The sequence below is a fragment of the Arachis stenosperma genome, chromosome 2, assembly GCF_014773155.1.
Source record: "Arachis stenosperma cultivar V10309 chromosome 2, arast.V10309.gnm1.PFL2, whole genome shotgun sequence".
NCBI classification, from domain to species: domain Eukaryota; kingdom Viridiplantae; phylum Streptophyta; class Magnoliopsida; order Fabales; family Fabaceae; genus Arachis; species Arachis stenosperma.
In genome coordinates, this window is record NC_080378.1 from 69661620 (window position 1) to 69733708 (window position 72089).

The 72089-nt window shown below is 35.0% G+C and overlaps 1 protein-coding gene, 1 non-coding gene and 6 pseudogenes across 2 annotated transcripts; 7 read left to right on the forward strand and 1 right to left on the reverse strand.

Annotated features, from left to right (window-relative positions):
* Positions 1-20438: 20438 nt before the first annotated feature.
* On the forward strand, positions 20439-21609 carry LOC130962974 (photosystem II protein D1-like; annotated as a pseudogene).
* A 1373-nt stretch (positions 21610-22982) lies between these two features.
* Positions 22983-23536, forward strand: LOC130962207 (photosystem II protein D1-like; annotated as a pseudogene).
* A 661-nt stretch (positions 23537-24197) lies between these two features.
* On the forward strand, positions 24198-25312 carry LOC130962975 (photosystem II protein D1-like; annotated as a pseudogene).
* A 666-nt stretch (positions 25313-25978) lies between these two features.
* LOC130962976 (photosystem II protein D1-like) lies at positions 25979-27099 on the forward strand (annotated as a pseudogene).
* Positions 27100-27764: 665 nt separating this feature from the next.
* Positions 27765-28883, forward strand: LOC130962977 (photosystem II protein D1-like; annotated as a pseudogene).
* A 666-nt stretch (positions 28884-29549) lies between these two features.
* LOC130962978 (photosystem II protein D1-like) lies at positions 29550-30706 on the forward strand (annotated as a pseudogene).
* Positions 30707-32940: 2234 nt separating this feature from the next.
* LOC130962979 (uncharacterized) lies at positions 32941-35059 on the forward strand. Its single transcript, XM_057889129.1, has 2 exons — positions 32941-33695; positions 34810-35059. Exons 1-2 carry the CDS (start codon positions 32941-32943, stop codon positions 35057-35059), a joined length of 1005 nt encoding a protein of 334 aa, XP_057745112.1.
* Positions 35060-55885: 20826 nt separating this feature from the next.
* LOC130964510 (small nucleolar RNA R71) lies at positions 55886-55989 on the reverse strand. The gene has a single exon (XR_009080600.1). It is a non-coding gene; the product is annotated as a small nucleolar RNA R71 (small nucleolar RNA).
* Positions 55990-72089: the final 16100 nt, after the last annotated feature.

A 72089-nucleotide genomic window follows, 5' to 3' on the forward strand; every position in this document is an offset into this window, starting at 1 on the left:
ATTGTTTGTTAGTTTAGAAACTATACTTGCAACCAGAATTCATTTGTGAGTTATTAACGGTTTTACAAACTTGCAAGAAAAGTGATGACTCTAGTTGGAGACATGTAATTGAGCAATCGAACCCTCACCGGATGTGTATCCGCTCTAGTCGCTCAAGTGTATAGGGTTGATTCACTCAATTCTGCCCTAATCATGCTTTCCAAGATATGTTTTTCATCTAACAATCAACAATTATTCAACGCATGCATATATATATCATGAGGTCTTTTCTTAGGTTTTAATGGGGCTAAGGTCAAGGTAGGATGCATATGGTCAAGTGAGCTTGAGATTTGAATCTTTAATCAACTTAAACTTCCCACCTAGCCTATATGACAAACTATACAATTTCAAAGCTAACCTAACTACCCATTCTTCACTTTCTCACACAATCATGCATTCTTTTCTTTATCATAACTCATTTGCATTGATTGTTATTGGACTTCACTTTGGGGCATTTTGTCCCCTTCTTATTACTTTTCTTCTTCTTTCTTTTTTTTCTTTCCTATTTTCTTTTTCTTTTTTTTTTCTTTTGATATATATTTTTTCTTTTTATTTTCTCATTTTTTTTCTTTTTGCAATAAAGTGTACACAAAAGCATCAATGTATATGGTTTTATATTTAATTAACATATGAGTATGTACCCAATTCCCAATATTTTCAACAAAAATACAATACACACCTTTTCCCAACCAATGTCCCAAGTTTTTCCACACTTGAATGATACACATTCACTAGCCTAAGCTAATCAAAGATCCAAATAAAGGACAATTATTGTTTTTTGTTTTAAGGCTTGTAATGTGCTAATACTAAGAACGAAGGGGATTAAAATAAGCTCAAAATTGGCTAACAATAGAAGATAAAAGGTAAGGCTAGTTGGGTAAGTGAGCTAATTGAACAATGGCTTCAATAATATAAATGCATGTATACATGGAATAACGGACATAAAGAATCAAACAAATCCAAGATCACAATCATAGAAAGAGAATAATCACACTAGAAGGAAAATAAAGTGGTTATAGGATGTAACCACACCATTAGACTCAAAACTCACAAGCTTGTGTTCTTAGCTCAAAACATGTTCCACAAGATATAATTCAAGCAAGTTCAGTGAAAACAAAATTTTTCACTCAAATTAATTGGGGCTCTATAAGTAAATTTCTTGGAAAATCTCAATATTTTGACAAAGTTTATTACCTAAATGCAATGTTGTTATTGAGAAAGAAAAAAATCTTTAGTTTAATCCCTTTTATGGTCAAAACAAATCTCATAAGCAAACAGGGTAAACTAAGCTCAATAGTCCATATTTTTCCAATCACAACTAAACTCATAAACTAAAATACTATATATATATATATATATATATATATGTATGTATATATGCTATCAACTAAAAATATAAATCAAATGAAAAATCTCAAAATATACACAACCAAAGATGCCAAGTGCAATAAACAAAAAGTATCCAAAATACTATGTACAATAATCCAAAGTGCAGTAAATGAGAGTTCAAGTACTAAAACAAGATAAAATAAAGCAACTAAAACTGAAGTCTAAAAGTTTGAAATCGTCACCCAAAATATAAACCCCGTCGACGACGTCGACCTCCCCACAATTAGAAGTAAGCATCGTCCCCGATGCTACAAGTAAGCCTAGGTGAGAGGGTCATCATCTGCATCTGGCTGGGACTCTGGCTGTGGGTGTGGCTGTGTAGAAGCCTGAATCTCTGGAGGTGCCTCTGTCTGCCTAGCCTCCTCCTCATGATCCGCCTCCTCTTCAAAATGATAGGAAGTGTCAGAATCAGGGTTATGACAGCTCCCAGTGAGTCCAAGATCTGAAATACGCGCCAAAAGTGTTGCTCGTTGCAATGGTCGCTCCGATCCATGCGCCCGATAAGATGCGGAACTAGTTTGCAGGTGGGCTGAGGTACTGATGATGGCAGTGGTGGCGGCTGACTGGCCGCTGCGGATGGTGCAGTAGGTCCGGCTACTGCTAAAGAGGATGATGGCCTAGATGCTACTCCTGTTGCTGAAGAAGATGGTGGTCTAGATGCTACTGCTACTGAGCATGCTCTGGATCTACGCAGAGCTGGTCTGTCGTCCACCCAAGTCTCCCACGGAATCAATTTCTCCTTCCCATGGATCGGGGGTGGCGACTCATCATCCTGATGCCATGGCACGCCAGCCCGCTGAGCCATCTCTGTTACCAAAGCAGGGAATGGGAGTGTGCCTCTGACATGTGCTCACCACATGTACTTTTTGATCAGACGGGGGAAGTACAGCTGGTGCCCCTCCATAATGCACCTGATCAAAATGAGCATGTCCACCGGAATCTCTGTGAAGTGCGTGGTAGGCATCACATAATGAGCAAAAATCTGCTGCCATACCCTTGCCTCCTTAGTCAGATAATCGAACATCATCCCCTTGGGTTTCATTTTATTGGCATCCACCTCCCAAGGGGCGTCCGAGGTGGCAACTATACTCTTCAGTGCATCATAGTCATATGTCATATAGTGCATCTCCACCTCAACCTACATAAAAGCATCTGTATCACTGGTCTTGGGCTAACAGCGGAGTGTATTCTCAATATCAGCTTCTGTAATTAGGATCCGTCTGCCTATCAGGTGAATCGAGTCAAGAGTCGGTGTATAAAAGTTGCAATAAAACTTACGCACCCATGACTCGTTCACCCGAACTAGCTCCCTATCCACGAAGGACAGGCCCAGCCCCTCAATCCGAAACTCAATGAACTGCCTCAAATCTGAAGGGATAGCCAGCTTCTTCTTTAGGTTGAGCTTCCACTCCTGAAAAGTTAGGAAGCGGAGCTCACAGTACAGATTAGGAAACCTGTTTGCGTCGGTAGGGGGCAGTAACGGATCTGCTTTCTCCTTGTCTGAAAGAGGGTTCATGGTATAACTGGAGAAAACAGAAGCAGTAGAAAATTGATATTTTTTCCTTTTTCGAGAGGTAACCTTTGCTTTTCCTCTGTCAGTCATCTTGGAGAAAATAGAAATCATAGGATATAAACAATTAAGCAAAGCATAGGATTTTAAAGCAAGGAATTAAGCGTAGATAGAAAACAGACAACAAGAGGATTGACATATTCATGAAGTGAGTTAAAGAAGAAAACTCTTGGAATGCAAGAAATAAAGATCAAACACCAAATAGGATACAAACCAAGAATTCAAGCAATGCTAGCAAAGTGCTTGTTTGTTAAGCCACCACAATTATCATGCCTCAAAAGAATGTGTAAGGGCTAAAGTTAAAACTAAAAGGTGGAGTTAAAGAGGTAATTAAGTCAAAAGTTAGAGAAACGGTTAGAAATTAGTGGCATGACCATTATGGAGCTTAACCAAGAGAAATTCACAGCACATAGGAAACAAGCACACTCACATTCATGAAGATGATGCAAGTCATTGATGATGAAATATAGATTTGCATGAAAGCATAGAATGGAAAAGCAAGTCATCATCAATACCCATGGTCACTAAGTTTGTAAAAATTAGTGTTGACAGATTGAAAATGTACTTATGTAACCTAAGGCAGATTAGACAATGAAAATGGTTGAATAAGCAAGATTGCACCAACAATTACAACTTGAAAGAACCTCAATTGGAATGCACGAGATTAGGCCACTTGAAAGTTTATGAAAAGAGCTTCAATTATCAATGAAGAATAAACTTGAAAATGACCATGAAGGAAAGCAGTTGGACCTATCTTGAGTGTTTCATGACATAATAGAGGTTCAAGATTGATTGGTTAATCAAGTTCCAATTGACATAGAAATTTGTCAACTAGCACTTTGACTCCGTCAATCATCAATACACATATGACGGAACTAAAATAAAATGGAAAGCTGGCCAAATCAACCTATGAACTAAACTTGGTATAAGTCAAGTAAATCTCAAATTCAAAAGTGTCAAGTTCAATTTCTAAGTTGCAAGTTAACGAAAGGGAGTTTCCAAAAAACTTTTGGTAGCATTCCGGCAGTAAATTGGACGTTCTCGGATAACAAGTAGCAGCAAAAATCACACATATGAATCCAGGCAGCATCAAACTAGCAAAGCAACAATTAATCAATTTATATGAATTCATCACGAACACAGCAGTACATGAGATGCACAGAACAACAACATCATCACCATTCAACAAGCAGGTAACATTCAGCCATTTCAGATAACAAAAACGGAGCACGTATCAGGCCTAGAATCCTCTAACCACATCCTAGCTACCTAACCACATACAAATTCTAGCTATCCTAATCAAACAGAAATTAAACAGAACTAACGAAATAACTTACCAGAACAAGGTAAAGAATGAAATACAGAAAAAAGTAGGGAAACCTGGAAGAATAAACAGAGACAAGAAATAAACAGAAAAGAGAATGGATGATGCGCCACTTATGGATGGTTGCGACCTGGTGGTTGAAGTGGTGGCGCTAAGATAGTGGAAGACAAAGGCGCTGAACAGAAGCATCGCAAGGCAGAGGAGCAGAGCTTCGCTCCTGTCAAGGCGAGGTGAGGGGACTACTGGATGGAGGGACAAATAAGATGGTAATGGTGGAAGGATGCTCGCCGACAGCAATGGGTGACGCGGCAGCGCTGGTCGAGGCAGTAGGGTGAACCGCCGAGAGGGGTAGGAGGAGAATAGGATAAAAGAAAGAGGAAAGGAAGAAAAGAGAAGGAAAGAGAAGGAGGGCTGGTGCTCGGCGGTGGCTAATTACCGGAGTGGTGGTCGGAGAAGCTAGAGGATGGTGGTTACAATGGATAAAGAAGGAGGAAGTGGAACGTTGAAGGTGAAAAAGGGAAGGACGTTAGTGGCTAGGGCTTCTCATGAAGATGGGGGTTATTGAATTTGAATCCACGCGTACGCGTCCCTGACGTGTGCGCGTGGGTAGACAGAAAAGGAATAAACGCGTATGCGTCATACACGCATAAGCGTGGAAGGGGCGTGTGCTCGTCGACACGTATGCGTGCGTGTGGGTTGGAATTGTGCCAATGGCATAGAATGGGCACAAAATGGGTACAACTCTCTGGAAAACGTATGGGGGCATGTTGGCGCATCAACGCGTACGCGTGCCTGCCCCCCTTTTTTTCAGAATCACTAAAATAGAGCTTAAAATACTCCTAACACTCTCTATAACCCAAAACTAATTAAAATGAAATTGAACAACAACAATATTGGTTTTTCAAAAAATTTTCAAGTACAAAACTAACAAACCTTGTAATACAAGCAACATGCAATTCAAGGACAAAGTGCAATTTAACCAAACTAACAACTAGGGCATTAAAACAAGAATATTCAAAGAAGAGAAACTACCTACAATAGCAACTCAAATCACTCATTGATTATATCTACAAGAGAATATAAGGAAGTTACCATGGTGGGGTGTCTCCCACCTAGCACTTTTAGTTTATGTCCTTAAGTTGGACATTTGGTGGAGTCCTTGCTATGGTGGCTTATGCTTGAATTCATCCTTGAATCCCCACCAATGTTTGCATCTCCAATGTTCACCAGGATCCCAAATTAGGCGCATAAAGCCTTCAAGTAAGCGTAAGTAAATGACAAGACCCCAAGAGTTTTGATTGTTGAAATGAATTCCGGGGTCCCAAACCTTATTCTTGCACCCATCTTCTTGTTGACTACCATAGTTAAATCTGGGTGACAAGGCTTGTGAATTCTCAATTAAGCATCCAAACATTCTCCTAGACCCTTGCAATTTGGTTCTACACTAACCATTACTATTTAACTTTGAGCATGCGACCATCCTGAACTTAGAGTGATGTTTCCAACCACTACATAACTCTCTCCTACTCTTAATTCCACAAAGAGCTCTAAGTTGACCATCATTTTCAATCAAACCATATTCAAGTGAGAAAGTAAAGTTTAGGGATAAGAGATTTACCCACTTGAATGAAAGAATGGATGGTGATGACTTGGGGAGAGATATTTTCAACGGCTTTATAAGCTCCACTCCCTTGTGTTCTTCTTTGGTGACTTCCACCTCTTGACAACTTCCTTCAACTTCTCCTTGCTTGAAAACTTCTTCCAACTCCTCCTCATCAACAATTAAATCAAACTTGGGAGGCTGTGTAAAGTCCACTTCAACATCAATTTCACATTCATTAGAAGAGTCTTCAACAAGGTCACCAATGTCACTTGGTGTAGAGTTGTCTTTAATGACCTCAAATTCATGCTCAGTGGGGATGGATTCAATTTTAGATAAAAATTCATCAATGATTGAATTCATCTCTTGATCAACCTCTTCAAATTCTCCAACTATGTTATGCCTTGGAGGTTGTACACCCTCCTCAACATCAATATTAAGCTTCTTGGATGGAGGTTCTTGAGATTCCCATGGTGGTTTCGCATCTCCTAAGTCTTCAACCACTTCTTCCTCTTCTTCAACAATCATGGCTTCCTCCAATTGTTTCAATACAAAATTTCCTTCCTTATTCTCCACCGGAGCTTCTAATCTCTCCTTCATGCTACACTATTCTATTGATTCTTTGCATGTAGCCACGGAAGTGCTTTGAGCGCATAAGAATCGTGAGACCGAAGCGTTTACTACCTTGGTTAAGGCGGCCATGACTTCTAGTATATCCCTTTTTATCTCTTCTTGTTTTTGAAAGAATAGAGTGAGAGAATCATCCATTGGGGCTTGGGGTAGATAGGAGGGCTCATTATTTTGGAGAAAGGGTTTATAATAGAAAGGTGGTTCTTCTTGATGGAAATATGGCGGTAAGGTGTATTGAGGTGGTTCTTGGGAGTATTGATATTGGAATGTGGGTGGTTTTATAGGTTTTCTCTCATAATGGTCACAAGGATGAGGCAAAGGTGGTTGGTTATGTGATGGACGAGGGTCATAAGAAGGTATTTGGTGAAAAAGGGCTTGTGAGTATGCTTGAAGGCTATGTTGAGGGTGAGGTTCATGGGCATATGGTGGGGCTTGTTGGTAACTACAAGGGGGTTCACCATAGCCATTAGATTGATATGCATAAGGATTGGAGTTGTACCTATACGAAATCGGAGGAGGTTGTTACCATGAAGCTTGAGCATATGCTTGAGGCTCCTCCCATCCTTGATTGTTTCATCCTTGATGCATATTCTCATTGTAATCTTCACTTCCTACAACATGGTTGTAACCAAACTCATAGGCAAAAGGATGAGAATTCATAGTGAAAATAGAAAATAAAAACAAGAACTAATAAGAATAAGAAAATCAAATCCTAAAACTAGCAAGAGCTAACAAAGAAACAAAAGGCAAACATATTCACAATATTCATATATATACAATAACTAATAACAAGTGCACATTTGCAAATCCCCGGCAACAGCGCCATTTTGATGAGCGGATTTTTGATGGTATATAATTTCACAAATGAATTCTCGTTGCAAGTATAGTTTCTAAACCAACAAACAATCCTCTCATGCAAAAAATTGGTTGTCACAAGTAACAAACCCCTATAAAAATAACCGAAGTATTCAAACCTTGGGTCGTCTTTCAAAGGAATTACAGGGAAGTGTTCTTGTTATTGGTTATGAGATGTATATTTTAGGGTTTTGATAAGAGACATGAAAGACAAATGGCAAGAAAGTAAATGGAACTCAAATGATAAAAAGCTCTTGGCAAGGTATGAGAATTAGAAGTCCTATCCTCATTATCATCATCAAAGGTGACAAGAATAGCCCATTATTCCCACTTAGTCAACCTCTAACTATGGAAAGTCAAGTGGATAAATCAACTTGAGTCCACAAGTCCTAGTCAACTCCTAAGGAAAGACTAGAGTTAGTGTTATTCAAATCAATTAGCAACTTCTAATTATCAATCAACAAAAGAGTTTGATAACTCAAGAGTCTCCAATTACTTAACCAAAGCCAAGAGGAGAAAAATCTACTCTAACATCCTTCCAAGAAGTTTGTCAAACACTTGGAAGGAATAAAAGGAAAGAAAGTTAAATTTCAAGAGAAATAAATCTACAACTACTCAATTGCAAGGAAATTAACAACAAATCAATCAACAATAAAGGAACTCAAAACATAAATTGCATTAAAAGAAAATACGAGAAACAAGAGTGCATCAACCTAAAAGTAAAGAATTACAAGAATTAAATGCTAAACTAGAGAAACCAAAGGTGAAGGAACAAGGAATTGTAAAAGAAAAGTAAATCAAAGCATGAATTAAACCTAGATCTAAGAAATCCCAATCTACATCTAACCTAATTCTAGAGAGAAGAGAGAGCTTCTCTCTCTAGAAACTAACTAAAGCATTCCCTCCAAAATTCAATTATGACTCCCCCCTCCACTCCTCTTGATTTCTGCGTTTAATAAGCTCAGAAATTAAGATGGATTTGGGCCTGGGAAGCCCAGAATTCGCCCCCAGCATTTTCACTTTAATGAAGTCACGTGCGAGTATCGACGCGTACGCGTGGGTCACGCGTACGCGTCGATGGCATTTTCTATCCACACGTAAACGTCTGTCATGCGTACGCGTCACCATGTGACTTCACTTTCTACGCATGCGCGTCTTCTATGCGTGCGCGTCTTCTGCGCGTTCGCGTCAATCTCAGCATCTCAAATCCTTGTTTCTTCATGGATTCTCCACTTTGCATGATTTTCTCTTCAATCCTTTGATCCATTCATAGCCTTTTCAACCTGAATTCACTAACAAACAAATCAAGGCATCTAGTGGAATCAAAGGGAATTCAAAATTAACAAATTAAAGGCCTAAAAAACATGTTTTCACACTTAAGCACAAATTAAGGAAGAATCATGAAACCATGCCATTTCATTCAATAAATGTGGGAAAAGTGGATAAAATCCACCTAAATTCAGCACAAAATGTACATCGAAAGAGTGATGCATCAAATCTCCCCACACTTAAACCAAGCATGTCCTCATGCTTAATCAAGAAAGAGATAAAGGGTATCAACATTTATTCAATGTAAACTAATTAAATTCAATCTATCTAAATGCAACTACCTAAATGCATGCAACCACTTGGTCAAAATAATTCAATCCCCAAGAAAACATATATAAGCACACGAGGGATAAAGGTCTTAGCAACCAAATCAAACCACAATTGAATTGAGTTAAAATTGAAGGCCCAAAACTGGCGTTTAACGCCAGCCTCCTGCCCTATTCATCAGGCGTCCAACACCCAAGGGAGGAGAGACCAGCATCCAATGCCCAAGAAGGACCCCCTAGCCAGCGTTCAATGCCCTAGAGACCTCCTAGCACGTGAATCTCAATCAAGCTCAGCCCAAACACTCACCAAGCGGATCCTAGAAGTGGATTTTCACACTAAAAGACTGTTTTATCCTTCTTATGTAATCCTTAGTCATTAGTCTAGTACTTATTTGAGAAATTTTACACTTTTCAGGGGATCTTCTACCACTTTACACATTTTGCATTGTATTTTCTATCAGTATGAGTCTTTAAACCTCTTAGGTTGAGGAGAGGAGCTCTGCTGAGTTTTATGGATTAATAAAAGTACTACTGTTCTATTTCAATTCGTGTTTGATTCTCTATTTTAAGATGTACCTTCGTTCTTCATCCTTATGAATGCATTGAACTGGCATAAGGTTATCTCATTCTACATGCGTTTAGAGTGAGTCTTTCATCGGACAATGATGAACCACTAGCTTGATTATACATCTCTTAGATGGCTAATCCACGACTTTGTTGGGGACTTCTCGAGACACCAGTTCAGCCGAGGTATGGGGAGATTAGGGTCTTTATGGTAGAGGCTAGAACCCAAGGCATAGCATTCTTTGATCCGAAAGATTCAACCTTGTCTGTGGCATTTTGAGTAGGATCACTAAGGGGAATGGACTGCAGGAGCTTCACCCTCAATCAGACTAGATGCACACTAACCCTGGTGTTCTGCTCTGGAGGAGAATCGGCGACCTCTCAAGAAAGGCGTTGATCAAATACAGGATGCCATAGAAGAAATCATTCACAGTTGGAGTAGATAGTAAGACCGGATTAATCCAGAAGAACAAAGCATCTCCAAGCCTTAACCATCTTCATATTATTGCATTCACCATCAACTGAGTAACCTTTTATTTATTTTACTTTTATGCTTTTAAACAACCAACCAACTTTTCTATCCGCCTGACTAAGATCTACAAGATAACCATAGCTTGCTTCAAATCACAATCCTCGTGGGATCGACCCTGACTCACTTAGATATTACTTAGACAACCTAGTGCACTTGTTGGTTCAGTTGTGCGAAGTGTAATTCCGTGCACCAATCAATTAAACATAATTTATTAGATAGGCAAACCAAAACAATTAAGCACACTCAAACAATAGCAAACAAATGCAGTATGATGCATGCCTGTCCTACATGCCATGAACTCACGTGTCGGTTACTTTGCCAGAATCTAACATATCTGGTAGCTAACCCAGATATTGTCCTCTTGAAAACCGGTGAGCGGTACACCACCACGATCCCCACCATTTCGAAAGGTACACAACCACAATCCTCGCAAGATTTTCAATTGAAAACACACACTCTTGGGTGGTAAATAACCATGATCCCTACCATTTGTGAGTGGTACACCACCAAGATCCCCACAGATATTGTGACACCGGACAAGCGATACACCACCACGATCTTTGCCAAGTCAAAACTCACATTCAAAATCACAACTTTCTTAAAATCTTGACATAGAGCAAGTAGGACTAAGCCACAACCTTTGCGTACTGCCCAGGTGTTTTAAATATCAAAATCTTTCATTAAAAACAATTCGAATTCATTTCTCTTTCATAAAGCTCCTTTTCACCAGAACAAAAGTCTCAAATTAACTTCAACAATCCATTTTTTTAATTCTGTTTAAAAATCCCAAAATATATAACTCTCAAAGTTTTATAAAAATTTCGACAGCATCTCCTCTAAACCATTTATCAAACTCTTCCCAACCAAACCATTTATCAAACTCTTCTCAACTATTTTCAGTTTTAAATCATTTCAAAATCAAACCAGAATGGGTTAAGTGTGAGTTTAAATAATGTGGGCTTTGGCCCGGTGAAGCTTGATTCAATTGTTTTAGCCCGTTGGCTCAACTTTGGGTCAAAACCTTTAAGATTAGTGCTTTAATTCGTATCCTAATTATTTTTTACTTTCCCAAATTATAAATTTCTAATTCTTTAATCCTCTTTATTTATAATTAATTTATTAATTATTTGGCATTTGTCGGGGTTTTACAGGTTCACTTTTTACTTGTAAAAGGTATGCATAATTTAGTTATAATAGAACATTATCATTCAAAGGGAAATCAGTTTTCACTTTTCAATATCAAAGAAAAACTTTCATGTAAGGATTTAGCAGAGCAATTGGCAAAAAAGATAGCATGTCATTTCCAATAAACAATACCAATACCAACCTTAAAGTAGTGTGTTGTTTGTTGTTTTTGGATATAGCATGGAAAGAGTGAACTCAAATTAGTACTACCAGAACAGTCACATACACTATGAAAGAGAATAAGAGGCTAAGGAAGAAAGCACAACTTTTCAACCAAGAGAATCAAACACTGCTCTCTGAACTTAAGCAGAAACTTTCAAAGGCTAACAACAACACCACCAATGATGATCCTAGCACCATTCTTGATCTCAGTGTTGGATCAACCTCATCCTCTCATTATAAAAAACCTTCCAGTTCTAGAAATTAATTAATTAATTAATTAACAAACTAAGAGGCTCACTACAAAAAAATAGAACATTTATAATAAAAAAATTTGTATCAATTTTAAAATTATTACAAAAAATAGTTTTTTGTAATAATAATTAATGATTGTTACAAAAGAATAATGTTTTGTAACAACATTATAAATTGTTACAGAACATGATAATATTTTGTAACAACCTGTTTTATTTTGTTACAAATTATGTTAGTTTTTGTAACGAGATAGTGTTTCGTTACAAAATATTCTAATATTTTGTAACAAAAAAAAGTTGCAAAAATTTGAAATATTTTGTAACAATTTTTTTTTGTTTCAAAAACTAATTGTTTGTAACAAAAAATTAATTTGTCACAAAATTCAATATTGTTTGTAACAAGTTAATTATTTGTCACAAAATATAAATATATTTTATAACAATTTTTTTTAAATGTTAAACACTTTAAGAGTAAAAAAAATTGTGTATGTAATTTTTTCAAAATAATTTTATTTTATTTCAAAAGTTAAAATTTTTTACATACTATTTGTATTCATTAACCGTTAGCTATAACATCCAGTATTTTTAAAAATCTAAATATAAATAAATTGTGATTTTATCTTATTAAGTTTAAACTTTATAATTTTAGAAATTATTTTATTAGAAATAATTAAATAGATTTGGAGATAATGAAGAGTTAAATAATTTAAATTAAATAATTGATATTTCGGATTTAAACTATACTTTATAAAGTATAATTAATATATTTATTTTATAATTTAAATTAAAAATAATTATTAAAACTAAACAATATATTAATAAATTATATTCCTAAATATTTTTAATGAAGTACATTTAATTTTAAAATTATTATTACATTATTTAATTTTATCAAAATATCTATTTTATCTATTTTTCTTTATAAAAACAACCTTAAATTCCCAAAAAAAACCCTTAATTTTCAATTACAAATCCTAACCCTAATCCCCTTTTTCCTTTAACCTAACACACACAACATAGAAAACAAAGAAAAGTGGAGAAATAGCTGTGCCAGGAGAAGGAAGAGAGGAGAAGGAGGATGTCGCTAACGAAAAAGGGGACTGCTGCCATCGTCACATGCCTCACCATTGCTGTCGATTTTGCCGGGAGAAGATGCGTGGAAAGAAGAGCCGTGGGTCAGGCCAGAGATCGCCGAGGGGGAGAGAGCTGCCGTCGCTTCTGCTGTAGGCTCGCCATCGTTGCCATCATGGAGCGCCAGGAGGCCGTCACCGGTGCGAGCTCGAGGAGGGAGAGAGGGGTACAAAAATGTTCAATTTCCATGTCTTAGTTTTTTTTGTTCTTGTTTTAATGTTTCACATTTTTCTTAAGGCATTAATTTGTTATATGTTTTGTTTGCTTTCTCAATGACCATAAACTTGTGTACAAGGCTGGATCTACTTTCTATGTTTGTTGTCATTGTTGTTTTTTCTTCTTCTATTTGTACTGAGATGTTGATTAGCACAAACTCTTGTTGGTTCTTTGTGAAAGGCCTCTTATGAGATTAGAAAACTTGGCCCCCTTTCTTTTTCCAGTTGAGTTAATGTTAGAAACCATTGAAAAAATAGGGAGTAGATTAGGTGATTAGGAGCAAGAAAATAAGCTGTTGCATTTGGTTTTCCAATATGTGAAATTATAGTTCAAATTCTATCTTTGTTTGAAATAATATCAATGGTGGTATCTAGTGGATGTGGATCAAGTTGAGTAGTGTAATTTTCCCCCATTCATTGTATATATTGAACGTCTTTCTTTTATGTTGGTGTTTAGAATCAGGAGAATTGCAATTAGATGAAAACAAAGCTTCTACAGAGAAAAAAAAATAAAATAAGACTCAAAACACCTTCCCAGGTTATGGCCTTGGAGAAATTTTATAACGGTACAAGTTCCTTTAATTTTGTTTGTTTTTAATTGTCTATGAATGTTAATGGATCTTTCTATTGACTAATTTAGTAATTTTTAAGGAATTGCTTTTTACCTTTATTTCCAGAGCACAAATATCCCATGGAGGAAATGAAACAAGATCTTGATGAAGAGTTAGGGTTGACTAAGAAGCAAATTTCTGGATGGTTTTGCCACAGAAGATTAAAAGATAAACGGTTGTTGAAAAATGAAGCCTCTGCTCCTATTCCCTCTTGTCATGAAAGATGATGATGCCATTTTCCCAAATCTCAATGAAGATGACATTTCATTTTGTGCTCTTTGTGATTTTGAGGTTAGAATCTTAGTTGCATACTATGTGCTTACCATTTAATCACAAGTGAGTGCTCTTTTCGGTAGTAATTGGTCTAAGCGGTCCTTGATACATAGCAAGTTAGACTAATTATCGGTTAGAATCTCAGTTGTCCTTCAGGCAAGTCAAAGGATTCGATCACCATTACAAGGTGTGTAATAAATGAATTTTTGTGTTGAAGTAAAATCTAGTGTTGTAAATAAAACTGTTATTATTAGACTAGCTAGTCTTTCTGTGTTGGAATTTTTCAATTCTCTTTACTTTGTTAATATTATTAAGATGTAGTGCTTATGGTGTGTTGCAGTGATTGAATAACTGTGTTGGAAAAAGGAACTACACAACATTCTTTCTTCTTATAATTTCCGTCTTATTAATGGTTTGTACTTAACTCATCGCTCAGGATTTTACACTATCTTTCAATTTCAGAACCAAAATTTAAAATAAAAAGGGTGTTTTAATTACATGAATTAATTATGTTCCAATATTATTGTCTTGTTACGTGTACAACTTATCATTGAAGGAGGGACCGCAATTGCTGTGTTTATCAGGTGCTTTGCTCATAAAAGAGGAATGGTAAAGGAGCTTCGTAGGAAGCTTTATGTAGAGTTTCCAAGAGAGGTTCTCGCCACCATATGTATAATATAGTTAACTCAAATGTTTTGGGAATTTCTATAGTATGTTGTGACAAGCTTGAAAGTTGGATGTAACATTAATTTTGACTTGCATCGGACTTGCTGGAATGATAATACAGGTGCTGCTTCTTTTGTTGACTACTTATATTTCAGCAGCACTAGGACAGCTTTTCTTCTTTCATATGGTTCTGATACGAAAGGTACTAGTCTTTGCTTTTAAATTATCTTGTACTCCCTCTCTGACTATGAATGACTTTTAACATTGTAGCACAAGAATTAAGAAATCATTAATTGACTCAATTATGGAAAATATATTTAGTATATGTTGGGAGAAGTGAAGGGAGCCTTGGAGCAATGGTTGTGTTGTTTCCATGTCACCTCAGGTCATAGGTTCAAGCTGTAGAATCACCTATTGATGTAATTATTAGGTTAGGTTGCCTATACTGCACTTATAGGTGCGCCTCTTCCCGGATCCTGCATTAATGCAGGATACTTGTTCATCGGGATGTCTATATATGTTGGGAGAAGTGATTTATCCTCTTAAGGGATCCTTCTAAACATTCTAGTAATGCCTAGTTGAAGGTACAAAATTGTTATGAAAAAGTCAAGTATATTTATTATAAAGATTTTGGTGAAAATTGTGTTTTGTAATGATTGTTTGACAATTGATATTTATATAAATTTAATAAATTTGTTCACTAAGCTGTGATTGAATTGTGATTAGTTAGCCCAAGTTTATATATTGAATTGTTAATTCTTGATAATTTGTATTTTTGATTGGCTATTTTTGAACTCTGAGAATATATTCTTCAGGAATTAGTTAATTTTAACTTCTAAGTTCTAAATTTTTATTCGGATAAAGATAATACTATGTGTTATTTTTTAATTTTGGTTTTCATTGTTTATATTTGCAGGGGTACAAAATTAATGCCAACATGCTAGACTTTATATTGACTGAAATATGCTAGAAGAGTCAAGAATTATAAATTCGATATGATACAATTTTATGTTAGAAAAAAGTTGTGTTTACTTGAATTTGTATAAATTATTTTATTATAAAAGAATCTTAATGACATATAAGATATTTTAATTATCTATATTATTATATATCATATAAATGTTGAGTTAGTGGGATTAGAAAATTAATTGATATATCAATTATTTAATTAAATATTTTAAAATCAACTTTCTATTTTTGTAACTAAGAATAAAAAATGTTACAAAAGTAAGTAGTATTTTGTAACAAAATATTATGACACAAAAATCTAAATTGTTACGAAAAATATTTTAAAGGTAAAAAAGTGTTACCACTTTCGTAACAAATTTTGGTTTTTGTATTAAAAAAAATTTGTTACAAAATATTACTTTGAATTGTAACAATTCCTTTTTTGTTACAAAAAAAAATTTTTTTGTAACGGGACATACTGCAACGGCCCCTTTTTTGTTACAAAATTCTTGTTTTAAAATTTTAATTTTTTGTAACAAATTCTTTTATTACAAATATTATTTTTTCTTGTAGTGGCTTTTTTTTTATTTTTTAGGGGTACAGTAACCAACACTAGCATGCATTTTCCCTGTCAGAGATACTATCTTCTTGTTATATCTCAATGCATTCATCATATCTTTTGTGTTAGTGGTTCGGTTCATATATGCATGTGAATTCTTGATGTTTCTATTATGTTGATGGAAAGAAAAATAATATATAATTATAACACTTTGTGTTTCTCTCATATCTCTATCTATTCTACTACCATTTATGTCTTGAATCTAATTATTATTCTGATTCAATTTGTAACAAGATTTTTCTTAAACTAAATTATTAATCAGATTAAGAGATCTGATAGGTAATGCAGCAACTTCTTATTACTTCTCTTAGAAACAAAAAGCATTGCTAAAAACTTACTTCTAAAAGAAGATAGAGATGATTTATCAAACTCTATCCAAAATGACTGCTTATCATAGAAATGTTATTCCCATATATAATTTGGAAAAAGATAGAAACTTTGATAAATTATAAACACATGGACAGTAAAAACAATTTTTCATGAGTGTAGTTTCATAAGCCAAGGCATAACTTTCTAACACTTCCATTAGTCATCATCTATATTAAAAAGTAATATAAAATCCAAAAACTTTATCATGCACATTAAGAAAGAAAATAAAGAAAGAACAAAAATGGAGATATGGAAGAAGCATGATAAGCCAAGGCCTAAGTTGGGATTGTAGTTAAAAGTACAGACTACCAAAGCTCACTTTCTTTTCTACCCATTTTCATCTTATGACAATCAATCTACCAATATTAAGGCCTTTTCTAAGCTTAAGCAAGTGGTTCCTTTGAAATCCGCTAAAGATAAAAGTTTCAATAAAATTCAGCTAATACCTGCTTAAGTCATGAAAGGATCATCATTCTTTGATCTCATGCCCTAGAATAATAATTCACATTATGGTGCCTTGAAGTTGCAAACCGACGAGCTAAACTTTCCAGGTATTTAAATTGACTATTTACTTCCTGTGACATTCTTTAACATAAACAGATTATTGCAAAAGCACATTCATAAAGAACAAAGAGAGACAACCTGAGTTTGAATGAAATCTTTCGATGGATGAGGTTCATTATATGATGCCAAAGACCAACCAACCTCTCATTCATGCTCAGGCAAGCCCGAAGATGCTTCTTTAAGTGACTAAGAGACAAAGGGCTAAAGCGAAAATATCAATCAACAAAATTAATAAATCTAATTAACATTGGATCAACAAATTAGTGCCTTAGGGATTATACTAAACACACTTATAGGGATGTGATAAACCACTATTTTATGACTTATTTTGGATTGAATCGAGTGGATTTATCAACTTTACTCACACTTATCCATATAATTTGCATGCTTTTAAGTTCCCTTCTGAATTTTGTGCTATGATTGAAAACATGCTTCCTAGGCCTTTAAATTACTGATTTTTAATCCTCTCATATTACCATTCGATGCCGTAATGCATTTGTTGAGTGATCTCAGGATTATAGGGCTGGAATGGCATGAAGGATGGAGAGGAAACATGCTAAAGAGGAAGGAACACAAGAAATTGAAGATTTGAAAAGCTAAAACTGACGCGTGTGCGTGGCTGAAGCATACGTGTGATCACGCCATCTTCTAACCAACGCGTATGCGTGACCAGGAGCTTCATCCAAGTGACACGTACGCGTACGCGTGACGAGCATCACGTGCTGCAATAAAGGGAATACGCTAGGGGTGATTTTCGGGCTACTTTTGGCCCAATTTCAAGCTCGAAAATGAAGACAAGAGGCTGGGGATGGAGTAGGGACACACACACTTTGACTTAGTTTTAGTTTTTCAATTAGTTTTTGAATTCTAGAGAGAGAAACTCTTACTTCTCTCTAGGGTTTTGGTTTTCCGAGTTTCCTTTCAATCGGATCTTGAGAGAAACTGCTACTACCTTCATTCCTAGTTATTTTCCTTATAGTTTTCTTCTTTAATTCCTTTAGTACTCTTTTAATTTGGTTATCTTGAACTCATAGTTTGGATCTTGTTAACCTTGAATTTTGTTAATGCATTGAGTTATTTTCATATCCATTGTTATTGCTTGTTTTGTTATTATTGATTATTGTTAATGGTAACTTGAATTGGATTATTTTCTTGCTTTTATGATGTCTTTTATCTTTGCTCACTAAGTGTTTGAGAAAATGTCATCCATGATCATGGAGTAGATTTCCTTGCTTGGTTTGGGGTTGAGTAATTGGAGCCTCTTAAATTGTTATACTTAAGTGTTGATTGGTAATTAAAGATTGCTAATTAGTTTGAACCTCACCAACTCTAGTCTCTCTCCATAAAGTGACTAGGACTTGTGAACTAAAGTTAATTGTGTTCACTTGACTTTCCTTCAATTGTTAGAGGATAACTAAGTGAGAGCAATGAGCATTTACCATCACATATGAAAAAGACAATGAGGATAGAAATTTCGATTCTCACTCCTAACCAAGACCTTTATATTGATTAATTGTCAACTCTTGCTAGTTGTTTATTGTTATAATTTCTAGTTATTTATTTTTCTTTCTCTCAACTTCAAAAATTTCAAAGAAATCCTAACCAATGATGTGCATCTTGTGTCAACTCCTAGGGAAAACGACTTGAGATTCCACTCCCGGTTATTGATTTTATTTGTGACACACATTTTAACTTTAATTAGCGAAAATCTCATCGGTTAATAATATACTGTGTCAGGATGAACATGTTACAAAACTCAATCAAATAAACTTATTTACTTGCCAAGAAGACAGCATAAAATGGAATAAAGTAGGAAAGTTCAGAATGCCTACTAATGACATAAAATTAAAGATGATTCATTCACTAATGCAGTTTTGTGCCCTAACTAATTAAAAGAACATCCTAATCAGATTAGATATTACAAGATCATTCACATAACACACCATATATTATGTCCTTCTTAGTGGAACCTTTCTTTTGTTTAACTAGCTCATTCATTTACAAGAGTAGTAGTAGTGTTATAATTTGAGAATAGTGATTAGAGATCAATAATTAAAGAGAAATGGAAATGATGGGATTATATTCATCATGCTTTCTCATTGTACAAATAAAAAACATCATTTCCTCCAAGCAAAAATAATACGTTCTTCATTATATTCTTATCTCATAAAAAAGACATGCATTATACATCATAATTATACTAAACCAAAGATAATTATATTACCAAATTGGATGCACCAAAAATGGAAGCTTCACTCGTAAGACTCAAGCGACAACATAATCAAGCTAAGGCAACAGTGATGTGCTTAATGCTACTGTGTTCAAAATTATAAAAAAAACCATGTTCTTTTCCAATCTTAAATAACTCTGTTTCAGAAATAATTTCTTATAACTCAACAATTTCACCACTATTCATAGTAGCAAAAACAATTTCTAATACCCTAGCAAGCATGTCAGAATGATCAATAAACTCATAATTAATAAGTAGAATTGAATAAGCAGAATGCCTGAAAACCGTACCTCATAAAACCTAAGAATCTTGATCGATGGAAAGAGAAACTCATAGCCAGTAATTTCAAAGAATGTCATACAGAAGCTTTTTCTCTTCCGGATTAAGCCTCACTCACAACCTTCTTTACTTTGTGTGTCACTTCCTCAATAAAAGAAATTGTGTAGCTGCAAAACGAACAAATCTTTATCTGAATTCACATATAATAGCTACAGAAATTAGTAAACAAAACAAATCATGGTAAATGTAGAGTAGCTGGACGAATAAAATTAAGAGAATTGAAAAATTAAGAGAGACCTTGTTATCGACAAAATTGAGGAAAAACTCGCAGCACAATAGCTTGATGGACAAAATTTTATATATCAAAGAGCAATTACACTAATAGGTTAATCTAATGTGAGAAAATCTTATTAAAAACCTAGAAACTAAGGAAATTAGAATTTTTATTTGACAGTAAGCAAAAATAAACAACTATTGAGAGAAAATTAGGAATTTAAAATCTCCAAATTTCGGAAAAAAGTGAAAAGAAGAAAGGAAGACCTAATCTGGTATTGGCGAATGAGGAAGTTGGCATGGTGGATTGACTTGGCCTTGCTAAACTTGAAGACAACAGTCTGAAGGCGGTGCTCGAGAAAGTTTTCGATGGTGAGAGCAAGGATGTAATCGCAGAAGTGGCAAAGAAGGCAGAAGAAGATTGCAAAAGCTCGTTAAAGCCAGCAACAATGTTACAGCGGCGAAGTGATAAATAAAGCAGCGAGGAGATAAGAGGTGATGCCTAACCTTTAGATCAAAACCAGAACAAAATCGTAGAAGCTCATTGAAGCCAACGGCAATGAAATGAACGACGGAGGTGAACGGCGAAGATATTCTAATCGGAAGAGAACGCCGCAGAGGAGATCGTCGTCGAAGAAAGTCGTCGCTGGAGCAGATTGTGCCAAAGCAGATCCCAGTGGTAGCATCGTTACCTTAGAGAAACACAGTGCGTGACAGCGCGTTAGAGTTGAATCAAAGAGAGTTTGGGATTTTCATAAATAATGGAAATATGACCCAAATAATGCCGGTTTAAAACCGCCAAAATCAACAAAAACCACCATTTTATGCAAATTCATTAAAAAATCCAATTTCTACTCCATCCGACTAGTTCCTTGTTTGAGTCCCGAGCAACCCATATAATATATGGAATATATATATATATATATATATATATATATATATATATATATATATTGATATAATTTTATCTATAATAATTTTAATTATTAAATCCATAAGAAAATACGTCGAAGTTATATTTATATAACGGTATATGTATATACCATAGTGAATTCATAATCATTTTCATTCTTTGTTTAGATTAATCTAAATGAATAAAAGCATTTTCAACAGATATATTGATATATATCTTCATGGTTGACACCAATATATGACTCGTGTTATACTGTTGAATAACAAGCCCTCAATTATCTAGTTAGAGAGAATTCATGTGCTTAGGAGTCCCTGATAATTAAAAAAACCAAGATTTTTCCATGACTGCAATTTTAGAGAGACGCGAGAGCGAAAGCGAAAGCCTATGGGGTCGCTTCTGTAACTGGATAACCAGCACTGAAAATAGTCTTTACATTGGATGGTTTTGTGTTTTTATGATCCTACTTTATTAACCGCAACTTCTGTATTTATTATCGCTTTCATTGCTGCCCCTCTAGTAGATATTGATGGTATTCGTGAGCCTGTTTCTGGATCTCTACTTTATCGAAACAATATTATTTTGGGTGCCATTATTCCTACTTCAGCGGCTATAGGTTTGCACTTTTACCCGATATGGGAAGCGGCATCTGTTTATGAATGGTTATACAATGGCAGTCCTTATGAACTAATTGTTCTACACTTCTTACTTGGTGTAGCCTGTTACATGGGTCGTGAGTGGGAACTTAGTTTTCGTCTGGGTATGCGCCCTTGGATTGATGTTGTATATTCAGCTCCTGTTGCAGCGGCTACTGCTGTTTTCTAGATCTATCAACACTATAAAACACCATAATTAAAGAACCATCGTAATATAAATGTCATTTTAAACCCTTTTTGCAGTGGTTTAAGTACCAAAATGAAATGAAGTTGTTTAGCCATGTGTCCAACGTAGCAAGTCAGAGCCAATTCAGCACTGAAAAACTAGCAGCACAATAGCTAGATGAACAAAATTTTATATATCAAAGAGCAATTACACTAAGAGGTTAATCGAATGTGAGAAAATCTTATTAAAAACCTAGAAACTAGGGAAATTAGAATTTTTATTCGACAGTAAGCAAAAATAAGCAATTGTTGAGAGAAAATTTGGAATTTAAAATCTCCAAATTTCAGAAAAAAGTGAAAAGAAGAAAGGAAGACCTAATGTGTTATTAGCGAATGAGGAACTTGGTATGGTGGATTGACTTGGCCTTGCAGAACTTGCAGACGACAGTCTGGAGGCGATGCTCGAGGAAGTTTTCGATGGTGAGAGCAAGGATGTAATCGCAGAAGTGACAGTGAAGGCTGAAGAAAATCGTAATAGCTCGCTAAAGCCAGCAACAATGTTACAACGGTGAGGAGATAAATAAAGTAGCGAGGAGATAAGAGGTGATGCCTAACCTTTAGATCAAAACCATAACAAAATCGCAGAAGCTCATTGAAGCCAACGACAAGGAAATGAACGACGGCGGTGAACGACGAAGAGATTCTAATTGGAGGAGAACTCCGCAGAGGAGATCGTCGTCGGAGAAAGTCGTCGTTGCAGCAGATTGCGCCGAAGCAGATCCCAATGGTAGCATCATTACCTTAGAGAAACACAATGCGTGACAGCATGTTAGGGTTGAATCAGAGAGAGTTTAGGAGTTTTGTAAATAATGGAAATACGACCCAAATAATGGCGGTTTAAAATCGCCGAAATCAACAAAAACCACCACTTTATGCAAATTCATTAACAAATCCAATTTCAACTCCATCCGACTAGTTCCGGGTTCGAGTCCCGGGCAACCCATATAATATATGGAATATATATATATCGACGTATTTTCTTATGGATTTTATAATTAAAATTATTATAGATATCATTATATCTACATTAATATATATAATATATATAATATATATATTATATAATATATATATTATATATATTAATGTAGATATAATGATATCTATAATAATTTTAATTATAAAATCCATAAGAAAATACGTCGAAGTTATATTTATATAACGGTATATGTATATACCATAGTGAATTCATAATCATTTTCATTCTTTGTTTAGATTAATCTAGATGAATAAAAGCATTTTTAACAGATATATTGATATATATCTTCTTGGTTGACACCAACATATGCCTCGTGTTATACTGTTGAATAACAAGCCCTCAATTATCTTGTTAGAGAGAATTCGTGTGCTTAGGAGTCCCTGATAATTAAAAAAAGCCAAGATTTTACCATGACTGCAATTTTAGAGAGACACGAGAGCGAAAGCCTATGGGGTCGCTTCTGTAACTAGATAACCAGCACTGAAAATAGTCTTTACATTGGATGGTTTGGTATTTTTATGATCCTACTTTATTAACCGCAACTTCTATATTTATTATCGCTTTTATTGCTGCCCCTCCAGTAGATATTGATGGTATTCGTGAGCCTATTTCTGGATCACTACTTTATGGAAACAATATTATTTCGGGTGCCAATATTCCTACTTTGGCGGCAATAGGTTTGTATTTTTACCCGATATGGGAAGCGGCATCTGTTGATGAATGGTTATACAATGGCGGTCCTTATGAACTAATTGTTCTACACTTCTTACTTGGTGTAGCTTGTTACATGGGTCTTGAGTGGGAACTTAGTTTTCGTCTGGGTATGCGCCCTTGGATTGATGTTGCATATTCAGCTCCTGTTGCAGCGGCTACTGCTGTTTTCTAGATCTAGCAACACTATAAAACTCCATAATTAAAGAACCACCGTAATATAAATGCCATTTTAAATCCTTTTTGCAGTGGTTTAAGTGCCAAAATTAAACAAAGTTGTTTAGCCATGTGTCCAGCGTAGCAAGTCAGAGCCAATTCAGCATTGAGAAACTCGCAGCACAATAGCTTGATGAACAAAATTTTATATATCAAAGAGCAATTACACTAATAGGTTAATCTAATGTGAGAAAATCTTATTAAAAACCTAGAAACTAAGGAAATTAGAATTTTTATTTGACAGTAAGCAAAAATAAACAACTATTGAGAGAAAATTAGGAATTCAAAATCTCCAAATTTCGAAAAAAAGTGAAAAGAAGAAAGGAAGACCTAATGTGGTATTGGCGAATGAGGAAGTTGGCATGGTGGATTGACTTGGCATTGCTGAACTTGAAGACAACAGTCTGAAGGCGGTGCTCGAGAAAGTTTTCGATGGTGAGAGCAAGGATGTAATCGCAGAAGTGGCAAAGAAGGCAGAAGAATATTGCAAAAGCTCGCTAAAGCCACAACAATGTTACAACGGCGAAGTGATAAATAAAGCAGCGAGGAGATAAGAGGTGATGCCTAACCTTTAGATCAAAACCAGAACAAAATCGTAGAAGCTCATTGAAGCCAACGGCAATGAAATGAACGACGGAGGTGAACGGCGAAGATATTCTAATTGGAGGAGAACGCCGCAGAGGAGATCGTCGTCAGAGAAAGACGTCGCTGGAGCAGATTGTGCCGAAGCAGATCCCAGTGGTAGCATCGTTACCTTAGAGAAACACAACGCGTGACAGCGCGTTAGGGTTGAATTAGACAGAGTTTGGGATTTTTGTAAATAATGGAAATATGACCCAAATAATGGCAGTTTAAAACCGCCGAAATCAACAAAAACCACTATTTTATGCAAATTCATTAACAAATCAAATTTCTACTCCATCCGACTAGTTTCGGGGTCGAGTCCCGGACAACCCATATAATATACGGAATATATATATATATAATAATTTTAATTATAAAATCCATAAGAAAATACGTCGAAGTTATATTTATATAACGGTATATGTATATACTATAGTGAATTCATAATCATTTTCATTCTTTGTTTAGATTAATCTAAATGAATAAAAGCATTTTCAACAGATATATTAATATATATCTTCTTGGTTGACACCAATATATGCCTCGTGTTATACTGTTGAATAACAAGCCCTCATTTATCTAGTTAGAGAGAATTCTTGTGCTTAGGAGTCCCTGATAATTAAAAAAACTAAGATTTTACCATGACTGCAATTTTAAAGAGACGCGATAGCAAAAGCCTATGGGGTCTCTTCTGTAACTGGATAACCAGCACTAAAAATAGTCTTTACATTGGATGGTTTGGTGTTTTTATGATCCTAATTTATTAACCGCAACTTCTGTATTTATTATCACTTTCATTGCTGCCCCTCCAGTAGATATTGATGGTATTCGTGAGCCTGTTTCTGGATCTCTACTTTATGGAAACAATATTATGTCGGGTGCCATTATTCCTACTTCGGCGGCTATAGGTTTGCACTTTTACCATATATGGGAAGCGACATCTGTTGAATAATTGTTATACAATGGCGGTTCTTATGAACTAATTGTTCTACACTTCTTACTCGGTGTAGCTTGTTACATAGGTCATGAGTGGGAACTTAGTTTTCGTCGGGGTATGTGCCCTTGGATTGATGTTGCATATTCAGCTCCTGTTGCAGCGGCTACTACTGTTTTCTAGATCTATCAACACTATAAAACACCATAATTAAAGAACCGCCGTAATATAAATGCCATTTTAACCCTTTTTGCAGTGGTTTAAGTGCCAAAACGAAACGAAGTTGTTTAGCCATGTGTCCAGCGTAGCAAGTCAGAGCCAATTCAGCACTGAGAAACTCGCAGCACAATAGCTTGATGAACAAAATTTTATATATCAAAGAGCAATTACACTGAGAGGTTAATCTAATGTGAGAAAATCTTATTAAAAACCTGGAAACTAAGGAAATTAGAATTTTTATTTGACAGTAAGCAAAAATAAGCAACTATTGAGAGAAAATTTGGAATTTAAAATCTCCAAATTTCGGAAAAAAGTGAAAAGAAGAAAGGATGACCTAATATGGTATTGGCGAATGAGGAACTTGGCATGGTGGATTGACTTGGCCTTGCTGAACTTAAAGACGATAGTCTGGAGGCGGTGCTCGAGGAAGTTTTCGATTGTGAGAACAAGGATGTAATTGCAGAAGTGATAGAGAAGGCAGAAGAAAATCGCAAAAGCTCACTAAAGCCAGCAACAATGTTACAGCGGCAAGGTGATAAATAAAGCACGAGGAGATAAGAGGAGATGCCTAACCTTTAGATCAAAACCAGAACAAAATTGTAGAAGCTCATTGAAGCCAACGGCAAGGAAATGAACGACGGCGGTGAACGGCGAAGAGATTCTAATTGGAGGAGAACGCCGCAGAAGAGATCGTCGTCGAAGAAAGACGTCGCTGGAGCAGATTGTGCCGAAGCAGATCCCAGTGGTAGCATCGTTACCTTAGAGAAACACAATGCGTGACAGCGCGTTAGGGTTGAATTAGAGAGAGTTTGGGATTTTTGTAAATAATGGAAATATGACCCAAATAATGGCAGTTTAAAACCGCCGAAATCAACAAAAACCACTATTTTATGCAAATTCATTAACAAATCAAATTTCTACTCCATCCGACTAGTTTCGGGTTCGAGTCCCGGACAACCCATATAATATACGGAATATATATATATATATATAATAATTTTAATTATAAAATTCATAAGAAAATACGTCGAAGTTATATTTATATAACGGTATATGTATATACTATAGTGAATTCATAATCATTTTCATTCTTTGTTTAGAGTAATCTAAATGAATAAAAGCATTTTCAACAGATATATTAATATATATCTTCTTGGTTGACACCAATATATGCCTCGTGTTATACTGTTGAATAACAAGCCCTCATTTATCTAGTTAGAGAGAATTCTTGTGCTTAGGGGAGTCCCTGATAATTAAAAAAACTAAGATTTTACCATGACTGCAATTTTAAAGAGACGCGATAGCAAAAGCCTATGGGGTCTCTTCTGTAACTGGATAACCAGCACTAAAAATAGTCTTTACATTGGATGGTTTGGTGTTTTTATGATCCTAATTTATTAACCGCAACTTCTGTATTTATTATCACTTTCATTGCTGCCCCTCCAGTAGATATTGATGGTATTCGTGAGCCTGTTTCTGGATCTCTACTTTATGGAAATAATATTATGTCGGGTGCCATTATTCCTACTTCGGCGGCTATAGGTTTGCACTTTTACCATATATGGGAAGCGACATCTGTTGAATAATTGTTATACAATGGCGGTTCTTATGAACTAATTGTTCTACACTTCTTACTCGGTGTAGCTTGTTACATAGGTCATGAGTGGGAACTTAGTTTTCGTCGGGGTATGCGCCCTTGGATTGATGTTGCATATTCAGCTCCTGTTGCAGCGGCTATTGCTGTTTTCTAGATCTATCAACAATATAAAACACCATAATTAAAGAACCGCCGTAATATAAATGCCATTTTAACCCTTTTTGCAGTGGTTTAAGTGCCAAAACGAAACGAAGTTGTTTAACCATGTGTCCAGCGTAGCAAGTCAGAGCCAATTCAGCACTGAGAAACTCGCAGCACAATAGCTTGATGAACAAAATTTTATATATCAAAGAGCAATTACACTGAGAGGTTAATCTAATGTGAGAAAATCTTATTAAAAACCTGGAAACTAAGGAATTAGAATTTTTATTTGACAGTAAGCAAAAATAAGCAACTATTGAGAGAAAATTTGGAATTTAAAATCTCCAAATTTGGAAAAAAAGTGAAAAGAAGAAAGGATGACCTAATATGGTATTGGCGAATGAGGAACTTGGCATGGTGGATTGACTTGGCCTTGCTGAACTTAAAGACGATAGTCTGGAGGCGGTGCTCGAGGAAGTTTTCGATTGTGAGAACAAGGATGTAATTGCAGAAGTGATAGAGAAGGCAGAAGAAAATCGCAAAAGCTCACTAAAGCCAGCAACAATGTTACAGCGGCAAGGTGATAAATAAAGCACGAGGAGATAAGAGGAGATGCCTAACCTTTAGATCAAAACCAGAACAAAATTGTAGAAGCTCATTGAAGCCAACGGCAAGGAAATGAACGACGGCGGTGAACGGCGAAGAGATTCTAATTGGAGAAGAACGCCGCAGAAGAGATCGTCGTCGAAGAAAGACGTCGCTGGAGCAGATTGTGCCGAAGCAGATCCCAGTGGTAGCATCGTTACCTTAGAGAAACACAATGCGTGACAGCGCGTTAGGGTTGAATTAGAGAGAGTTTGGGATTTTTGTAAATAATGGAAATATGACCCAAATAATGGCAGTTTAAAACCGCCGAAATCAACAAAAACCACTATTTTATGCAAATTCATTAACAAATCAAATTTCTACTCCATCCGACTAGTTTCGGGTTCGAGTCCCGGACAACCCATATAATATACGGAATATATATATATATATATAATAATTTTAATTATAAAATTCATAAGAAAATACGTCGAAGTTATATTTATATAACGGTATATGTATATACTATAGTGAATTCATAATCATTTTCATTCTTTGTTTAGATTAATCTAAATGAATAAAAGCATTTTCAACAGATATATTAATATATATCTTCTTGGTTGACACCAATATATGCCTCGTGTTATACTGTTGAATAACAAGCCCTCATTTATCTAGTTAGAGAGAATTCTTGTGCTTAGGAGTCCCTGATAATTAAAAAAACTAAGATTTTACCATGACTGCAATTTTAAAGAGACGCGATAGCAAAAGCCTATGGGGTCTCTTCTGTAACTGGATAACCAGCACTAAAAATAGTCTTTACATTGGATGGTTTGGTGTTTTTATGATCCTAATTTATTAACCGCAACTTCTGTATTTATTATCACTTTCATTGCTGCCCCTCCAGTAGATATTGATGGTATTCGTGAGCCTGTTTCTGGATCTCTACTTTATGGAAACAATATTATGTCGGGTGCCATTATTCCTACTTCGGCGGCTATAGGTTTGCACTTTTACCATATATGGGAAGCGACATCTATTGAATAATTGTTATACAATGGCGGTTCTTATGAACTAATTGTTCTACACTTCTTACTCGGTGTAGCTTGTTACATAGGTCATGAGTGGGAACTTAGTTTTCGTCGGGGTATGCGTCCTTGGATTGATGTTGCATATTCAGCTCCTGTTGCAGCGGCTACTGCTGTTTTCTAGATCTATCAACACTATAAAACACCATAATTAAAGAACCGCCGTAATATAAATGCCATTTTAACCCTTTTTGCAGTGGTTTAAGTGCCAAAACGAAACGAAGTTGTTTAGCCATGTGTCCAGCATAGCAAGTCAGAGCCAATTCAGCACTGAGAAACTCGCAGCACAATAGCTTGATGAACAAAATTTTATATATCAAAGAGCAATTACACTGAGAGGTTAATCTAATGTGAGAAAATCTTATTAAAAACCTGGAAACTAAGGAAATTAGAATTTTTATTTGACAGTAAGCAAAAATAAGCAACTATTGAGAGAAAATTTGGAATTTAAAATCTCCAAATTTCGGAAAAAAGTGAAAAGAAGAAAGGATGACCTAATATGGTATTGGCGAATGAGGAACTTGGCATGGTGGATTGATTTGGCCTTGCTGAACTTAAAGACGATAGTCTGGAGGCGGTGCTCGACGAAGTTTTCGATTGTGAGAACAAGGATGTAATTGCAGAAGTGATAGAGAAGGCAGAAGAAAATCGCAAAAGCTCACTAAAGCCAGCAACAATGTTACAGCGGCAAGGTGATAAATAAAGCACGAGGAGATAAGAGGAGATGCCTAACCTTTAGATCAAAACCAGAACAAAATTGTAGAAGCTCATTGAAGCCAACGGCAAGGAAATGAACGACGGCGGTGAACGGCGAAGAGATTCTAATTGGAGGAGAACGCCGCAGAAGAGATCGTCGTCGAAGAAAGACGTCGCTGGAGCAGATTGTGCCGAAGCAGATCCCAGTGGTAGCATCGTTACCTTAGAGAAACACAATGCGTGACAGCGCGTTAGGGTTGAATTAGAGAGAGTTTGGGATATTTTTAAATAATGGATATATGACCCAAATAATGGCAGTTTAAAACCGCCGAAATCAACAAAAACCACTATTTTATGCAAATTCATTAACAAATCAAATTTCTACTCCATCCGACTAGTTTCGGGTTCGAGTCCCGGACAACCCATATAATATACGGAATATATATATATATATATATATATATATATATATATATATATATATATATATATATTATAATTTTAATTATAAAATCCATAAGAAAATACGTCGAAGTTATATTTATATAACGGTATATGTATATACTATAGTGAATTCATAATCATTTTCATTCTTTGTTTAGATTAATCTAAATGAATAAAAGCATTTTCAACAGATATATTAATATATATCTTCTTGGTTGACACCAATATATGCCTCGTGTTATACTGTTGAATAACAAGCCCTCATTTATCTAGTTAGAGAGAATTCGTGTGCTTAGGAGTCCCTGATAATTAAAAAAACCAAGATTTTACCATGACTGCAATTTTAGAGAGACGCAAGAGCAAAAGCCTATGGGGTCTCTTCTGTAACTAGATAACCAGCAATGAAAACAGTCTTTACATTAGATGGTTTGGTGTTTTTATGATCCTACTTTATTAACCGCAACTTCTGTATTTATTATCACTTTCATTGCTGCCCCTCCAGTAGATATTGATGGTATTCATGAGCCTGTTTCTGGATCTCTACTTTATGGAAACAATATTATTTCGGGTGCCATTATTCCTACTTCGGCGGCTATAGGTTTGCACTTTTACCCGATATGGGAAGCGACATTTGTTGAAGAATTGTTATACAACGGCGGTTCTTATGAACTAATTGTTCTACACTTCTTACTTGGTGTAGCTTGTTACATAGGTCGTGAGTGAGAACTTAGTTTTTGTCGGGGTATGCACCCTTGGATTGATGTTGCATATTCAGCTCCTGTTGCAGCGGCTACTGTTGTTTTCTAGATCTATCAACACCATAAAACACCATAATCAAAGAATCGCCGTAATATAAATGTCATTTTAAACCCTTTTTGCAGTGGTTTGAGTGCCAAAACGAAACGAAGTTGTTTAGCCATGTGTCTAGCGTAGCAAGTCAGAGCCAATTCAACACTTAGTTCACTGATTCAGTACTAGAAAGGGTCCAAGAACCAATATGATTCCCAAAACTAAATCTCGAGGACCAGTATAGACAATTTTAAATTTGAGAGACTAAAATGGTACGGTGAAAGTTGTGAATCTGATAGACCACTTTGAAAATTTAGCCGATATATATATAAAACAAATTACAAATTATACATTGTGTCTCTAATGTATCGAACTCCTTTAATGTTTTTTAAATAAACTTTATTTTTAACTTTGAAATAAATTTTAATTTTATCCTTCAATAATATTAATTTTTTTTACTGTACATAGTTATTCAATTATTTTTTAATCACATTATTTTTATTCTAAGTAATTTTTTTTAATTTTACTATACTCTTAAAGATTTTTATTTATCATGAAAGGTTTGTAGAATGATTAGTACATAAATTTGCAGAAAAAAACATGGCACATATACACTAAAGTATAAATTATACCTTTTTATCTCTAATACACTAAAATTTTTTAATGTTTAATTTAATTAAACTTTATTTTTAATTTTAAAATAAATTTTAATTTTATTCTTTAATAGCATCAAATTTTTACTGTAGATAATTATTCAATTATTATTTTAATTACATCTAAGTAAATTACTCTTAACGATAATTTATTTTTTTTAAATAATTTTATTTTAATTTTATTTTTAATCACATTACTTTCATTATTCTAAGTAAATTTATTTTTTATTAAAAGTAAAATTAAAAAAATTGTATAATTATCTGTCGTGAAAAACTGAAATTATTAAAGAAAAAATTTTAAATTTATTTAAAAATTAAAAATAAAATTTAATTAAATTAAATATTAAAGAACTTCATCAGTATAATAAAAATTAAAATAAAAAGTATAATTTATATTTTATTGTATATGTATCATACTTTTTTTTTTCTAAAATTTATATACCTTCTAAACTATAATTTATATTTTATATACTTGATTTGATAATTTTTTTAATAGTAATGTATTGTTTTTTTTCAATGTTTTCATTCTTTTTAAATTTTTAAAGTTTTAAAATTATCTCAATTTTATCACACCATTAATTATATTAATAGATCACTAACAATAAAAAATATTAAAAACTTAAATAAAACGATTTAAATATTGAGAATAATTTTAAAATTTACTCCAAAATATTGAAGACAAAAATAATATTTTACTTTTTCAAAATAAGATGTAAAGCATTGTAATTTGTAAAATCAATACCGTTGATAAGGTAATTTCGCAACAGTCATAGGAGCCGGGACGAACAAATAGGGTTGCGCAAAGAAGGTCGAGCCAATGAAGACAGTGAACTGGAAATTAGCACATTAATTATGAAATCCTTTTAATGCATTACTGAATTGGTAACACTTAAATACAAAAATCTAAAGAATTATTAGAATTTATTGTTTTTTTGTCAGATATTAATATTTAAAAATATGACATAAAGTATATTATTAAAATACTTAATTAAAGAAATTATATTATAAAAATTGAAATGATAACCAAAATTAATAAATTAATTAAATTTTGTCGTCTCATTTCTCGAATTTAAAGTGATAAGAAAAAATATAGGTAAATAATAAAAATATTAAACAATGTAAACAATGGATATATCGAATGTTTAATTCAATAAGTATACAGATAATTATTTGCATTATTTTTAGTTAGATGATTATTTTTTTTATTTAATTTATTTATACACAATTAACAATGACTGAATATAATTTGAAAATAGAGTATTTTTTATTTTATTAAATTAATTCTAGACCCTATTATTTATATTATTTAATAAAGTTATTGTGTATTTAATAAAACCGGAATGATAAAATCTAAATTAAGATGAATAGATTTTTCAAAGTGATTCCATCCTATTATAGTAAATGTAATCTACATAAATCTAAATACATGGAAAGTCATTATTATAGAATAATAGTTCATTTCTCACAGATTACCTTCCAAATATGAAAATGAAAAAAGTTGGCATTTAATTTAATTATGAGAAATATAGTTTTGTGGAAGCTTATTTATGTGGATGAAACCTAACACATTATGATAGAGAAGAAAGCAAGCAAAGAAGCATGGTGTACTCGTCGTGTCTCCCTCCTAAAGACCCAGGGGCTAACATTGTTGTGAGCAAGGAGGAATTCAACTTGTTTCACAACATTGACCGCCAGCTGTTCACGCGTCTGGTGGTGGTTCTTGGGCGCGACACGAGCGAATCCACTCATGTCATGTCATTCATCATGTGGCTTGAAAGGAAGTGCAAGGACTTGAGGATGGTGTCAAACCTGCTGAATTGGCCAGACAATTTGCTGAATGATCTGGCCGACGAGGTCGCGTTGGCCTTGAACTGCATCGAGAGTCCTCAATTCCCTTACTCTCATGACAAGATCTTGCCTCTGGTCCATAACATCACACGTGGCACAATATCCCTCCTTTACCTCCATGAGATCCGCATGGAGGTCATCCCTGGTGTCACTAAGTTGCTTAACGATGTTTGCTTGAGGGCTTTCACTGACATAATCCAGCAAGTTCATTATGAGAATGCTAGAAAATCCATGATTTCGAATGCTTATTTGCATCCCCCAATGATGTACTATGCTCCTTCTCCGCCTGCTTGGATCAGTGGCGGTGCTAACTCTTCTGCTAGAAATGATGATCAGTTCAATCAAGAATTCAAAGAGATCTTGGCCAAGCTACATCTCACTACTACTAACGCTGCCACTGCTAACGAGATGAGACTACTGCCTGCTGCAGATGATAGGACTATCTTCATGACTTTCTCCAAAGGATACCCTATTTCTGAATCTGAAGTTCGTGAATTTTTCACAAGGTTATTTTTTATTCCATTATGCTCACTACTCTTTTTTTCTATTAGAAATTATTTGACTACTCTAACACTGCAATCCTATGCCATATATCATAAGATAGACACCAGACACGACACAGGATAGGTGAATATATAAATTTTAAAATTTTATAAAATACGTAAAGATAATATATTTATAAAATATAAAATATTTTTTAGATAAATTACAATAAAATTTTGATATTTTATTAATATTAAAATATAAAATTATTTTTTAATTGTTTCTAATATTTTTTTAATTATATAAAATATTTAAAATATTTTTTAATTTAATAAATAATAATATATATTATTTTTAAATTTATTTTAAAAATATATATTAAGAATAAGATATACTAACACGTGATAATATTTAGGTGTGTTCAAGTGTGTGAAAAATAATTTTTTATTTTTTATTAAAACATAGTTGAACACATTAATCACACGTGCCGGACGAGTATCGAAGAGTGTTATGTCCGAAATGTGTCCGACACTTAAACACGACAATTCAAAAAAACTGTCTGTGCTTCTTAGCTCGACATATACTTCGAGATTGAAATTAGTTTTTTCAAGAAATTTTTAAATATTTTATAATATATTTGTTTTTTATTCACATAGTATAAATAAATAAAACAAAAAAATATAATTAAAATATAATAAAGTATTAAATTTGTGGTTATTATTATTATTATTAAATTTTTTCTTCTACAAGGAAGGATAGAATTTCTCTAATTTTATTAGCACTGTACCTCTTGGAAATAAGGCTAGCAGCTAACATTTTCTTTTGGTGAAAAATTTGGACAATTCAAGAGCTACATTATTATTTCAACAATGAAACACAAGTATATCCTAAATTTACAGCGGTATATTTATATACATTTAAGTGAACAAAACATAGGATTATAAGATTTTTCAAAGATTTATGAAAGTAAAAGGAAAAAGATTATGAAAAGTTATATAGATTCGTTGTTATTAATTCCCAGAAAGGGGAAATTTTTATTATTATATTTGATGATAAAAGTTTTTCATATATATTATGCTTCATGATATATGATGTTAGTATTTTTGTTTTTGTTTCACATTCTTTCCATATTAACAGAGCTCATGGAGATATCATTGAATCACTTCATATGCAAGATGTTCAATCGCTGGAGCAACCATTGTTTGCTCGCATGGTGGTTCGCCCGGAGGCCATGAACACCATTGATACCTTCCTTGAAGGTGCAGGAAAAGTGAAATTCGCGATTAATGGCAAGCATGTTTGGGCTAGAAAATATGTTCCCAAGGGGAATAAGTCACCATCTTCTGGACCATCCTCACCATCTTCTGCAACTGAGACACCATATTGATAGTTTCATGAGATATATTTCATAGCTATGCTATGATGCCATTATCGTTGTTTAGTTGATATGTTGGTATATCATTGTATGTCCGAATCCAGAGACAAATAAGCTATAGGGTTCATATAATCCCTGGTTTCAAAATAAAGTTTGGACAACCTATTTTCATAATTGTCATGCTTCTTTAATTTTATCGGTCATCATGCTTACTTTACATGTTGGATTTGACCAATTTTTTTTTCTTACTATAATACCAATGTCGTCTCCAACTTTTTAAAACACTTATAAAAATATTCTCTATTCTTAATAACCAAAAAAATTATTCTTAAAAATATTATAAAACACGATACAGATAATTTCAAAATATTGTAAAGTATCATAAAAATAATAGAAAAGAATAGTAATTTTTTATACGTAAAAATCGATTTTTGTATTTGACAAACTATTTATGTATTTGATTTAAAATTTTATAGAAACATTTAAATAAAATTATTTAAAAAGCAAATACAAAACTAGACTAAATAAAATTTGTTCTCCAAAACTTTTTCAGTTTTTAAAAGTATTTTTGGTCTTCAGATAAAAAATTGTGAATTTTTAGAATAAAAAATCTTATTTTTTAATTATATTTATAAAAAATTATATCAAAATTTAATTTTTAAAATATTTTTTCCGCTTAAAATATTTTAAGATTTTTTTTCTGTTAACAAAATTGAGATATTTTATTAAAGATCAGGAACAATTACAGTAGTTTATCAATTTTTTTAAAGGATAAAAAGTGGAGAAAAGCTTAGTATACAAGCAATTAGGGCTTGTAACTATTACAAGTTCATTAACGCCTAATCCACTAAAACGCGTTGCAACTCCTACGTCACTTACACGCGCTATACAAAGATCCCGCGTTTGTATAACTACCAAATTTAAAAGATTTGTTTCCTTCTTTGTTTTCTTTCTTTTCAAATTTCATCGTTCTTCTTCTCGCGCGTCTTCCCCTGGTTTTTCGATCGTTCTTTTCCTCTCCTTTCTCATTGGTTTGTTCTTCGTCATTGACGTTAGTTTTTCTTTCTGTAACTCCAGCTTCGTTTTGACATGGTGTATTTATAGTTTTTGACATTGTGTATTCTGCAACCTCTTTGTTGTTGATGACCAGTTTATTCCGAAGGTTGGAATGACCTTTACCACCCTTGAAGATGCTGGAAAATTTTACAGGAACTATACCAAGGTTCTAGGTTTTTCTACAAGAGTTCGGAGCACAAATAGAAAGGAAAACGAGATTAAGAATCAATTGATTACATGTAGCAGAGAGGGAAAATGAAACTCTCATAGCAAAGACTCATTTGATAGGAATTGGAATGATTTTCTGCTAAACTTTGGTCTCGTGGACAACAAGTGGCTTTCATGTAGTGTTGGGTTAAAATCTGCAGCAAAGGTGTAAATTTAATTTTTTATCAGGTGTATTTATAGTCTGTGTTTGGGTGTATTATGCAGATCTCTATGCAGACCGTCATATATGGTTTCAATCTATCTAATCACCACTTCATATTATAGTACCTGTAAATCAGAAATTTTGAATACACCAGAGAGAGTTTAATTAATTTTGGTCTTGTGAACAACAAGTGGCTTTCAGGTAGTGTTGGGTTAAAATCTGCAGCAGGGGTGTAAATTTAATTTTTCATCGGGTGTATTTATAGTCTGTGTTTGGGTGTATTATGCAGATCTCTATGCAGACTGTCATATATGGATTCCAATCTATCTGGATCACCACTTCATATTATAGTACCTGTAAATCAGACATTTTGAATACACCAGAGAGAGTTTAATTAATTTTGGTCTTGTGGACAACAAGTGGCTTTCAGGTAGTGTTGGGTTAAAATCTGCAGCAGGGGTGTAAATTTAATTTTTTATCGGGTGTATTTATAGTCTGTGTTTGGGTGTATTATGCAGATCTCTATGCAGACTGTCATATATGGGTTCCAATCTATCTAGATCACCACTTCATATTATAGTACCTGTAAATCAGAAATTTTGAATACACCAGAGAGAGTTTAATTAATTTTGGTCTTGTGGACAACAAGTGACTTTCAGGTAGTGTTGGGTTAAAATCTGCAGCAGGGGTGTAAATTTAATTTTTTATCGGGTGTATTTATAGTCTGTGTTTGGGTGTATTATGCAGATCTCTATGCAGACCGTCATATATGGGTTCCAATCTATCTGGATCACCACTTCATATTATAGTACCTGTAAATCAGACATTTTGAATACACCAGAGAGAGTTTAATTAATTTTGGTCTTGTGGACAACAAGTGGCTTTCAGGTAGTGTTGGGTTAAAATCTGCAGCAGAGGTGTAAATTTAATTTTTTATCGGGTGTATTTATAGTCTGTGTTTGGGTGTATTATGCAGATCTCTATGCAGACCGTCATATATGGGTTCCAATCTATCTGGATCACCACTTCATATTATAGTACCTGTAAATCAGAAATTTTGAATACACCAGAGAGAGTTTAATTAATTTTGGTCTTGTGGACAACAAGTGGCTTTCAGGTTGTGTTGGGTTAAAATCTGCAGCAGGGGTGTAAATTTAATTTTTTATCGGGTGTATTTATAGTCTGTGTTTGGGTGTATTATGCAGATCTCTATGCAGACCGTCATATATGGGTTCCAATCTATCTGGATCACCACTTCATATTATAGTACCTGTAAATCAGAAATTTTGAATACACCAGAGAGAGTTTAATTAATTTTGGTCTTGTGGACAACAAGTGGCTTTCAGGTAGTGTTGGGTTAAAATCTGCAGCAGAGGTGTAAATTTAATTTTTTATCGGGTGTATTTATAGTCTGTGTTTGGGTGTATTATGCAGATCTCTATGCAGACCGTCATATATGGGTTCCAATCTATCTGGATCACCACTTCATATTATAGTACCTGTAAATCAGACATTTTGAATACACCAGAGAGAGTTTAATTAATTTTGGTCTTGTGGACAACAAGCGGCTTTCAGGTAGTGTTGGGTTAAAATCTGCAGCAGAGGTGTAAATTTAATTTTTTATCGGGTGTATTTATAGTCTGTGTTTGGGTGTATTATGCAGATCTCTATGCAGACTGTCATATATGGGTTCCAATCTATCTGGATCACCACTTCATATTATAGTACCTGTAAATCAGAAATTTTGAATACACCAGAGAGAGTTTAATTATGGAAAAAAAATTTACTTATAATTGGATCAAATATATTTACACCATGTGTTCAATTTCTTAGAACAAGAAGATCAATAAAACCTAGAAGAACATAGAAGAACAGTAAAACATAGTTCTTCGATTTCGAAATCAGAAACAGAAATGTGGAAAATGTACAAGATGAGGAAAACAATAACGTACCTTGAATAATATTTTGTTGATGGTTTCTGCTATTATTCACGACGAGTTCAAATGTCTCTTCAGTTTGGAATGTTGCTCGAAACTTGAGGATTTGTGTTATCTTTGAAGGAGAAGAGGAAAAGTGAGCCATAACGAGCGGTTTTTTCGAAGCGTAATCGTTTGAGTGACGCGCGTGAAATTGACGCTCCATTTAAAGAGAGGGAGTGCGCGTGGATTAAACCTAAGTTGGGCCAACTTGTAAAGATTGTATGCGTTATTTGCTTGTATGTGTAGCGAGGCCCTAAAAAGTGCTAAGCTAATATGTTTCAGAATTTTCAAGCACTTTCTTGTAAACACATTTTATATTGATTGACATATCTAAGCGAGTAATCTCAATTTCTCCTTGAAAATGATTTAAATTATTTTCTTTTTTCTAGAAAAAATTAAACGACCGATATCCAAGTTTTATTATCAGAAGTAATTCGCATTTTGAACAATCATACTATCAAGGTACGAAGTAGCAATTTTGGCTCAGTAGGGCTAACCCGTTTTGCCTGCCAATAAACGTGGCTTGAACATTAAATTTAATGTCCAGACTCCGTCATATGTGCAGGGCATTGGCAAGGCAGGACATTGGACATTGGACAGTGGACACCCGCTTCTCTCTTTTCCCTTAATTATAACGCACCAAATTAAATACCTTCTTCAGCATATTCCGGAATGAAAAATATTAGAGGGAGGTTAGAATTTATTATTTTTTGTTATTAATTAATTAGTATGAAGTATGGATATTTTGTTAAGTTGTTATATTAGTATGTCGGATATATTTTAGACACGATATTTATCGATATTTATTCGATATGCGTGTTTATTGTGTCTAACGATGTCTTAAGAAAAAAATAAAAAATTTTTTTTGGATGGACACACTTAAATATCATTACGTGTCAGCGTGTTCAGTCTTATTCTTAACATATATTTTTAAAATAAATTTAAATATAATATATATTATTATTTATTAAAACAAAAAAATGTTAAATACTTGATATAATTAAAATAAAACTTTAAAAATAATTAAAAATTTTAATTTATATTTTAATATAAAAAATATCAAAATATCATTACGATTTATCTAAAAAATACTTTATACTTTATATGTATGCGTGTTCATGTCATCATGTGTCATGTAAGATTTTAAAATTTAAGTATCAGCGTGTCTCGTGTCGTGTCATGATTTCTGTGTCCGTGTCAGTGTCTATGCATCATAGATTAATTATTAATATTAAAAATATGAAATAAAACATGTCATTAAATTATTATACTGAAAAAATTGAGTTGACAGCTAAATAATAAAATAATAATTTTAATCTCTTAACATTTTTTTAATTATAATGTTATGATATTTAAAAAGTGGTATTTAACTTAGTAAAAAATATTAAAAATTAATATTTAATTTAAAAAATATAAAAATAAATTATTTTTAAAAAATTAAAATTTACTAAAAAAATAAATTAGACAAAATTTTGACAATAATTTATTAGTACCATAAAATTATCCTATGAGATAGATATTAAACTTTACAACAATGGTGCTTCTTGTTTTTCGTTAGAATATTTTTTTATATTATTTAAATACAATACGTAGAATATTGGAAGGAAAAATTATTGTTATTTTTCATTTTTTTTTGTTATTCATGTAATTTTTTTTTAGTTTAGGTTCATGTTAAATTGAACAACTTTAGTTAAAGTTCAAAAAAAAATTGTTTCTACTCACCGTTGGTCTTTTTAACATTCTGACATCATCATCATCATCATCATCATCATCATCATCATCATCATCATCATCATCATCATCATCATCATCATCATCATCATCATCATCATCATCATCATCATCATCATCATCATCATTATTATTATTATTATTATTATTATTATTATTATTATAACAATTTATGGAATGTATGTTATGAGAATGTAAAAATACATTTATACCTATCAAATTGGTTTCAATTATTAAAATTTAATACACCTAATAAATGATATACATTTATTGTCATTAAATTTATATAAGAACGTTTCTATGATATACGGACATCGACACGGATATAGGACACAACACAATACGGAATACGTTGATACGCGAATTTTATAATTTTATAAAATATAGAAATATGCATATAAAATATAAAATATTTGTAGATAAATCGTAATGATATTTTGATATTTTATTGATATTAAAATATAAATTAATTTTTTAATTATTTTTAGTGTCTTATTTAAATTATATCAAGTATTTAAAATATTTTTTATTTTAATAAATAATAATATATATTATATCTAAATTTATTTCAATAATATAGGTTATGAATAAGACTGCACACACTGATACTTGATGATATTTAGGTGTATCCAAATGTGTTCGAAAAAGAATTTTTTATGTTTTTTAATAAGATACGGTTGGACACAACAGACACGTGTATCAGATGAGTGTCGGTGAGTGTTATGTCTGAAATGTGTCTGACATACACACATGACAACTCAGTGAAGTATTCGTACTTCATAGAAACGTATTTATAGTTGTTGTATTTATTGCCTAATAAAAATTAACAAACAAAATATAATAGTGAAATCTATTTTTTTTAATTTATTTATTAGATATATTTTAATAATTAAGAAATATTCATGTTTGTATAGTGTTAAATTTTTATTAGTGGGATATGCAAATGCTGATTAGATTGATGGAAGTATTAATTAATCATACATGATTATATTTTATTTTTTATTTAATCTCGTAAGAATTAACAGTGGTCAACATATAATTTTGGTAAATTAATATATATAAATATATAATAATTAATTTTTAGTATATAAAAAAAATTTTCTTAAAAAAAATATGCTTTTGTAAAAAGCATTGAATTGCTTTTTGTTAAATCATTTTGTGAATTTCAATCGGTTTATTTTTTAACATTCAAAGTTTAAAGTTTTATTTTTTGAAAGATGACTCAACTAATTATTATATTATCTTACAATAAGTAGTATCTTAACATTAAGAATGTTAATGTGACGCATTTTGGTACTAATATATTAATATACATACCTATATCTTCTTAAAATATTTTTAAAAAGTATTTTTTTCTTTAAAATTATATAAAAATAATATTTAATGACTAAAATTTTACTAATTATCAATCATCCTAATAAACTTAAATCATATCTTTCTTATATTGTGTAATCGAAATAATAATCATTTAATTATAAGATGAATCACATTTTATACATTTAATAATTAATAAAAATGATAAACATTGCTCAAATTTTTATGAGTCAATTTTAATGAAAATAGACAATTAATTTTTTCATGAACTAGGATTTGTCCATTTAGTGTTAATAGACATATCTACATAACTAATAAGATTTACATGAATAATGTTTTAAGAAAATATGTGTGTGTCCAATTCTCTGCCCAATTTTTATTATTAATTTTTATATGATTGAATGTTATATATAGTATTTTTTTATCGGTTATGAGTATAAGTTTTAGAGTTAAAATCTTTTATTTAATTTTTTAATTTATTTTTATTTTTTGACTATTTCATAGAATAAGAATATATGTATTTTTTTTATCGAAATTAACCTTTTAAAATATATATATAAGTTATAATATTTTTCAATTTTTTATTAATATAGTGAGATCTTATTCTTTTGTTTATTTGATGATTGTTCTTGTTTAAAATTATTTTTTTTCATCTAACCTTACATTGCGATTATCAATGGTTTCTAACAAAGAATTTTTCTTCCGTCTGGCCTGCTTCTCTGGCTTTCTGACAAATTTTGTTCCATCCGACTTGTCAGATCAGGAATTGGCATGGACTTAGTGAAGAGAAATTTATCCGACCTCAACACTTCTTTATGGAGAGTGTTTGTCACAATCGTTTAGAGTATATTATATCTATTAAATACTATTTTAAATTGTATTTACTGATTTGAATTTTAATTAAATGGATGTAAGAATTTAACTAAGAGGTAATGAACTCTATTTTACTAAAGGATGATTAGATCTACTCATATATTATGATGACCAGTTTAATAAAATATGCATAAAATTTGTTTTTTTAGGAGGAGCTCAAATTTTAATTGAACAATTATATTCAAAGAGGTTTATAAGCCAAGTTCAAATTTTATCTCTTTTTTACTTTTTACATCTACTAAAAAATTCAATATTAAAGTAGAGTTCTCTCATTTTAGGTTCAATTTTTTCAAAAAATTTTATCAGACTTAGAGATACAATTTAAAAGACTAATATTGTATTTAAGATTATTAATACACAAAAACTAAATCCATGCAAATATTATTAATTGTACTAAAGTTTTTTTATTAACATCGTGATAAAATATCTATATAGAAATGGAAAATGTATGGTTAATTGTACTAAATTTTTATTAACGTGATGCTTTGAACCAATCATAGCATAATTATAATTATATGTTTTAGAATAAAAATTAAATTAATTCAGTATTAATTAATTTTTTTATTATAAAATATATGAATCCTACGATACATTATTATATGAATGTATAATTACGTTAATTAAGGGCTGAGTTCGATTTTGGTCCTGATGAGCGGATATTTTATACGCTTTTTGGGGGTAATTTCATGTAGATTTTAGTATGTTTTAATTAGTTTTTAGTAGAATATTATTAGTTTTTAGGCAAAAATCATATTTCTGGACTTTACTATGAGTTTATCTGTTTTTCTGTGATTTCAGGTATTTTCTGGCTGAAATTGAGGGAGCTGAGCAAAAATCTGAGTTAGGCTGAAAAAGGACTGCTGATGCTGTTGGATCCTGACCTCCCTGCACTCGGAATGGATTTTTTGGAGCTACAGAAGTCCAATTGACGCGCTCTCAATTGGGTTGGAAAGTAGACATCCAGGGCTTTCCATCAATATATAATAGTCCATACTTTGTGCAAAGATAGATGACGTAAACTGGCGTTCAACGCCAGTTCCATGTTGCAGTCTGGCGTCCAGCGCCAGAAACAAGTTACAAGTTGGAGTTCAACGCCCAAAACACGTTACAACCTGGCGTTCAACTCCAGAAACAGCCCAAGCACGTGGGAGGCTTAAGTCTCAGCCCCAGCACACACCAAGTGGGCCCCAGAAGTGAATTTTTGCACCAATTATCTTAGTTTACTCATATTCTGTAAACCTAGGTTACTAGTTTACTATTTAAACAACTTTTAGAGACTTATTTTGTATCTCATGATGTCTATAGAACTGGATTTTATATTCCTTGGCAGCATGAGTCTCTAAACTCCATTGTTGGGGGTGAGGAGCTCTGCAGCGTCTCAATGAATTAATGCAATTGTTTCTATTTCTCCATTCAAACGTGTGTGTGTTCCTATCTAAGATGTTCATTCGCGCTTAATTGTGAAGGAGGTGATGATCCGTGACACTCATCACCTTCCTCAATCTATGAACGTGTGCCTGACAAACACCCTCGTTCTACATTAGACTGAATGAGCTTCTCTTAGATTCCTTAATCAGAATCTTCGTGGTATAAGCTAGAATTGATGGCGGCCACTCTTGAGGATCCGGAAAGTCTAAACCTTGTCTGTGGTATTCCAAGTAGGATTCAAGGATTGAATGGCTGTGACGAGTTTCAAACTCGCGATTGCTGGGCGTGATGACAAACGCAAAAGGATCAATGGATCCTATTCCAACATGATCGAGAACCAACAGCTGATTAGCCGTGCTGTGACAGATCATCTGGACCGTTTTCAGTGAGAGGATGGGAGGTAGCCACTGACAATGGTGACACCCTACATATAGCTTGCCATGGATGGAACTTTACAAACAATTGAGTTGAATATTACATTGCAGAAATTCAGAAGACAAAGCATCTCCAAAACTCCAACATATTCTCCATTAATAAAGTAACAATTATTTATTTCATGCTCTTTTATTTTTCTAATAATTCAAACTGATAATTTTAATTGAAATCCTGACTAAGAATAATAAAATAAATGTAGCTTGCTTCAAACCAATAATCTCCGTGGGATCGACCCTTACTCACGTAAGGTATTACTTGGACGACCCAGTGCACTTGCTGGTTAGTTGTACGGATTGCAAAAAGTGTGATTGCAATTTCGTGCACAAAGTTTTTGGCGCCGTTGCCGGGGATTGTTCGAGTTTGAACAACTAAAGGTTTATTTTATTTCTTAGATTAGGAAGATTTTGGCAATTGGGTCAGAGTCTTTTATTTTCTTTTCAAAAATATTATTTTTCTTTTTCAATTTTAATTTTTTTTCGTGAGTTTAGTGTCTTGTTCTAAGTTTGGTGTCAATTACATATTTTATATTTTTCTTTAAAACTTTCGTATTTATGTTCTTTGTTCTTCCTTGATCTTCAAGTTGTTCTTGTTTATTTTTCTTATTTGATCTTCAGTTTTTCTTGTTCTGTGTGTTTTCGTGTTTTTCTTGTACTTTTTCAAAACATTAGTTTTCAAAATTTTTTATTTTTATCCATAAATATAATACATCTTTAAAAACAACATTGAGTTTATAGCTCAGTTGGCTAGAGCGTTGGTCTATGTTCTTGGCAATTGGGCATCTTCTTTTTAAAATCTTTTTTCAAAAATAATTTTTCTTGATTTAATCTTGTACCAAACTTTAAGTTTGGTGTTCTCTTGTTGATCTTTCTTTAATTTTCGAAAATTTATCTTGGTTTTCTAAAAATTTTAAGTTTGGTGTTCTTTCTTTTGTTCTTGGTGTTCTTGTGAATCTTCAAGGTGTTCTTGAGTCTTTCTTGTGTTTTGATCTTAAAATTTTTAAGTTTGGTGTTCCTTGGTGTTTTTCCTCCAAAATTTTCGAAAATAAGGAGCATTAGATCAAAAAATTTTAAGTCTTGTGTCTTTTGTGTGTTTTTCTCTTTCATCATAAAATTCAAAATTCAAAAAAATATCTTTTCTAACTAATTTTAAACTACATTTTCGAAATTTTTATATAAAAAATTCAGATTTCAATTTCAAAATTTTTCAATTCTTATCTTTTTAAGTTTTAAAAAAAAAGGGTATTTTTAATATATATTTTATTATCTTTTTCAAAAATATCCTAACCACTTTCTCTTTTTCCTCAAATTTTTTGAAAATCTTCATAAACTTTTTCAAATTTTTATAAATTTTAATTTTTAATTTTCTTTCTTTATTTATTTTATTTTTATTTCGGTTTTTGTTTTATTTTATTATTTCAAAAATTATTCTTATAATAATATAGACAATATCAACATCCATACCATCTCCCTTGCTCCATCATGGAACTAAGTGGAAATGAACAGTCCAGGAGGACTCTGGGGTCATATGCTAACCCCACTACTGCTTCATATGGGAGTAGTATCTGTATACCCTCCATTGGAGTTAGTAGCTTTGAGTTGAATCCCCAGCTCATGATCATGGTGCAGCAAAGCTGCCAGTATTCCGGTCTTCCACATGAAGAACCTACAGAGTTTCTGGCACAATTTTTACAAATTGCTGACACAGTACATGATAAGAAAGTAGATCAGGATGTCTACAGATTATTACTGTTTCTATTTGCTGTAAAAGATCAAGCTAAGAGGTGGTTAAATAACCAACCTAAGAACAGCATAAGGACGTGGAAACAGCTGTCAGAAAAATTCCTGAATCACTATTTTCCTCCAAAACGGATGACACAGCTAAGGCTAAGCATCCAAGGCTTCAAACAAGGAGATAATGAATCCCTTTATGATGCCTGGGAGAGATACAGAGAGATGCTAAGAAAATGCCCCTCTGAAATGTTTTCAGAGTGGGTGCAATTAGACATCTTCTACTATGGGCTTACAGAAAAAGCTCAGATTTCTCTAGATCACTCAGCTGGTGGATCTATACATATGAGAAAAACAATTGAAGAAGCTCAAGAGCTTATTGACACAGTTGCCAGAAATCAGCATCTGTACCTAAGCAGTGAATCTTCCATGAAAGAAGAAGCTAAAACAGTAACTGCTGAACCTAGTCCTGTAGATCAGGCTAATGAATTCAATCAGCAGCTGGATTTTCTGACTCAGCAGCTAGCTGAATTCAAGGAAATACTACAAGAAACAAGAATGGCTAACAGAAATATGGAAGTACAGTTAAAGCAAACAGAAAAACAACTATCAAAATAGATAACAGAAGAATGCCAAGCAGTTCAATTAAGAAGTGGGAAAACATTAAATACCTCACTTCAAAGCAGCAGGAAGCCAAGAAATGAACAAATGACTACTCAAAATCTCTCTGAGGATAATCAGAGCCCAGAGAGGAATGATGCTGGCGCTGAACGCCCAAACCATGCTCATTCCTGGCGTTCAACGCCAGAAACAAGCAAGGATTTGGCGTTGAACGCCCAAAGGGAGCACAGTTCTGGCGTTCAAACGCCAGAAACAAATAAGGAGCTAGCGTCTAACGCCACTCCAGCTTCCACCCCTGGTATTCAAATGCCAGTGGGGGATCAGACACATACAAGTGCTGATAACAACCCTTCTAAAAAGGGTTCCCAATCCACATCCGTAGGCAATAAACCTGCAGCAACTAAGGTTGAGGAATACAAAGCCAAAATGCCTTATCCTCAAAAACTCCGCCAAGCGGAACAGGATAAGCAATTTGCCCGCTTTGCAGACTATCTCAGGACTCTTGAAATAAAGATTCCGTTTGCAGAAGCACTTGAGCAAATACCCTCTTATGCTAAGTTCATGAAAGAGATCTTAAGTCATAAGAAGGATTGGAGGGAAACTGAAAAAGTTTACCTCACTGAAGGATGCAGTGCAGTCATTCTGAAAAGCTTACCTGAGAAGCTTAAAGATCCCAGGAGCTTTATGATACCATGCACATTAGAGGATAATTGTACCAAGCAAGCTTTATGTGATCTTGGGGCAAGTATCAACTTAATACCTGCATCTATTATCACAAAGCTTGGTTTGACTGAAGAAGTCAAACCAACCCGGATATGTCTTCAACTTGCTAACGACTCCATTAAATACCCATCAGGCATGATTGAAGACACGATTGTCAAGGTTGGGCCATTTGCCTTTCCCACTGACTTTGTGGTGCTGGAAATGGAGGAGCACAAGAGTGCAACTCTCATTCTAGGAAGACCTTTCCTAGCAACTGGCAGAACCCTTATTGACGTCCAAAAAGGGGAAGTAACCCTGAGAGTCAATGAGGAGGAGTTCAAGTTGAATGTTGTCAAAGCCATGCAACATCCAGACACCCCAAATGACTGCATGAGTGTTGATATTATTGACTCTCTGGTAAGAGAGGTCAATATGACTGAGAGTCTCGAATCAGAGCTAGAGGACATCTTAAGGATGTTCAGCCTGATCTGGAGGAATCAGAGAGAATAATAGAACCTCTGAAAATCCCTCAGGAAGAGGAGAAACCTCCTAAACCCGAGCTCAAACCATTACCACCATCCCTGAAATATGCATTTCTGGGAGAAGGTGACACCTTTTCTGTAATCATAAGCTCTACCTTAGAGCCACAGGAAGAGGAAGCAATAATTCAAGTGCTAAGGACACACAAGACAGCTCTTGGGTGGTCCATCAGTGATCTTAAGGGCATTAGCCCAGCCAGATGTATGCACAAGATCCTATTGGAGGGTGACGCCAAGCCAGTGGTTCAACCACAAAGGCAGCTGAATCCAGCCATGAAGGAAGTGGTGCAGAAGGAGGTTACTAAATTACTAGAGGTTGGGATTATTTATCCTATTTCTGACAGCCCCTGGGTAAGCCCTGTCCAAGTCGTCCCTAAGAAGGGAGGCATGACAGTGGTTCATAATGAGAAAAATGAACTGGTTCCAACAAGAACAGTTACAGGGTGGCGTATGTGTATTGATTATAGAAGGCTCAATACAGCCACCAGAAAGGATCATTTTCCTTTACCATTCATAGACCAGATGCTAGAAAGACTAGCAGGTCATGAATACTACTGCTTCTTGGATGGATATTCAGGTTATAACCAAATTGCAGTAGATCCTCAGGATCAAGAGAAAACGGCATTCACATGTCCATCTGGAGTATTTGCATACAGAAGGATGCCATTTGGCCTATGCAATGCAACTGCAACCTTTCAGAGGTGCATGCTCTCAATTTTCTCTGATATGGTGGAAAAATTTTTGGAAGTCTTCATGGATGACTTTTCAGTGTTTGGAGACTCATTCAGCTCCTGCCTTAACCATCTAGCACTTGTTCTAAAGAGATGCCAAGAGACTAACCTGGTTTTAAACTGGGAGAAGTGTCACTTTTTGGTGACTGAAGGAATCGTCCTTGGGCACAAAATTTCGAACAAGGGAATAGAGGTGGATCAAGCTAAGGTAGAGGTGATTGAAAAATTACCACCACCTGCCAATGTTAAGGCAATCAGAAGCTTTCTGGGGCATGTAGGATTCTATAGGAGGTTTATAAAGGATTTTTCGAAAATCGCCAAACCTCTGAGCAACCTGTTAGCTGCTGATACGCCATTTGTCTTTGATAAGGAGTGTCTGCAGGCATTTGAGACTCTGAAAGCTAAGTTGGTCACAGCACCAATCATCTCTGCACCAAACTGGACATTGCCATTTGAACTAATGTGTGATGCCAGTGACCATGCCATTGGTGCAGTGTTGGGACAAAGGCATGACAAGCTTCTGCACGTCATTTACTATGCCAGTCGAGTTTTAAATGACGCACAGAAAAACTACACAACCACAGAAAAAGAACTACTTGCAGTGGTTTACGCCATCGACAATTCAGATCCTATTTAGTAGGATCAAAAGTAATTGTGTACACTGATCATGCTGCTCTTAAATATCTACTAACAAAGCAGGATTCAAAACCCAGACTTATAAGATGGGTGTTGCTTCTGCAAGAGTTTGATATAGAAATAAGAGACAGAAAAGGGACAAAAAACCAAGTAGCAGATCACCTGTCCCGAATAGAACCAGTAGAAGGGGCGTCCCTCCCTCTTACTGAGATCTCTGGGACCTTTTCGGATGAGCAACTCTTTGCCATCCAGGAAGTGCCGTGGTTTGCAGACATTGCAAACTACAAGGCAGTGAGATTCATACCCAAATAGTACAGTAGGCAGCAATCAAAGAAGTTGATCACGGATGCAAAGTACTATCTTTGGGATGAACCATATCTCTTCAAGAGATGTGCAGACGGAGTAATCCGTAGATGTGTGCCTAAAGAAGAAGCACAGAAGATCCTCTGGCACTGCCATGGATCACAGTATGGAGGACATTTTGGAAGTGAGTGAACAGCCACAAGAGTCCTCCAATGTGGCTTCTACTGGCCTACTCTCTATAAAGATTCCCAAGTGTTTGTACTTAATTGTGACAGTTGCCAAAGATCTGGCAATCTACCTCACAGTTATGCCATGCCTCAACAAGGGATCTTGGAGATTGAGTTGTTTGACGTATGGGGTATTGACTTCATGGGACCTTTCCCACCATCATACTCAAACACTTATATTCTGGTGGCAGTGGATTATGTATCCAAATAGGTGGAAGCTATTGCAACACCCACTAATGACACTAAGACAGTGTTAAAATTCCTCCAGAAATACATCTTCAGCAGATTTGGCACCCCTAGAGTACTAATCAGTGATGGGGGCACTCATTTCTACAATAAACAGCTCTATTCTGCTTTGGTTCGTTATGGAGTTAGCCACAGGGTGGCCACTCCATATCACCCATAGACTAATGGGCAAGCTGAAGTCTCAAATAGAGAACTCAAAAGAATCCTGGAACGGACTGTAATTAACCATAGAAGGGATTGGGCAAGAAGCTTGGATGATGCTCTGTGGGCATATAGAACAGCATTCAAGACCCCTATAGGGACCTCTCCATACCAGCTTGTGTATAGAAAGGCATGTCACTTGCCAGTGAAACTGGAACATAAGGCCTACTGGGCAACCAGATTCCTGAACCTTGATGCCAAGTTAGCTGGAGAAAAATGATTGCTTCAGTTAAATGAACTAGAGGAATTTAGACTCAATGCTTTCGAGAATGCAAAAATTTACAAAGAGAAAGCAAAAAGATGGAATGATAAGAAATTGTCATCCAGAGTCTTTGAGCCGGGGCAGAAAGTTCTGCTATTTAATTCTAGGCTCAAATTATTCTTCGGGAAATTAAAATCCCGGTGGAGAGGTCCATATGTAATTACAAGTGTATCACCATATGGATACGTAGAGCTTCAGGATAATGACTCTAACAAAAAGTTCATTGTTAATGGACAGAGAGTTAAACATTATCTTGAAAGAAATTTTGAGCAAGAATGCTCAAAACTGAGACTTGATTAAAGCTCAGTAATAGTCCAGCTAACGACATTAAAGAAGCGCTTGCTGGGAGGCAACCCAGCCATTCACAAAATTTAATTTTATTTGTTTTTGTTAATTAATTGATTTTTACAGGTATATGTCAAAGTATCTTCAAGGTAAAATAGCAATTGCTTGAATTCACAAAGTTATAAGAGAATTGGAAGTTCACCGGCGTAAAAGAGCCAGTAAGAAACATTTTGGGCGTTGAACGCCCAAAAGAAGCACCCACTGGGCGTTCAACGCCAGTAAGGGTAGCCATCTGGGCGTTAAACGCCAGAAAGGAGCATCTTCTGGGCGTTGAACGCCAGAAAGAAGCACCTTCTGGGCGTTTAACGCCAGATTGACAGTGTCCTGGGCGTCCAGAAAAACGCCCAGTGACAAAGGACTTCCTGGCGTTCAACGCCAGAAAGAAGCAACAGCTGGGCATTGAACGCCCAGGAGAAACAACAATTGGGCGTTAAACACCCAAAACAGGCAGCAGTTGGGCGTTTAACGCCAGGATGGTGGGGAGGAGGTAAAATTCGTTTTTCTTTACAAATTTTCTAATTCTTTTATGTTTCAAATCATGATTTCTTGCATAAACATGTTTCAAAATGTCATCCTTCAAATCAAAATAGTTTTCTAAGAACCCTAATTTCTAAAATCCCTTTTTTCAAAAATAATATAGCTTCATACATAAACATAAACCTTTTTCCAATCCAATCCAACTCTTTTTCCAATTTTTTTCAAACTTAATTATCTTTTAAAATCTTTTTCAAATTAAAAATTCAGATTTATTTTTAAAATATCATTCATATCTTTTTAAATTATATCCTTTTCTTATCATATTTATCTTTTATCTTATATCTTTTTCTTATTTTCGAAAACCCACCCCCTCCCTTTATATCCACTTTCGGCACCCCTCTCATCTTCCACCATTCCACACTTGCTCTCCGCCTATCCCTCTCCTCTCTTTTCTTTTGCTTGAGGACAAGCAAATCTCTAAATTTGGTGTGCTTATCCGTGATCACAAAAATATACCCACTTTGATCATGGCCCCTAAAGGAAAACAACCCAACCCAAGAGGCAAGAAAGAGAATATTCCAAAGCCACTTTGGAATCAAGGGAAGTTCTTAACTAAAGAACATTCAGACCATTACTACAAAATAATGAGTCTAAGATCAGTGATCCCGGAAGTCAAGTTCGATCTGAAAGAAGATGAATATCCGGAGATCCAAGAACAAATTCGAAACAGGAACTGGGAAATCCTAGCCAATCCTGAAACGAAAGTGGAAAAGAACATGGTTCAGGAGTTCTATGCTAATTTATGGTAGACAGAGAGGCAAAGAATAATTGGAGCTACCCTCTATGATCATCGGACCTTAGTCAGAGGAAAGATTGTTGATGAGCGGATAATTTATACGCTTTTTGGCATTGTTTTTAGGTAGTTTTTAGTAAGTTCAAGCTACTTTTAGGGATGTTTTCATTAGTTTTTATGTTAAATTCACATTTCTGGACTTTACTATGAGTTTGTGTATTTTTCTGTGATTTCAGGTAATTTCTGGCTGAAATTGAGGGATTTGAGCAAAACTCTGAAAAAGGCTGACAAAAGGACTGCTGATGCTGTTGGAATCTGACCTCCCTGCACTCGAAATGGATTTTCTGGAGCTACAAAACTTCAATTGGCACGCTCTCAACGGCGATGGAAAGTAGACATCCAGAGCTTTCCAGCAATATATAATAGTCCATACTTTATTCGGAAATTGACGACGTAACTTGGCGTTGAACGCCAAGTACATGCTACTGTCTGGAGTTAAACGCCAGAAAAACGTCATGATCCGGAGTTGAACGCCCAAAACACGTTATAACTTGGAGTTCAACTCCAAGAGAAGCCTCAGCTCGTGGATAGATCAAGCTCAGCCCAAGCATACACCAAGTGGGCCCCGGAAGTGGATTTATGCATCAATTACTTACTCATGTAAACCCTAGTAGCTAGTCTAGTATATATAGGACATTTAACTATTGTATTAGTCGTCTTTTGACCACGTTACATCTTTGGTCTTAGTTTTGTTTTATTCTTCATCTTAAGAGGCTATTGATCACATTTTAGGGGGCTGGCCATTCGGCCATGCCTGAACCTTTCACTTATGTATTTTCAACGGTGGAGTTTCTGCACACCATAGATTAAGGGTGTGGAGCTCTGCTGTACCTCAAGTTTCAATACAATTACTATTACTTTCTATTCAATTCTCTTTTATTCTTATTCCAAGATATACGTTACACTTAACTTTGATGAATGTGATGATCCGTGACACTCATCATCATTCTCACCTATGAACGTGCGTGATTGACAACCACTTCCGTTCTACTTTAGGCCGGGCGCATATCTCTTAGATTCCCCAACAGAATCTTCGTGGTATAAGTTAGATAGATGGCGGCATTCATGAGGATTCAGAAAGTCTAAACCTTGTCTATGGTATTCCGAGTAGGATTCTGGGATTGAATGACTGTGACGAGCTTCAAACTCCTGAAGGCTGGGCGTGATGACAAACGCAAAAGAATCAAGTAATTCTATTCCAACCTGATTGAGAACCGACAGATGATTAGCCGTGCCGTGACAGAGCATAGGACTATTTTCACTGAGAGGATGGGATGTAGCCATTGACAACGGTGATGCCCTACATACAGCTTGCCATGAAAAGGAGTAAGAAGGATTGGATGAAAGCAATGAGAAAGTAGAGATTCAAGAGGAGCACAACATCTCCATACACTTATCTGAAATTCCCACTATTAATTTACATAAGTATTTCTATCCCTTTTATTTTCCTTTTATTATTAATTTTCGAAACACATAACCATTTAATCTGCCTAACTGAGATTTACAAGGTGACCATAGCTTGCTTCATACCAACAATCTCTGTGGGATCGACCCTTACTCACGTAAGGTATTACTTGGATGACCCAGTACACTTGCTGGTTAAGTTGAACGAAGTTGTGAACCATGGTATTGGCATCATGTTTTTGGCGCCATTGCCAGGGAATGAAAAGCAATGAATTTTGCAAAATGGAATAACACATGAATAACAATTTCGTCGACCAAGTTTTTGGCGCCGTTGCCGGGGATTGTTCGAGTATGGACAACTGACGGTTCATCCTGTTGCTCAGATTAGGTAATTTTCTTTTTATTTTCTTTTCAAAAAGTTTTCAAAATTTTTCTCTTATTTTCATTTTTCTAAAGAATATTTTCGAAAAAAAATTAATAAAAATACAAAAAAATTAGAAAATCATAAAAATAAAAAATATTTTGTGTTTCTTGTTTGAGTCTTGAGTCAATTTTTAAGTTTGGTGTCAATTGCATGCTTTAAAAACTTTTCTTGCATTTTTCAAAAATTCCATGCATTCATAGTGTTCTTCATGATCTTCAAATTGTTCTTGATAAGTCCTCTTGTTTGATCTTGATGTTTTCTTGTTTTGTGTTGTTTGTTGTTTTTCATATGCATTTTTTGTTTGTTAGAGTCCATGCATTAAAGATTTCTAAGTTTGGTATCTTGCATGTTTTCTTTGCATCAAAAATATTTCAAAATTATGTTCTTGATGTTCATCATGATCTTCAAAGTGTTCTTGGTGTTCATCTTGACATTCATAGCATTCTTGCATGCATTCATTGTTTTGATCTAAAAATTTCATGCATTGAGTATTTTTGTTCTTTTTCTCTCTCATAATTAAAAATTCAAAAATCAAAAAATATCTTTTCCTTATTTCACTCCAAATTTTCAAAATTTTGGGTTGACTTGGTCAAAATTTTTAAAATTAGTTGTTTCTTACAAGTCAAGTCAAATTTTCAAAAATTTAAAAATCTTATCTTTTCAAAATCTTTTTCAAAAATCATATCTTTTCCAATTTTTCCTCTTTTTCAAAAATTTCAAAAATCTTTTTCAAAATATTTTCAAAATCTTTTTCTTATCTTTATATCAAATTTTCAAAAATTAGCTAACAATTAATGTGATTGGTTCAAAAAATTTGAAGTTTGTTACTTTCTTGTTAAGAAAGGTTCAACCTTTAAGTTCTAGAATCTTATCTTGTAGTTTCTTGTTAGTTAAGTCATTTTAAAAATTAGATCTTTTTATCTTTTATCTTATCTTTTTCAAAAATTTTATTTTTTTTTCAAAATTTGATTTCAAAATATCTTATCTAAACTTCTTATCTTCTTATCTTTTTAAAATTTGATTTCAAATCTTTTTCAATCAACTAACTAACTTTTTGTTTGTTTCTTATCTTTTTCAAAACCACCTAACTACTTTTCCATCTTTAATTTTCGAAAATATCTCATCCCTTTTTTCAAAAAATTCTTTTTAATTGTTTTAAATTTAAATTTTAATTTTATTTTATATTTAATTTTCGAAAATTACTAACTCCTTTTCAAACTTATTTTCGAAATTCTACCTCCCTTTTCTTATTCTATTTAATTATTTAATTACTAACACTTCTCTTCACCTCTCTCCATCCAAAAATCCGAATCCATCCTTCTTCATTCTTCTACCCCCTTCTTCTTCTACTAACATAAAGGAATCTCTATACTGTGACATAGAGGATTCCTCTTTCTTTTCTTGTTTTCTTCTCTTTCATATGAGCAGGAACAGGGAAAAAGGCACTCTTGTTGAAATTGATCCAGAACCTGAAAGGACTCTGAAAAGGAAATTAAGAGAAACTAAATTACATTATTCTAAAGGTAACCTTTCAGAAATTTTCGAACAAGAGAAGGAGATGGCAGCCGAAAATAATAACAATGCAAGGAGAATGCTTGGTGACTTCACAAAGCCAACATCCAAATTTGATGGAAGAAGCATCTCCATTCTTGCCATTGGAGCCAATAATTTTGAGCTTAAGCCTCAACTAGTTGCCTTAATGCAACAAAACTGCAAGTTTTATGGACTTCCATCTGAAGATCCTTATCAGTTTTTAACTGAGTTCTTGCAAATCTGCGAGACTGTAAAGACGAATGGAGTTGATCCTGAAGTCTACAGACTCATGCTTTTCCCTTTTGCTGTAAGAGACAGAGCTAGAATATGGTTGGATTCACAACCTAAGGATAGCCTGGACTCCTGGGATAAGCTGGTCACTGCCTTCTTGGATAAATTCTTTCCTCCTCAAAAGCTGAGCAAGCTGAGAGTGGATGTTCAAACCTTCAAACAAAAAGATGGTGAATCCCTCTATGAAGCTTGGGAAAGATACAAGCAGCTGACCAAAAGATGCCCATCTGACATGTTTTCAGAATGGACCATATTAGATATATTCTATTATGGTCTATCTGAATTTTCGAAAATGTCATTGGACCATTCTGCAGGTGGATCTATTCACCTAAAGAAAACGCCTGAAGAGGCTCAAGAACTCATTGATATGATTGCAAACAACCAATTCATGTACACTTCTGAGAGGAATTCCGTGAATAATGGGATACTTCAGAAGAAAGGAGTTCTTGAAATTGATGCTCTGAATGCCATATTGGCTCAGAACAAAGTGTTGACTCAACAGGTCAACATGATCTCTCAAAATCTGAATGGATGGCAACATGCATCCAACAGTACTAGAGAGGCAGCTTCTGAAGAAGCTTATGATCATGAGAACCCTGCCATGGCAGAGGTTAATTACATGGGTGAACCTTATGGAAATACCTATAACTCATCATGGAGAAATCATCCAAATTTCTCATGGAAGGATCAACAAAAGCCTCAACAAGGCTTTAACAATGGTGGACGCAATAGGCTGAGCAATAGCAAGCCATATCCATCATCTTCTCAGCAACAGACAGAGAATTCTGAACAAAACACCTCTAATTTAGCCAATCTAATCTCTGATCTGTCAAAGGCCACTTTTAGTTTCATGAGTGAAACAAGATCCTCCATTAGAAATCTGGAGGCACAAGTGGGCCAGCTGAGTAAAAAAGTCATTGAAACTCTTCCCAGTATTCTCCCAAGCAATACAGAAGAGAATCCAAAAGGAGAGTGCAAGGCCATTGATATAATCAATGTGACCGAATGCACAAGGGAGGAGGAGGACAAAAATCCTAGTGAGAAAGACCTCCTGGGACGTCCCTCAAGCAAGAAGGAGTTTCCTATTAAGGATCCAAAGGAATCTGAGGCTCACATAGAGACCATAGAGATTCCATTAAATCTCCTTCTGCCATTCATGAGCTCTGAAGACTATTCTTCCTCTGAAGAGGATGAAGATGTAACTGGAGAGCAAGTTGCTCAATACTTAGGAGCTATCATGAAGCTGAATGCCAAGTTGTTTGGTAATGAGACTTGGAAAAGTGAACCTCCCTTGCTCATTAGTGAACTGGATACCTGGATTCAACAAATTCTACCTCAAAAGAAACAAGATCCTGGCAAGTTTATGATATCTTGTACCATAGGCACTATGACCTTTGCAAAAGCTCTATGTGATCTAGGGTCAGGGATAAATCTTATGCCACTCTCTGTAATGGAGAAGCTGGAGATCATTGAGGTACAACCTGCCTTGTTCTCATTACAATTGGCAGACAAGTCATTGAGACAAGCTTATGGAATAGTAGAGGACATGTTAGTAAAGGTTAAGGCCTTTACATCCCTGTTGATTTCATAGTCTTGGACACTAGGAAGGAAGAGGATGATTGCATCATCCTTGGAAGACCTTTCCTAGCCACAGCAAGAGCTGTGATAGATGTCAACAGAGGTGAATTAGTCCTTCAATTGAATGGGGACTACCTTGTGTTTAAGGCACATGGCCATCCCTCTGTGACAAAAGAGAGTAAGCATGAAGAGCTTCTCTCAGTTCAGAGTCAAGAAGAGCCCCCACAGTCAAACTCTAAGTTTGGTGTTGGGAGGCCACAACCAAACTCTAAGTTTGGAGTTAAGACCCCATATCCAAACTCTAAGTATGGTGTTGGGACTATACAACATTGACCTGATCACCTTAGTGGCTCCATGAGAGTCACTATCAAGCTATTAACATTAAAGAAGCGCTTGTTGGGAGGCAACCCAATTTTATTTATCTAATTTTTATTTTATTGTATTTTATTGTTATTTTATGTTTTATTAGGTACATGATCATGAGGAGTCACGAAAAAATCAAAAAAATTAAAAACAGAATCAAAAACAGCAGAAGAAAAAAATCACACCCTGGAGGAAGCACAGGCTGGCGTTCAACGCCAGTAAGATGCATCTGGCCGGCGTTCAACGCCAGAACAGAGCATCATTCTGGCGCTGAACGCCAGAAACAAGCAACATTCTGGCGCTGAATGCCAGGAATGTGCCCAGAAAAGAAAAACTGGCGCTGAACGCCAGTAACAAGCATGAAACTGGCGTTCAACGCCAGAAACATGCTTTACATGGGCGTTGAACACCCAGAATGTGCACCACACGGCGTTTAAACGCCAGAATGGTGTGCAAAGGCAATTTACATGCCTATTTGGTGCAGGGATGGAATTCCTTGACACCTCAGGATCTGTGGACCCCACAGGATCACCTCAGGATCTGTGGACCTCACAGGATCCCCACCTACCATATTCCCACCTTACCTCCTAATCCTAGTTTCTGTGATTACTCTTCCCCATATCACACTTCCCAATACTCTTCACCAATCACCTCAATCTCTCTTCCCAATCACCCCCTTCACCACTCACATCCATCCACTCTTCCCCATAAACCCCACCTACCTTCAAAATTCAAAAATATTTTCCCACCCAATCCCACCCTATATGGCCGAAACTTCACTCTCCCCTCTCACTATATATACCCTTCCATTCTACTTCATTTTCACACAACACAACCCCCTCTTCCATACCTTGACCGAACCTACACTTCCCCTTCTCCTCCATATTCTCTTCTTCTTCTTCTTCTCTTCTTTCTTCTCTTGCTCGAGGGCGAGCAATATTTTAAGTTTGGTGTGGTAAAAGCATAAGCTTTTTATTTTTCCATTACCATCAATGGCACCTAAGGCCGGAGAATCCTCTAGAAAAGGGAAAGGGAAGACAAAAGCTTCCACCTCCGAGTCATGGGAGATGGAAAGATTCATCTCCAAGAGCCATCAAGACCACTTCTATGATGTTGTGGCAAAGAAGAAGGTGATCCCTGAGGTCCCTTTCAAGCTCAAGAAAAATGAGTATCCGGAAATCTGACATGAAATCCGAAGAAGAGGTTGGGAAGTCCTAACCAACCCCATGCAACAAGTCGGAATCTTAATGGTTCAAGAGTTCTATGCCAATGCATGGATCACTAGGAACCATGATCAAAGTATGAACCCGAGTCCAAAGAATTATCTCACAATGGTTCGGGGGAAATACTTAGATTTTAGTCCGGAAAATGTAAGATTGGCGTTTCACTTGCCCATGATGCAAGGAGATGAACGCCCCTACACTAGAAGGGTCAACTTTAATCAAAGGTTGGACCAAGTCCTAATGGACATATGTGTGGAAGGAGCTCAATGGAAGAGAGACTCCAAAGGCAAGCCAGTCCAACTAAGAAGACTGGACCTCAAGCCTGTGGCTAGAGGATGGTTGGAGTTCATTCAACGCTCCATCATTCCCACTAGCAACCGATCTGAAGTTACTGTGGATCGGGCCATCATGATTCATAGCATCATGATTGGAGAGGAAGTAGAAGTTCATGAGGTCATCTCCAATGAAATCTACAAAATAGCCGACAAGCCCTCACCCATGGCACGGCTAGCTTTTCCTCACCTTATTTGCCATCTATGTTACTCAGCTGGAGTTATCATAAAAGGAGACATCTCCATTGAAGAGGATAAGCCCATCACCAAGAAGAGGATGGAGCAAGCAAGAGAGACCCTTCACGGTTCTCAAGAGATGCATGAGGAAGCTCATCATCAAGAAATCCCTGAGATGCCTCAAGGGATGCACTTTCTTCCCAACAACTATTGGGAACAACTCAACACTTTCTTAGAAGATTTGAGCCACAATGTTGAAAAACTAAGGGTGGAATATCATGAGCACTCCATCATTCTCCATGAAATAAGAGAAGATCAAAGAGCAATGAGGGAGGAGCAACAAAGGCAAGGAAGGGACATAGAAGAGCTTAAGAACATCATTGGTCCTTCAAGAAGAAGACGCCACTAAAGGTGGATTCATTCCTTGTTCTTTATTTCTTTCTGTTTTCGGTTTTTAATGTTGTGTTTATCTATGTTTTGTGTCTCTAATTCATGATCACTAGTATGTAGTAACCATGTCTTAAAGCTATGAATAAATTCCATTAATCCTTCACCTCTCTTAAATGAAATATGTTTTAATTCAAAAGAACAAGAAGTACATGAATTTCGAATTTATCCTTGAATTTAGTTTAATTATATTGATGTGGTGACAATACTTTTTGTTTTTTGAATGAATGCTTGAACAGTGCATATTTTTGATCTTGTTGTTTATGAATGTTAAAACTGTTGGCTCTTGAAAGAATGATGAACAAAGAGAAAAGTTATTGATGATCTGAAAAATCATGAAATTGATTCTTGAAGCAAGAAAAAGCAGTGAAAAAAAGGAAAGCTTGCGAAAAAAAAAGAAATGGCGAAAAAAATAGAAAGAAAAAGAAAAAGCAAGCAGAAAAAGCCAATAGCCCTTAAAACCAAAAGGCAAGGGTAAAAAGGATCCAAGGCTTTGAGCATCAATGGATAGGAGGGCCCAAGGAAGTAATTCCAGGCCTAAGCGGCTAAATCAAGCTGTCCCTAACCATGTGCTTGTGGCATGCAGGTCCAAGTGAAAAGCTTGAGACTGAGTGGTTAAAGTCGTGATCCAAAGCAAAAGAGTGTGCTTAAGAGCTCTGGACACCTCTAATTGGGGACTCTAGCAAAGCTGAGTCACAATCTGAAAAGGTTCACCCAGTCATGTGTCTGTGGCATTTATGTATCCGGTGGTAATACTGGAAAACAAAGTGCTTAGGGCCACGGCCAAGACTCATAAGTAGCTGTGTTCAAGAATCAACATGCTTAGCTAGGAAAGTCAATAACACTATCCAAAATTCTAAGTTCCTAAGAGACGCCAATCACTCTAAACTACAAAGGAAAAAGTGAGATGCCAAAACTGTTCAGAAGCAAAAAGCTACAAGTCCCGCTTATCTAATTATAATTAATATTCATTGATATTCTGGAATTTATAGTATATTCTCTTCTTTTTATCCTAGTTGATTTTCAGTTGCTTGGGGACAAGCAACAATTTAAGTTTGGTATTGTGATGAGCGGATAATTTATACGCTTTTTGGCATTGTTTTTAGGTAGTTTTTAGTAAGTTCAAGCTACTTTTAGGGATGTTTTCATTAGTTTTTATGTTAAATTCACATTTCTGGACTTTACTATGAGTTTGTGTGTTTTTCTGTGATTTCAGGTAATTTCTGGCTGAAATTGAGGGATTTGAGCAAAACTCTGAAAAAGGCTGACAAAAGGACTGCTGATGCTGTTGGAATCTGACCTCCCTGCACTCGAAATGGATTTTCTGGAGCTACAAAACTTCAATTGGCGCGCTCTCAACTGCGTTGGAAAGTAGACATCCAGAGCTTTCCAGCAATATATAATAGTTCATACTTTATTCGGAAATTGACGACGTAACTTGGCGTTGAACGCCAAGTACATGCTACTGTCTGGAGTTAAACGCCAGAAAAACGTCATGATCCGGAGTTGAACGCCCAAAACACGTTATAACTTGGAGTTCAACTCCAAGAGAAGCCTCAGCTCGTGGATAGATCAAGCTCAGCCCAAGCATACACCAAGTGGGCCCCGGAAGTGGATTTATGCATCAATTACTTACTCATGTAAACCCTAGTAGCTAGTCTAGTATATATAGGACATTTAACTATTGTATTAGTCGTCTTTTGACCACATTACATCTTTGGTCTCAGTTTTGTTTTATTCTTCATCTTAAGAGGCTATTGATGACGTTTTAGGGGGCTGACCATTCGGCCATGCCTGAACCTTTCACTTATGTATTTTCAGCGGTGGAGTTTCTGCACACCATAGATTAAGGGTGTGGAGCTCTGCTGCACCTCAAGTTTCAATACAATTACTATTACTTTCTATTCAATTCTCTTTTATTCTTATTCCAAGATATACGTTACACTTAACTTTGATGAATGTGATGATCCATGACACTCATCATCATTCTCACCTATGAACGTGCGTGATTGACAACCACTTCCGTTCTACTTTAGGCCGGGCGCATATCTCTTAGATTCCCCAACAGAATCTTCGTGGTATAAGTTAGATAGATGGCGGCATTCATGAGGATCCGGAAAGTCTAAACCTTGTCTATGGTATTCCGAGTAGGATTCTGGGATTGAATGACTGTGACGAGCTTCAAACTCCTGAAGGCTGGGCGTGATGACAAACGCAAAAGAATCAAGGGATTCTATTCCAACCTGATTGAGAACCGACAGATGATTAGCCGTGCCGTGACAGAGCATAGGACCATTTTCACTGAGAGGATGGGATGTAGCCATTGACAACGGTGATGCCCTACATACAGCTTGCCATGGAAAGGAGTAAGAAGGATTGGATGAAAGCAATGAGAAAGTAGAGATTCAAGAGGAGCACAGCATCTCCATACACTTATCTGAAATTCCCACTATTAATTTACATAAGTATTTCTATCCCTTTTATTTTCCTTTTATTATTAATTTTCGAAACACATAACCATTTAATCTGCCTAACTGAGATTTATAAGGTGACCATAGCTTGCTTCATACCAACAATCTCTGTGGGATCGACCCTTACTCACGTAAGGTATTACTTGGATGACCCAGTACACTTGCTGGTTAAGTTGAACGAAGTTGTGAACCATGGTATTGGCATCATGTTTTTGGCGCCATTGCCAGGGAATGAAAAGCAATGAATTTTGCAAAATGGAATAACACATGAATAACAATTTCGTCCACCAATTGTTCACACCCATCCTGACAAAATCAGGGAAATCTTTAAGCTTCCTCAACTGAAAGATGACCCAGACTCCTTTAATAGGAGAATGATGAGGGTAAACAAAGGCCTGGACAAGATTCTAGAGGATATATGCATCCCTGAAGCCAGGTGGACCACTAGCAACTGGCATCCCAAATCAACTCAAAAGAGAAGATCTCAAACCAGCTGCCAGAGGCTGGCTGGACTTCATTGGGCATTCTATATTGCCCACCAGCAACCGTTCTGAAGTTACTGTTAAAAGAGCAGTGATGATTCACTGCATCATGTTGAGAAAAGAAGTAGATGTCCATCAACTGATCTCGTGTGAACTATACAAAATAGCAAACAAGAACTCCAAGGATGCCAGATTGGCCTATCCAAGCTTAATTTCTATGCTCTGCAGAGATGCCGGAGTGAAGATGGGAATAACTGAGTATATCTCAGTTGAGAGGCCAATCACTAAAATATCAATGGAAAGACAACAACTACAGGATGATCCAATCAAGAGGAGGGCACAAGAATTCCTCCCAGAACTTCCTCAATTCGAATATTGGGAACATCTTGAGGCATCTATTTCCAAATTGCATGAAGCTATGAACCAAATAAAGGAAGAATAGAAAAATCAAAGCAGCATGCTTCGCAAACTGCTTAGGGAACAAGAAGAGCAAGGGCGTGATTTAAGGGAGCTGAAGCGCCAGAAATTAATCCTTGAAGGACCAAGCACCCCACAGATCAGAGGAACATCCACTTCTCAAAATACAGGTTGTTGAGTCCTAATTTTAGCTTTAACTCTGTGATAGTGTTATTATAGAAATTTACCTTAGAAGTTATACAGTAGTAGTAGTAGTAATTAGCATATCTATTCTGGTTTTATTTTCAATTAAGTTATAATTTATTTTTCTCATCATCATCAGACATGAATAAAATAGTAGATTTTTAGAATAAAGAAGTAATTTATATTTTTCGAGTTCTTAATAATAAAAATTATAATTGATTATATGTGGTGGCAATACTTTTTGTTCTCTGAATGAATGCTTGAACAGTGCATATTTTATCCTGAATTTTACGAATGTTGGCTCCTGAAAGAATGAGGAACACGAAAAATATTATTGATGATCTGAAAAATCATGAATTTGATTCCTGAAGCAAGAAAAAGCAGTGAAAAAAAAAGCCAATAGCCCTTAAAACCAAAAGGCAAGGGTGAAAAGGATCCAAGGCTTTGAGCATCAGTGGATAGGAGGGCCCAAGGAAGTAGTTCCAGGCCTAAGCAGCTAAATCAAGCTGTCCCTAATTATGTGCTTGTGGCATGCAGGTCCAAGTGAAAAACTTGAGACTGAGTGGTTAAAGTCGTGATCCAAAGCAAAAAGAGTGTGCTTAAGAGCTCTGGACACCTCTAACTGGGGACTTTAGCAAAGCTGAGTCACAATCTGAAAAGGTTCACCCAGTCATGTGTCTGTGGCATTTATGTATCCGGTGGTAATACTGGAAAACAAAGTGCTTAGGGCCACAGCCAAGACTCATAAAGTAACTGTGTTCAAGAATCAACATACTACACTAGGAGAATCAATAATACTATCTGAATTCTGAGTTCCTATGGATGCCAATCAGTCTGAATTTCAAAGGATAAAGGGAGATGCCAAAACTGTTCAGAAGCAAAAAGCTACAAGCCCCGCTCATCTAATAAGAATCTGAGCTCCATTTAAAAACTCTGAGATATTATTACTTCTTAATTCTTTTTCATCTTATTTTATTTATCTAGTTGCTTGAGGACAAGCAACAGTTTAAGTTTGGTGTTGTGATGAGCGGATATTTTATACGCTTTTTGGGGGTAATTTCGTGTAGATTTTAGTATGTTTTAATTAGTTTTTAGTAGAATATTATTAGTTTTTAGGAAAAAATCATATTTCTGGACTTTACTATGATTTTGTGTATTTTTCTGTGATTTCAGGTATTTTCTGGCTGAAATTGAGGGAGCTGAGCAAAAATCTGAGTTAGGCTGAAAAAGGACTGCTGATGCTGTTGGATCCTGACCTCCCTACACTCGGAATGGATTTTTTGGAGCTACAGAAGTATAATTGACGCGCTCTCAATTGGGTTGGAAAGTAGACATCCAGGGCTTTCCAGCAATATATAATAGTCCATACTTTGCGCAAATATAGATGACGTAAACTGGCGTTCAACGCCAGTTCCATGTTGCAGTCTGGCGTCCAGCGCCAGAAACAAGTTACAAGTTGGAGTTCAACGCCCAAAACACGTTACAACCTGGCGTTCAACTCCAGAAACAGCCCAAGCACGTGGGAGGCTTAAGTCTCAGCCCGAGCACACACCAAGTGGGTCCCAGAAGTGGATTTCTGCACCAATTATCTTAGTTTACTCATATTCTGTAAACCTAGGTTACTAGTTTACTATTTAAACAACTTTCAGAGACTTATTTTGTATCTCATGACGTCTATAGAACTGGATTTTATATTCTTTGGCAGCATGAGTCCCTAAACTCCATTGTTGGGGGTGAGGAGCTCTGCAGCGTCTCAATGAATTAATGCAATTGTTTCTATTTCTCCATTCAAACGTGTGTGTGTTCCTATCTTAGATGTTCATTCGCGCTTAATTGTGAAGGAGGTGATGATCCGTGACACTCATCACCTTCCTCAATCTATGAACGTGTGCCTGACAAATACCCTCATTCTACATCAGACTGAATGAGCTTCTCTTAGATTCCTTAATCAGAATCTTCGTGGTATAAGCTAGAATTGATGGCGGCCACTCTTGAGGATCCGGAAAGTCTAAACCTTGTCTGTGGTAATCCAAGTAGGATTCAAGGATTGAATGGCTGTGACGAGCTTCAAACTCGCAATTGCTGGGCGTGATGACAAATGCAAAAGGATCAATGGATCCTATTCCAACATGATCGAGAACCAACAGCTGATTAGCCGTGCTGTGACAGAGCATCTGGACCGTTTTTACTGAGAGGATGGGAGGTAGCCACTGACAATGGTGACACCCTACATACAGCTTGCCATGGATGGAACTTTACAAATAATTGAGTTGAATATTACATTGCAGAAATTCAGAGGACAAAGCATCTCCAAAACTCCAACATATTCTCCATAAATAAAGTAACAATTATTTATTTCATGCTCTTTTATTTTTCTAATAATTCAAACTGATAATTTTAATTGAAATCCTGACTAAGAATAATAAAATAAACGTAGCTTGCTTCAAACCAATAATCTCCGTGGGATTGACCCTTACTCACGTAAGGTATTACTTGGACGACCCAGTGCACTTGCTGGTTAGTTGTACGGATTGCAAAAAGTGTGATTGCAATTTCGTGCACCAGGTCCCAACGTAGAAGTTGAAAATCGGAATCGTTTCCAACTTTTTTTTGCTACGAAATGGTCTCCAAAGTTTCAGTTTATTTTAAAAACGTCCGTCGAACCAAAATACTCCTCCCTCCCCTCTTCTTCCTCAACACCCATCTTCTTCCTTTGCATCTTCTTCCTTATTAACCAGAACTCCAGAAGCAGATGCACAAATGCAGAAGAATAACAATGGATAACAACAATGGATAATGAAACAACAACAACCAAATGCAGAAGAACAACAACAACCATGGATCTTGTATACAATTAACCATCAACAGAAATTCAATAACCTAAACTAATTCTATCAAATCTGAACTAATTCAACAACAACAACAACAATTCAGCAGCAACTTCCAGCAATTCAATAACCTAAATAAACTAACAGAAAATTAAAATCCAGTTAAACTAACCCATAATCAAATCAAGGGGTTGGAGGGAGGGTAACAGGCAGTGGTGGCTCTAATTCCTTCTGTAATAGGGACTGAGGGAGGGAAGGCAGGGAGGCTCGCTGGCGGTGGTGAAGCAGAGGAGGCTCCACGTTGCTGCGTGGTGGTGAAGCAGGAGAGGCTCGCCGGCGGTGAGCTCTGGTTCGAGGAGATCCGAGACAGGGAAGAAGAGAAGGAGGGGAGAGGGTTGCGGTTGATCTGGACAAGAGAGAAGCAGCGGCGGCGACGGTGACGGCAAGATGGCGGGACAGCGGCTTCGCTTCCCCCTTCTTCCATTCCCCCCTCCCCGTTTCTCGCGCCCCCACCCCCCTTCTTTCTCTCCCCCCATTCTCTCTGTAACCATTTCTTTCTTTCTTTTTTTTTTATTTTATATTTATTTTATTTTATAATTTTTGAATGAGGAGTAATTTGATAATAAAAAATAAAATTGGTAAAAAAGACGATTTTAAAACAAACTAAAATATTGGAGATCATTTTGTAGCAAAAAAAAAGTTGGAAACGAAATCGATTTTTGGCCTCTACGTTGGGACCAAAATTATACTTAACCCTTATTAATTAAGTTAATGTTAAAAAATATTAATATGAAAAAACTATTATTTAAAAATAAACTATTGTATATTATTATTTATTATAAATCAATCATGCATAATTTTTATTAATTATTCTTAAGATAGATCATCAAATTAATTTAGTATTTTAAGTAATTTTTTATTTTAAAGTATATCAATTTTCTTATAATATTATTATATAGATGTATAATTATTTTGATTAATTATGTAAAATTAATATGAAAAAGAAATTATCATTTAAAATAAAATTATCGTATATTTTCTTATAGTCTTAAGTATAGAACAATAAATGTGGATTTTCTTTTATGAGCAATGCTAGAGAACCAAAAAGATATTAGCCAAAAACCAGCCAAATATCTTTGAGTGAATCCAAAATCTCTGCGAGTTAATATATATGGATGTTTCTTCTGCTAAGTATTAGAATGTTTCTTTTTCATACTAAATGAATGTTCTTTTATATATTTTTCGAATTTTTTGTATTGCAAATGTGAATGTCTCTATTTCTTTAAGAATTTCATATTTTTTTAATTTTATAGACATTTAATTATTTTTGCTAAAATATAATTGGATGTTTCTTTTTTCATATATTTTTTTTTAAATTTTATAGATATTTGATTATTTTTGCTAAAATATAATTGGATTTTTTTTTGTTAAATATTAGGATGTTTTTTCATATTAAATGAATGTTTTTTTATAATTAATTCTGACAAATAGTAATTCTTTCCCAAGTTCATTCTTTTAAGATGTAACCTGACCCTGCATCATCATCAAAATCCATATTATATTATATTAAGAAAAACATACACAATGCATGTGAGAATGGATTGGATTGATGAGAATGAATGAGGAAGACTTTCTACTTCAAAACCCTATCTAACGATGCTGATCGTGACAAAGATCACTACAAGAAAAACACCCATTCAGCCACACTTTTTTTAGACTACATTTGAAAAGCGTAGCCTATTCTAGGAATAGGCTACGCTTTTCTCTGTGTTTCCTTTTCATAGGAGAATAGGAAACACATTTGTGGCATCACTTGAAAAGTGTCTTCTTAGATATTATAAATATCACTTATAAAGCGTAGCCTTATCTTAAGAGCTATGGGTTCATTTTTTACACCAAAAAGTACACTTTTAAAAGGTAACTTATTTGTCAGGTTTTAGGTGCGATTTAAAAATGATGCCTAATGTATTTCAAATCAAATGTTCAACACTTAGTAAATTTTTTTTTCACTTTACAGCAAATAATAATATACAAATTAAACCCTATTAAAAAAAATACTATACAAATTAAACACAGCCAAATTTGATGAAACGAACACGCGTGTAACCCTTGATCACCCTTAACTTCTTCTTCGTGCCCTTCATTACGCCAAAACAGAGAAGACTCTGCACTCACCTACTCACCACTCCAAGAGAAGACTCCGTCATCACCACTCACCACTCACGGCGTCACCACTCACCACTCTAGGAAGACTCTGCACTCACTCATCTCCGCCACTCACGATGCCGTCACTCGTCTTCAACATACTGCCGCTTCTCTTCGCTGTGCGCTCACATCAGGACGGCGCTGCGCTCAACGGAAAGCCTCTCTTCATTCGCTCACCATCGTCGAGAAGGTATGCATCCACCTTCATTTGGTTTCTGAAATTTGAGAGGGTAGAGTTCCAATTTTAGGGTTTCAATTTAGGGGTTTGGTACAATAATCTGTGAACTCATGAATTGATGAACTCTGGCGTAGGAGAAATCATTGTTATAGGTTCGTTCGCCACAAACCCTAGGTCCGTTCTTCTATTGTCTTAGCTTGCGATTTTTTCAGCTACATTTCGATTCAGTTCATACTTTTCTATGATCAAGCTTATCGCCCATTTCATTGTTGGATCATTTAACGGCTTGAAAAATTATTAAAACTTAAATTTGTATCCTTTTATTTAATTTATTTGCTGATTGGGGTTGTCGTTGCTTTGAAAATTCATCGACTTTGTTGTATTTTTCCTTGATCAAATATACTTATTCAAAAATCTGATGGCCAATTTTGTGTTTTTTTATTATATATTTTTTTAATGAAATATATAAATCTAGATGTTTTATGCTGAAGCAAATTGATGAGCTTAAGCAGTTAAAAAGTAGAAAGTGAAATAGAGTTTCTCTGAAAAGTTTAATCATGCAAACAATTTGGTGGATTGAGTTTAGAATTTTTTAACATGCGTTGTTGACTTCTCAGGAAGTGATTAGATGCATCCAAGTTGGTTTCAAAACTTGTTGGTTTTTTCTGATTTGAATTCTTCTTCTTTTTTCTTTGCGAGATTCATGGTTTGGATTTAAATTTTGGGCTGTTGTCAGATTTAATTAGTATAGATACTATGAGAATTTAATTTTTTTATTCCAACTATTTGATCATTTGTTTGTTCCTGATTTGAGCTACAATAGTCAATAGGTTATTGAATTTAGAATGCTAAGTAATGCCATTCAAATAAGCTTAATGAATATCTCATATAATTGTTTTTGAATTTTAAAGAAAAAACCAGAGTATGGACTCTATTTGGTTTGTGCATTGCTTCAAAACTTGTTGATTTTTTCTACTTTGAATTCTTCTTCTTTTTTTTTTTCTCGTGAGAATCATGCTTTGGATTTGAATTTTGGGCTGTTATCAGATTGCTTGAGAAATAGATACTATACAAATTAAAATTTTTTATTCCAACTGTTTTTTTATCATTTGCTTGTTCCTGATTTGAGCTACAGTAGTCAATAGGTTATTGAATTTAGAATGCTAAGTAATGCCATTCAAATAAGCTTAATGAATATCTCATAAAGTAGCTTCACCTTCTTTAATTTCTCATCTCTAGATGCCATTATTAATTACTTTTTCACCTTCATTTGGGCCTTACACACACACAATCCCCTGCCATTTGTGGACTCCCTAATTGACCCCTTTCCCGATGTCCATGAGTCACCCCTACCCTGCTGCTTCTATAGTGATAATTGACCCATTTCCCTTATCTGCTTTTATATGCACAATTTAATTCCACTTTACATCTTCTTCTATTCTATCCTTTTCTTTTTTAGGTGCTCTCTCTATTATTTGGATTTGCTTAATGTTGCTGCAGTTCCTATTGTATTTTATTTAATTTTTCCCCCTTAAAATTCTCCTTTTGTTCTTGTTGGTGTTGGACATAAAATTTTTATGAAGAAGAATTGAGATGTGTGATGTAGCAATTCGTGATGCTTGGAAGCGGTTCAAGGGAAAAATTAAGCAGAAGCACTTTGTTCCCTTTGATACCATCGAAGATATGGTGAAAAATCGACCGACACAAGTTCCAGAAAGTCAATTCATAAAATTGATCTATTATTGGATTCATCCTACAATCCAGGTGAAATAGTTGGTACTTTAATTGCAAATATATTACTGTTTGTTAAGACATAAGCAAAATAATGAAAATTTAATTAATAATGTGAAAATCTGTCCTCTCTCATGCTGTACAAACACATATCTATTCTTATGTAGGTTCTTGAACTGAGTTGAATTTTCTTAAGATATATTGCTGCCAGTTCCATTCTGAACGTCTGAATTTATGTATTTACAATTCTATTTTTGGCTACATTGTTTGCTGTAATTTTGACTCAATGCAAATCTATTTTGTGTAGTTCTGTTTTGTGTAATTTTGATTTTTGCAATTCTATTCTGTGCAATTATCTCTGCTGCTATTCTGGTTGCTGTAATTTTATTTGTTGAAGCAAAATTTAATTATATTGTTCTCTTTTTCTATGTGCTAACTTTTTATTCAATTATAGTCAATAAGTGAAAAAAATAAGAAACATAAAGAACAGTAAAAGTTTCCACATCGCATGGGCCAATCAATTTTGGAAGAGTACGAGTAGCTCTGGTATACTTATTTAATATTTGTGCTGGGATTTGTTTAGTTAATTTTAGTTATATTCTTATAGACTTACTTATTTAAGCCTTTATTTTGTAGCGCGCGACAAAGGAAACAAATGAGGAACCAAAAAAGTTTGAAATGTTCCTTGCTACTCGAATAAGTCGGAAAAGGAAGAAAATTGATCAAGAAACACAAGATGCAATTGTATGAGAGTTCATTGAATTATTAATGATTATAAATTAAATTTAGGGTATGGTAACTAATTCTATTTTAAATGTTTCTTTTAATCAGGAAGAATTCCAAAACTGGCAAGCTGTTGGTGAAACAGATGAGGAAGCTTTTGAGTCTTTATTTGGAAAAGAACAACCAGGTCAGGTTAGGTGCTATGGAAGATCTGTTACACGAAGAGACTTAAAAAAGCATGCAAAAATTTCTGAACTCAAGCAGCAGCACCAAGAGGAAGTCACATATTTGAAGGCTAAACTTGGAGATATGAAGGCTGGTGCACGAAATTGCAATAACACTTTTGCAATCCCGCACAACTAACCAGCAAGTGCACTGGGTCGTCCAAGTAATACCTTGCGTGAGCAAGGGTCGATCCCACGGAGATTGTCGGCTTGAAGCAAGCTATGGTTATCTTGTAAATCTTAGTCAGGATATCAGAATTTATCAGGATTGATTGTAAAAAGTAAAAGAACATGAAATGGTTACTTGTTTTGCAGTAATGGAGAATAGGTTGGGGTTTTGGAGATGCTCTATCTTCTGAATCTCTGCTTTCCTACTGTCTTCTTCATCAAACACGCAAGTCTCCTTCCATGGCAAGCTCATGTAGGGTTTCACCGTTGTCAATGGCTACCTCCCATCCTCGCAGTGAAAGCTAATGCACGCACTCTGTCACAGTACTGCCAATCACCGGTTTGGTTCCCTCCCCTACCGGAATAGAATCCCTCTTTTGCGTCTGTCACTAACGCCCAGTAGGTTACAGGTTTGAAGCACGTCACAGTCATTCAATCATTGAATCCTACTCAGAATACCACAGACAAGGTTTAGACCTTCCGGATTCTCTTGAATGCTGCCATCAGGTCCTGCCTATACCACGAAGATTCCGATTAAAGAACCCAAGAGATAACTACTCAATCTAAGATAGAACAGAGGTGGTTGTCAGGCACGTGTTCATAG

What these genes read in the sequence shown, in the direction of transcription:
- LOC130962979 (XM_057889129.1), top strand. Translation starts at nt 32,941, where the DNA reads ATGGTGTACTCGTCGTGTCTCCCTCCTAAAGACCCAGGGGCTAACATT. An exon ending in GTTCGTGAATTTTTCACAAG is followed by an intron (nt 33,696 to 34,809) that starts GTTATTTTTTAT and finishes CCATATTAACAG; the next exon opens with AGCTCATGGAGATATCATTG.